The sequence below is a fragment of the Felis catus genome, chromosome B3 (assembly GCF_018350175.1).
Source record: "Felis catus isolate Fca126 chromosome B3, F.catus_Fca126_mat1.0, whole genome shotgun sequence".
Classification (NCBI taxonomy): Eukaryota; Metazoa; Chordata; class Mammalia; order Carnivora; family Felidae; genus Felis; species Felis catus.
In genome coordinates, this window is record NC_058373.1 from 145,079,162 (window position 1) to 145,140,109 (window position 60,948).

Sequence of the window (60,948 nt, forward strand, 5' to 3'; positions counted from 1 at the left end):
TTCCGCAGTGGCACACCCATGAAGGAGGCCGTGGGCCACACCGGCTACCTGACCTTTGCCACCAAGACCCCCGGCTAGCTCGCGGGCCTCCCCGGAGCCCAGGCAGGGAGGTGTGGCTCAGCCAGAGGCCGCCTTATACGGTCAGCGGGCGACCGCCGGGCCGGGCCTGTGTTTAGAAAGGCGGGGGGGAGGGGGGTGCGGGGCGGGCGGGCAGGGCCGGGGGGCCCCAGGGGGCGGCTCCAGGAAGGCCTCCTGCCCCAGTCACTGCTGGGCTCTGCTTCCCCGAGCTGCTGCTGTTCTTTTTGCCACAGAAAATCTCCACCATCGCAAGCTCTTCTGGGTGTTGAGGCCAAGGGGTGCCCCTTCCCAGGTGGCCCCAAGCTGGCAGGGAAGGGGGAGCAAGGACTCCGAGGAGAAGGACCAGGGGCTTGCTGCCCCACTCGGTGTGCGGCCTGGCTCGTCCTCTCCCCGGGGCAAGGCCCGGCGCTGCCCTGGGCACCCCCCCACCACCACCACCAGAGCTGCCCGTGCCAGGCCGGCCCGGAGGCCAGGGAGAGGTGGTCTTGCCGTGTGGCCTCGAGCCTGGCCCAGCCTGCCTGGCGCTATACAGGCCAAGCGGCAGTGTCCTGCAGCCCCTCCTGGCGGAGAGACGGGGGAGGGGAGCCCTGCCCCCCTGCCGAAGTGCCTCCTGTGGCCGCGGTCCCGCCAGAGCCCCTGGCGTGTCAAGAAGCGAGACCGCGGCATCACTTAGCCGGGAGCCTGAGGAGGGCGGAGAAGCGCTTCAAGTGATCCGGCTGGCGGTCCCTCTCGGCTGTTTGAACCCCAGCTGTCCAACCCCGGAGCTACTTGGGTGCCCCACCCTCACGGGAGCCCTGGGGACACGGGGGCGCATCCAGGGGGGAGGGCACCCCTCCAGGGCAGGCCTGCCCCACTCTCTGGCATCCGTGCCTGCCACTGCTGCGTGAAGGGCCCGAGTGTCTGCCCTCGGCCTCAGCTGTCATCAGGAGCCTCAGTTTTCCCATGTTGGACGAGAGCCCCAGGGTGCTGTGCTGGCAGGGGGCAGGGGGCCGGCCCCTGACCATGCCTGGCGGAGAAATAAACACCGTTGCCCCTGCCGTGCACCTGGTCTGTTTGGTGCCGCTCGAGTCAGACCCTCATTCCTGACACCAGCCTCCGGGCTGGGCCTCCCCACACACAGCCCTGGGTCTGCTCCTTCCTCTCCCTGTCCCAGGGCGGGGCGTCTGGACAGGGGCTCTGGACTCCAGGACAACAGCCTGGGACATGATGGACAAAGGGGCGAGTGTGTGGCCACCCCCACTCAGCTGCAGAAAGGGCCACTTGTCCTAGTGGGGGAGGGGGGAGAGGGTCTGCCTGTGTGTGTGTGTGTGTGTATGTCCGTCCGTCCGTCCGTCTGTCCTTCCATCCTTCCGTCCCAGAGCACTGGACCCTCCATTCACAGCACGGTCTGTCTCTTATGCTTTCTGAAGGGTCTAGAGCTCGAGAAAGACCCTCCAGGCCCGAGTCCGTGGGAAGATGCCAAAGGAGGTGGGCCTACTGGGGGGCTGGTCTCCTGGGGGAAGCGTCACAGGGCGGGGCTCCCTCTTCCTCCCAACCTCCTGGCAGGACCTGAGCCCCACCAGATTTCCTTGGGGCCCTGGGACCACTGGCCCAGCCTTCTCCTGCCTCCCGGGACCTGGCCTGACCTCTGAGCGGATGCTTAGCTTCGGGGACAGAGGAGGACCTGTGCCTTCCCCTGGCCTTTGAGAGAGAGGCCTGCAGGAGGTCTGGCACAGGGCATGGCCCGCCTCGGCGAGCTCCACTTCCCAGATGGGGCTGAGGATGGCGATCTAGACCACGGCCCTGGTTTGTCACTGGGCCTGGGGATGCCAGAGGACTGGGGTCAGGAGACCTGCACCCCTCCCCACGGGCACACCAGGCACAGGGCAGCTCTCAAGTCTGGGTGGCCCTCTGGCCCCTCATCTGTGCCGCCAAGCCCCTGTGACCCTACCGGGCCTCCAGGCATCAGCCTTGCCCCAGGTAGCCCTCTGGGCCCAATTCAGCCTCAGTCTGGAGCCCCGTGTGGCCCTGAGCCCCCGGTGAACTCCTCTGCACCCTTAAAGACCGCACTCAAAATGTGTCTCAGTGCCGCCCAGCCCCAGCCTCAGCCTCAGGCAGGAGCATCCTGGGGAACCATTCTCTGCTCCCGTGTCTCCTGGCAAAGGAGCCAAAGCCAAGTGATGGCCCAGTTCTGCAGAAGGGGAGCCCAGTGTCCAGAGGCAGGGCCAGGGCCCGTGATGAGTGGCCGGTCAGCAGGTTGGTGACAGCCACCTCTGCGAGTCAGCAGCACGGGGCTGGTCACAGGGCAAGGATTCACGGGGACGTCCCCCGCCCAGCCCCAGACACTCGCTCTGACCCTCAGTTTTTCCTGGAAGTTCCTATACCCGCCCTGCCGCCACCCGAGATGCGAAGATGTCGCACGTCTGACTGCCTCCCCTGCTGCCCCCCTCGGGCATCCGAGCCCTCCAACACCTGGAGACCCTGGCCCACTTGCTCCGAGGGTCACAGTCCAAGATGGCACCCTTCCCCCAGGAAGCCCCCTGGGCCTTGCCCTCTTCAGCCCTCGCTGTGCTTCGCCCTCGCCTGCCTCTGAGGGGCTCACCCCCTCCACCAGAAGCCCCTGGGCCGGGGTGGGTTGGGGGCCCAGGGTGGGATTTTGGGTGGGCAGCAGGTGACATAATGGATGCCAGGCTGCTGGGGGCCACACCCTGTCTAGCAAAGTGATGAGGAAGGGTTGTTTGCTCCATGAGGATAGGACAGCAGGGGGACTGCCCCGCACCTGCCCCCCTCACGCCACCTCCCCCCCCCCCAGCCTTGTCTGCCTCCGTTACCTGGTCTGTCTTCTAGGGACATAGGCCCCCCTCCCTCTCCAACCTGTTGCTGAAGGCAGGCAGACAGGCTGTGTGGGACCCCAGGCCGGAGAGATGATGCTGTCCCTACCCGGCTCTAGCTCACTGCCTAGGCGGAGAAGCTGAGGCCCAGAGGAAGTGAGACTCTCTGGGGCCCAGGCCGCCAAGCTTCTGCATGCTGACCGGGGACTCCTAGACGCTCTCCCGCCCTGTGTGGTCCCTTGGATTGTAACCACAGAGGCCAAAGGGGAGAGAAATTTCCACTGGAATCCTGGAAGGCTCCTCAGAAGGAGGGGACCGCTGTGCGAGGTGTGGAAGGGCTGGTGGAAACTGGAGGAGGGTGAGCAAGGGTCCTTCCAGGTGGGAGTGTACAGGCCTCAGACAGGAATCCCACGGGCAGGCCTGGGAGAGGGCAGCTTGATGAGTTGTAGAGGGCAGTGTCCCCACCTCTGAGACTGGTAGCCGCCTGCCCTGTTTGCAAGGCTGCTGTGCGCACAGGCTGGCCGCCCAGACACAGTGCTGTTGGGCTCACAGGCCAGGCTGGGGGTGTCCCTGCCTCCTGGTGGGGCCTCAGGTGGGAGGGTCCCCAGGGGCCTCCCTGCTGGGGGTCTTGGCCCCTGATGCCCCAGGAGGGATGTGCAGGTGGAGGCTAATGTTGCCCAGTCCTCAGAACTCTGCCCTCTTGGCCAGCCTCGCGGGGTGTGTCCGCCAGTCCGGCAAGTGCAGACCAAGCCCCTGCTACGGGTCACGCCCTCCCGGCGCCGGGAACCAGACGTTCGGGCAGCCCTGCCTGCCCCTGCGGGGCTCCCGGGAACCAGGCACCAACGGCGCAGGTGAGAGCCACGAAGTGGAAGCAAAGCAAGGGAAGGGGGTTCAACCCGTGGTGTGTAGGGGGGACGGAGGGTTGGGACCATCAGGAAGGCCTTGCCAGGAGGCGGCCCCCTGCAGTCGCCGACGGACAAGGATATTTGGACTTGATTCTTAGGGAGGCCAGACTCCACTGGGCCCTGCACTGGGGGGCTCGGGCTCTGGGCCCACCTGCTTCACATCCTCCCTCTGGGCGCCGTGGTGACAGTCCCTTCCCTCCTGGCAGAGAGGAGGACACACACAGTGCCTGCCTGGGGGTGGGAGTGGGGAGGAGCTGCCATGGGATTGAAATATCCAGTTGGCGTTTGCCCAGTTGGTGCTCGTACGACGTTTTGGATTGTTGTAAGTTAGAGGGGTGTTTGTGAAATAATCCCTACGCCCATCGTGGGGCTCAAACTCCTGACCCCAAGATCGAGAGTCGCACGCTCTTCTGGCTGAGCCCTCCGGGCACCCAGAACATCTGTGATTGTCATCGCTGGTGAGAGCCACTGCTGCCACCGCCTCCGGGAAGCCGTCAGTCTCCGTCTCAGATTCCAATGCCAGAATCTTGGGGCCACTCTGGGTCTGAGAATGTTCTTTGGTGTTTGAGGTCCTCGAATAGCTTTTTGCTTCAGGGGCACTTGGCTAGTCTCTCAGGATAATGGGAGAGAAGATTCGACACTGAGACTTCTCTGGAAAACCCAGCTCATCCGCCCGCTGTGCTCACGGTTGTGTAATAAAACCGAGAACCGCAGGAACGTCAGGCCAGCGGGGTGGGAGTGGGGGGAAGGAGCACTTTGGGTGACCTCACGGCCTTTGAGGTACGTGCATGGTCAATCAGCTGTCACGCAGGCGTGCTACATAACAAATACCTATCCCCCCATGGCCGCAGAGGCTGCCAGCAGCAGTCCCTTTCGCCCTCAGATCTGCGGTGTGTTTGCTCTTGGCCGACCTCAGCCAGGCCTGTTCACGTGCGGGGCCAGCTGATGTCAACTCAGCCCGGCCCCCCGCTTCTCCGCTCCCTCTGGGGCTGCGGCCTGGCCTGCGTGCAGGGAGGGGGGCGGGCGGGCCCTTCCCGAGCCCTGCATCACACGGCCTGCCCTCTGGTCGGGGCGGACAGGGGGGCCCTGCGGTTCGGGTGGCGGGACTGCGTGGCAGGGGCGGGGTGGGGGGCAGGGCAGGGCGTGGGACCGTGGGTCTCTGCCGGCCTCCTCGCCTGCCCTCCCCGCCTCGCCCCTCGGAGGGAGGAGGGCATTTCAAAGTCAGGCTGCCTCGGGAGCGGCGGCGGCGGCGGCGGCGGCGGCGGGAGGGAATAGCTCGGCTCCCACCAGGCTGAGAATAGCTCAGAATTGGGTCATGCTCACCGAGAGCTCCGGTCGCAGCCTCCAGCCTTTGACAGTAATCAGCTTTCTCCCTGACATCTGTCCCTTCAAAGAGGGTCGGCCGGGTGTGGGCACATTTTTAGAAGAAGCAGAGGGGCCAGGAGGGGAGGAGGGTCCGGTAACGAGTTGGCCCTACATCCCTCCACTCTCCCCGCCCCGCCTCCACCCCTCCCCCGACCTGCGCCGTCCCCACCTCTCAGCCGCCAGCCGTGCCCTCCTGCCTGCGCTCTGGCCGCCCTTGCCCTTTACCTCCCGAGTCTCCCTCTTTCTCTCTCTGGGGCCCTCTTTCCTTCCGTGGAGGATAGAGGCAGCGGTGGGGGGATCCTGGGGCTCGTGTCTCTCCAAGCCCTCAGGCTTCTCTCTTCAGCAGCCCCTTGCCCCCCAACTTGAGCCCAAAATAGTACACAGCCCTTTTGCCCCTCATGTCCTCAAGTCCTCCCCACGTGCCCACAAATGCTCCGTGCGTGCGCCAGTCACCAAGCACTAGGCACAGGGGGACCCTCTGAGTCTCAGCCCTCAAGTCCCTCCCAGCCTGTCCCCACAGCCAAGCGTGGACCCTAGGTCTGGCACCCCAGTGAGAGACAGAAATCACTGTGTCCTGGGACAGGAGGTGGACGGGGTTGTCTGAACTCCAGACATTTAGGGAGATGCTTGAGTGGCCTTTACTTTGCCAGGACCCAAAGGTCGGCACCCCCTCCTGACTTCCTGTCTCTGTAGCAAAATCAGGATGTGTCCGCCCAGAATGAGTTCTGCCAAGCTGCCCTCCCCCAGAAGGCAGAAGTGACCTTCCACGGCCAGGCCTCGGTCCTCTCTGCTGGCCAGGCCGTCCTTCCAAACCCACAAGGCAGTTCCCGTGGCAAAACATTCCTGAGTTTGGGCCGCGGGTGTGTCCAGGAAATCTCCCCGGAGCTGAGGCCGGCCCTTGGACCAGCCGTATCAGCATCGCCTGGGGCCTCCGTGGAAATGCTCTTCCCTGGCCCCACCCCAGGCCTGCGGCATTCGGAAGCTGGGGGCATGGGGCTCAGTGATCACTGCAGAGACACCGACAACTCTCGAACTTTCTTCCTTCTTTTATTTCTTGAAACGGCGCAAACGCATCCCGATTACTTGAGCAGCAAGGTCAAGTCCGTGGAGGCTTCCAGCACCATGGATTCACTCCTCCAGGCCGCGCTGGTGTCAGTCAGAGCTTCATTTTGCCTCAGCCTGCTCCTGCTCGGAACTCTCGTGTCGTCCCCAAACCCTTCTCTTGAGATCCCTGTGTCTCTGGAGGCTCATCTCGCCGGCGAGCTGGGAGAGGCAGCGCACGCGGACCCCTTCGAGTCCTGACACGAACGAACCAGAGGTTTTATTTTACAAAATGAGACATTTGGGAAACTGAAGCCTGAGCACTTATTTCGTGGGCTTAAGGAATGACACGTTTTTTAGGTGTGCTAATGGTAGCGGGAGGTGGCCCTGGGCCAACGGAGTGGAGGCTGGGGGAGAGGAAGCCCCATACTCCTTGGACGTGGAAGGCTTTGCATTTTCTTATATTTATTTTTGAGAGAGAGACAGAGCGTGAGCAGGGGAGGAACAGAGAGAGAAGGAGACACAGAAACCAAAGCAGGCTCCAGGCTCCCAGCTGTCAGCACAGAGCCCGACGCGGGGCTCGAACCCACAGACCGTGAGATCATGACCTGAGCTGAAGTTGGATGCTTAACAGACTGAGCCACCCAGGTGCCCCTCTTTTTTTTTTTAAGTTTATTTATTTGTTTGTTTGTTTGTTTATTGAGAGAGAGAGAGAGAGAGAGAGAGAGAGAGAGAGAGAGAGAATCCTGAGCAGGCTCCATGCTTTCAGCCCAGAGCCCGATGCAGAGCTTGATCTCACCAACTCTGGGATCGTGACCTGAGCCAAAATCAAGAGTCAGATGCTCAACCGACTGAGCCACCCAGGTGCCCTTGACATTTTCCATAATACATTTTTTAAAAGGAAAAAAGTGCCCCAGGCCGTTTCAACCATTTCTTTGCTCTAGACTCTCCAGGCAGCAGGAAGAAGTTCCTGTCTTTGCAGGTGCCCCAGACTTACTTCCCTCAGCCTCCTCTGAAGTCAGGGCCCTGGTGTTTCTCTAGGGTTTTCCAGCATTGGGGCAGGGGGCAGTGGGTCACACGCTGCGGGGCAGGTGGGAGAGGCAGGTGGCCCGTCCCTGGCAGGGCCACAGTGAGCCATCCACTCTCTGCTCCTCGCATGGATCCAAGGCCACAGACCCAGGAGTGGGTTTGCTGTGGTGGAGAGTGGGCCTTGCGAGTGGCCCCAGCACAGAGGGAGGGAGGGCCCTTGCTTCCTGCCCTGGGGAAGGCTGTGTCCCACAGCTCCCAACTCCAGAAGACCACCCTGTTTCCTCCTTCCACACCCTCCCTCAGCCCTGCCCCCGCCCCACTGACCTTGTCCCCCAGAAAATAGCCCAGAAACCCGTTTCATTGCAGCGTAATTGACATGTGATGGATGGCGCCCATGTAACTGTCCCGATCCAGGAGTCCTGTGTGAGCCCATCCCCTCATCTCCCCTGCCCGGCCCTAGACAGCCGCTCTTGGCCACTATCATAGCATTTTCGAGAAAGAGGCTCTAAATGGGACTGAACCGGCGACTGAGGTGAGGAGTGAACGTGGTTTCAGAGGCACCCTCAGAGCAGGTAGCTGGCACATGGCGGTCGGTGGCACCCCGGCTGCCCGCACCAGCAGCCTTAGGCTCCCAGGATGCTAGGTGCGTGGGCCAGGGCTCTGAGCTGCTAGATGCACAGAAGAGGCCTGCGGACTCGGAGACTCAGGCCGCCAAGGAATGCGGGCTGCGGGCTGCGGGGCGGGGGCGGCTGGGGTGACCGGGGCCTGTTGCTAAGCTACAGGCACAATGGACACTCCCGGCACTAGGCAACGGGGCCGGGCCGTCGCGGAGGGAGAGGTGGGGACTGGAGGCCCAGGCCCCCCCATCCCCCAGCTCTGTGCCCCCCCAGGACGTGAAGGTGCGCTGGCCGCCTGGGCCCTCGGGGTAGAGTGCCTGCCCTGTGCCCGCCCCAGGCGCCCTCCGGGACCCAGGCCCACTGGCTCGGTTCCTGCAACGCCCTCCCTGCCACCCCCTCCCGGCCTCTGCCTCCTCCGGTCCTGCTTCCTGGCCGGTCCCCCACGATCTTGATGCAGGAATTTCAGGGGTCCTGGGCAGCTCTTCGAGCTGTTGGTGGGACCCCAGTCCATTGCCGTCTGCTCTGTTCCCCAGCCCTCAGGCTCGGCACCCCCGCCTGCAGCCCAGCCTGGCCAGGGCTGGCTGTGCTTGCAGGCACTTCTGGCAGGGCCGCGGGCCCCCAGCGGCCGTCCCCAGCGTCCAGCCTGGCCTCTGTTTGTCTGGGACAAGACGAGGGCTTTTGTGTTGCCCTTCAGGCTCCACTTCCTCCCTCCGCGGAGAGACTGCTAAGGAGCTCTGGGCCCAAGTGCCACCAGCTGGCCCTGGGGGGGTGGGGAGCGGACGGACTCAGCAGGCTGGGGACGGAGGTCCACGTGGCTGGCCCCCGCCCCGCGGCCCTCACTGAGCTCCTGGGTCAGGCCACCGGGCCTCTGCCCACGCGACTCCCCCATCCAGTGCCTTCTGCGCCGTGGGCCCCCTCCCCCCAGGGCTCCCCCGCCTCCTCTCTCAGCCTGGAGAGACCCTCGGGCCGCCGGGCCCTCTCCCCCCACCCCACTCCCGTGTGTGTACACACAGCAGATACACACACGCACGGGCCAGGCGTCACGCGATCCGGAGAGAAGCTGGGTTTGGCGGCTGAGTGCAAGGAGCCTTGCCCTGAGCCTCTCCCCGTGACCACGCACCCCCAGGCCAGGGGACCGGCTGCCTGCCCCCTCGAGGCTGCCTCCTAACACCTCAGGCTCCCTCTCACCTTCCTGCAACCCCTACTCCTGAAGGGAGCTCGCCTGCCTGCCTGGGGGACAGCTAGACACAGACCCCCCCCCCCCACTAAGCCGAGACCCCTCCAGCTGCCCTGGGCCCAGCATGGCATTTGGGAGGGGGGGTGCTGCACCCCAACTGCTGCTGTCACCCTTCAGGAGCGAAGCCAGGGAAGGGGCCCGCTCCCGTCCCCTCCCCCACTCCGTCTACTTTCCAAGGAGGCCCAGGCCCGGCCTATCCTGAGCTGGGGGGCTCTTCTAGGCTGAGAGCTGGGGACAAAGAGGCAGCTGCCGGTGGGGGGTGGGGGGGTGGGGGGTGGGGGGGGTGGGCATGGCCTTTGTGCGCGTCCGGCCCCTCCTGGTGACCTCACTGCCGGCCAGAGAAGGGCCCTTTCTTCCCAAAGGCGGCTGTTGGGAATCCGCCTGGGGACAAAGCCGCTGCCAGGCGGGGAACAAGTGAGCGGATGGCCCCCCTCATGGCATAAATTAGGGGCCCTGAGGTGGAGGAGGGGATGGCGGCTGCAGCTGGCGCCCAGGGCGGTGGGGGAGGCGCGCCGTTCTCGTGCGCAAACGCACAGCCGACCCTCCCTCCCCCCCCACGGGTACACGGGGCTGCCCCCTCCAAGGCTCATTCATTCATTCCTCACGTGGTCATGAGCGCTGGCCTTGTGGACACAGACCACCTGCTGGAGGAAGGACTGGATGCCTGTTTGCCGGGCGGGGGCTCTGGTCCCCAGGGGAGGCTGGGGCTGAGCGTGCACGTCTGCGGGTGTCCGAGGTCCAGCAGGTGCCCCTCAGCCTGGCCAGCTCATCAGGTGAGGTCAGGAAAACGTTTGCTTTTAGATGAGTGGTGTCTTATGACATTCCCCCCCCCCCCCCCCCCCGCTGTGGGGCCAAGGGCTTCCTGTCCCCAGGGCCCCTGCCACTCCACAAAGTGTCCTCACAGTCTTATTGGCCCTTAGCCCTCAGGGCGCTGCCCCAGAGAGGACTCCTGCGGGAGACCCCGTTGGGTCTGGGTAGCCCAGGGCAGCCAATGGCAGCAGGGACATGTGGACGGACGTCACAGATAAGGCTCAGCCAGCGTGGCTCACCCAGGTGGTCCCTCAGGCTGCCCCACGAACGCACCCGGGTCTCCTCTGGCTACTTGCTTAGCCTCCCTGGGCATCGGAGACGCTTGACTGTCCCCAGCCCCACAGTTCTGAGTGCACCTGGGCTCCAGGCCAGACGGGCTTCCTGTAGGTGGAGGCAGCGGGTGTGGCACTGGCCCTCGAAGGTCAGAGTGGGCCAGGAGGCAGGCACAGGTGAGCTTAATGTCAGGCCCAGGGGGTGTCCTTTGAAGGATGAACCTCCCCACCTGCCCCACCTGCTGCGAGTGGAATCTGGCCCTGGTGTCACAGCCGTGCTGTTAACAGGGGCTGAGGTGTCTGAGCGAGTGAGGGGCACCGGCCCTCCTGTGGGTCCTGTCCCATGAGGGGGCATATGGGCGGCTTGGGGCTCTGTCCCCAGTGCTCCGGGCTGCCCCCTCCCACTGAGATGCTGTCCTGACTTGGGGAGGCCCAGGCCTGAGGCCTTTGGGGTACAGAGAACCTCACGGCTGGCTGTCAGCACAGCAGCGCAGAGAGCCCTGAGGTTTCGGGGGGGGCGGGCTCCAAAAGTCTTTAGCAACCACTGAGTCCACAGCTCACCAGGAGACGGGGGGGGGGGGGGGGGGGGGGACTTGTGTGGCTGAGCACCTACTATGCTGGGCATTTCTGCCCCCGTCACTCTCAAGGGACAGGAAATGACCCCCACGGGCCTGGTCCCACATCCACGGTTGGGTGGGAGGCTCGGAGGAGGCCAAGGCTTCTAAGGCACGAGCCCCCAAAGGCCAGGGTGTGCAGCCCCCCCTGGAGGCCTGAGAGCCCCGCACCCTCTCCTGGAACAGAGAGCCCGCAGGCGGCGGGGGCGGGGTGTAAGTAGGCCAGCGCTCGGTGCCACGTTGCCATGGTGCCGCAGCAGGCCTCCTGGGACGTTCCCAGGACACCTCTGGCCGCCTCCAGAGCTCCCTCTCCAGCCCCGCCCAGGCCCTGTCCCCAGGCTGGGGCTGTTCCAGTCCCCGGCCCCTCTGCCCCCAGGCCCCTCGCCCACCTGCCGGCTGCCGGGGGATCGTGGCACAATGTCTCAGTCCCACCTTGTCACACACACAGCACACACGTGCATGCACACACAGGCACACAGCGTGCAGCACACGTGCACACAGAGGCACACCCATGGCACACATGCACACATGCACACACGCACAGCCACACAAGGCGCTCACTGGAGCTGCAGGAGCCATGGCCCCGAGTCCCCGAGAGTCCCCGAGAGCTCCACCCACGTTCAGCCCCAGGCAAAGTGGAAGTGAGATGTCTGTGCAGAGCTTCCGGCTCCAAGACCCGCCTGGGCTCCAGGGGCCACTAAGCCCAGAGCTGGGCTTCAGAGGCCTTGGCAAGGAGCCCACCTCACTTCATCTGCTTGCTGACGGTGGAGAGGAGGGGAGGGGGCTCTCCTGGCCTAGGATTTAGGGGACACGCTGGTCTAAAGGGAGGACACGAGTGGCACCGAGTTCAGATGAGGCCGCCTCTGGGAGGTATCGGGACCTGCTGGGCTCCTGCCCGCATGTTGGCTGTGCTCCCCCTCGCCCAGGGCTCCGTGGGCCACACTGGACTCGCCACTGCTCGCTTCACAGACAGTGGCCCAGAAACACACTGGTGCACAGCTGCCTTGGCAAGGCCGCGGGCTGTCTCGGGGGCCCATTGGAGCACAGAGAGGCCCTGGGGCCCTAGGCGGCCCAGCCTGGCTCTCAACTGATGTCAAAGAGTGGACTTTGGGCATCAGGGGAGAGAGCGGGGGTCCCTGAACCTCTGCGGGACCCCACTGAGGGGGCAGGGAGAATGGCAGAGCCGGGAAGCTTCCCTGGGGAGGAGTGCTGGGAAGGGGCCAGGTGGGAGGGGCTGGGGCCCCTTGCTGGAGAACGCCCAGGCCCCCTTTGAGGGTCACAGCTGGGCCCCTGGATCCCCTGCCGCAGCCTCTCCATCTGACAACACAGGGCTGACCAGGGGTCATCCCCAAGCCCCCCCCCCCAAGTTTGAGCACATGCAGGTCCCTGGGAAACGGGACAGCCGCCTTACAAAGAGGCACCACTCGACAGAAACCACACCTGTGCGGTGGCTGTGGCCTCCACGAGCGCTTGTGTCCTTTGGGGGAAGAGTTATTGTCTGTCAGAATCTCAAGGTCCCTGGGAAAGGCCTTGAGCTCTTAGCAATGTCAAGGCCTGAGCCAAGGACCCAGCAGTGCCAAGGCTTCCAGGCCTCTCTATGGCATAACGCCGTGTGAGGTGTGCTCAGGAGAGGCAGGGCTGAGTGCAGGGTCGGGGGGTGGCCGCTGAGAGGCCCAGAAAGCCTCCTTGGTCAGGGGCATGAGAGGCAGGGCAGAGGGGGGCTTCATGGAGGGGCAGGTGGATGGGCTGGAGCCAGGGCGCTTGGGCGAGGCAGGAGGCAGCGGCCGTCAGGGGTGGAGGCAGGGAGAGGGCCTTGTTCCTGGGGCTGAACTGATGGCAAGGAGGCTTCCCTTGCGCCGAGGCCACTGCCACAGTGAGGCTGGCCAGGCTCGAGGCCAGGAGTTAAGGTCCCCCACTCCCCAGCTGTACCCTAGGCCACCCGCCAGGCTCCAGGGGAGCAAATGAGCCTGCCAGGGCAGGTGCCATCACCCCACACACCCTGCCCCACCGGCTGCTTGTGGGCAGCACGAAGCCAGCGTCCAGAGGCCTGCCTTGCTCGGTGACGGTGACCTTTGCCTGGCACACCATCGCCTGTGCTGCCCTCATGGCTGCTGACCCCACAGCACAGTGTGGGGACCCTGTCAGCCTGGGATGGCCCCGGGAGGGCTGCTGGGGGAAGCCCAGGCCTGGAGAAGGACGGGGGATGACAGGGCTCCTTGAGTCCAAAAGTACCAAGGGGGAGGCCCAGGGAGGGTCGGGACCAGCCTTCCCTTCCCACAGCAGCCTTTCCTGACCCCGAGGGTCCAGACCGCAGCCCAGGCACACTTCACGTGCTGTGGGTCTTCTGGCTCCTTCCTCCTTTCCAGCCTTCCTTGACTTCCTCCACCCCTCTGCCCTAGGCCCCAGAACACAGGGCTTGAAGACAGAGGATGGGATGGGGATTACCCAGCTCCAGGGGGTGTCTGTCCAAGACCAGAGCATCACAGAGCCCCAAGGGGCCAGCACATGGGCTGGGGCAGGGAGGTCAGCGGGAATTACCCGGGGCGGGGGGGGGGGGGGGAGGCTCCACCCTGATGGTGTGGGGCGATGTGGGCTGTTGGTGGGTGGGCCTGCAGGCCTGAGAGGGTCCGGCTGGACCCCAATCCCGAGCCGTGCCTCAGGAGCTGTGAGAACCTCCATCGTGGTGCATAGTGGTGGCGTGACGGGTCACAGAGCCCCCACAGGCACCAGCGGGGGGCAGAAGCGGCGGCCAGGCGGCGCCGCGGCCACCTGTCCACCAGCACGAGGGCAGGTGCGCCCGGCGGGGGCCCAGGCGCGACAGCTGCGACGCCCACTCTGCTGCTCCCTCCACCCGGCGCGGCCCTGGGTCCGCCGGGCCGGGTCGCGGGCGCCGCCTGGCGGCCGCTATCACAACAACAATACACGACCGGCTCCTCAGGCCTCCAAGGTCAAGGGGCCGCGTGCTAAGCAGGGGCACCGTGCGCAGTGCTGCAGGTGCGGCTCTGCGGAGGGCCAGGGGCGTAGAGGGGGCGGGGAGGGTTTTGTGGAGCCCTCCTTGGCCCCCCGGCCTGGCAGGCCCCACACGCAGTGGGGCTCAGGCCTCTAGAGAACTCGTCGGAGGGATCCCCTGGGGCGCCCTCCCAAGCCTGCTGGGGCACAGGCCTAGCATCTGGATAGACACCCAGGCTTGGTGGAGCTGCAGTGGGCTGGGGCTGGGGGAAAGCACCCGGTCCCAGAAGGCCACCTGTACCCGGCCCTCCGTGCTCAGGGACCCTACGGTCCAGCAGGCAGTCCTGCCACCCGAGGCACCCACAGCTCCCCCCACAGCCAGCAAGGTGCCATGGGATCCAGCCCTGACGAGTTGCACCTGACCTTCCCCCAGGGGCTGCTGCCCCTCTGGGCCTTTGCCTTGGCCACCGGTCTGCCTGCACCCTCTTCCCCAGATCCTCGCATGGCCCCTGCCCACAGGGCCGCCCCGAGAGCCATGTTGGTCCCGGGACACCTTCCTTTCCTTTAAGTGGCTGGGTGGGGGGGTGAGAGCAGGAAGATGGGGCCTGAATGTCCCGGAGACAGGAAGGCTCCCAGGAGCCGAGGGCCGCGGGGAGCGCCCTGTCCTGCAGGGGCGGCCCACAGGGAAGGAAGCACGAGGGGGCCTGCAGGGGACGCCTGCGCAAGACCTCGGGCTGAGAGCGGGCTGCGGGGCCTCCCTGCCCCGGGCCCCAGGGACGGGCTCACAGTCTCCACCCACTCACCCATCAGGTGTTTACTAGCTGAGCCAGGTGCCCTTCTAGGTGCTGAGGGCACGGCCAGGAAGAAAACAGTTTCGTGTCCTCGGGGCCTGGATGGAGACAGGAGTGACCTCCACGTGCTGCAGCCTCGCACCGGGTGACTCTCCAGAGCCCGCGGACCGGGACCGCGGCCAGTCTCTGGCACGAAGCGCTTGCGGTTGGCTCCCGCTGCCCCGGCGGGTTCACGGGGCTCGTCTGAAGCCTGGGGTGGGTGCCGACCCCTCAGCGGTCGGCCTGGCCGTGCCGAGGACCGGGGAGAGCGGCCCAGAAGCCGATCCCTTCTGCAGGGACGGCCGTCAGGTTCTCGTCGATCTGCCCGTGACCAGGCACCACACAGGAGCGATTCCATTCTCCGCCCTCCCCGGGGGAAACAGAGATGGGGAGAGAGGCGGGCGGCCTGCACCCAGACCGCAGGGGTCCCGGTAGGACCCTCCACACCCGTCTCCACCCCCGTGAGCCTGAGCCGTGGCCGTAGTGCCCCTCCGGGCAGGAGGCTCCTGCCTCTGCCTGACATGCTGGGCCTGGGGCACCCCGCTGTCTAGTCCCGGGCCTGGCCGGGAAGAGGGCAGGACGGAGGAGGCCACAGTGTGCACCCCGCGGGGGCTCCCTCGTGTGGGCGCTGCCTGCGTCCCTTTGGCTCATCACCCAGCGAGGCGCTCAGCCAAGGGCCGTTGGTCGGAGGCGGTGCCCTCTCCACACGGGCCCTGTCTGGGGCACTCTTGACCCTGTCCGAGGGGTGAGGTGGGTATACGGCGAGTTCCTGACAGTGACACCAGGATCCTGGCTGCAGGTTCAGCGAATAGAAGTTCTTTGAATCCTGATGAGCAAAAAGGCAGCTGAATTTTTTTAAATTTAAGATCCTATTATTTTTTTTAACTTTTTTTTTTAACACTTATTTATTTTTGAGACAGAGAGAGAGCATGAACAGGGGAGGGTCAGAGAGAGAGGGAGACACAGAATCCGAAACAGGCTCCAGGCTCTGAGCTGTCAGCACAGAGCCCGACGCGGGGCTCGAACCCATGGACCGCGAGATCGTGACCTGAGCCGAAGTCGGCCGCTCAACCGACTGAGCCACCCAGGCGCCCCAGATTCTATTATTTTTTAACACTTTAAGTAGGCTCCACACCCAACATGGGGCTTGAACTCACGACCCTGAAAGCAAGTCTCGTGCTCTACCGACTGAACCAGCCAGGAACCCCAGGCAGCTGATTTTAAAACTTCATGTAGCTATCTGAAAGCTGAGATTCTCTACTCATTTACTCAGCAAGGTCTTGAATATGTCTTAAGCGCCAGAAGCTGAGGACACTACTTCTAAAGAGGCGTTCCTCCAAAGGACACTTGAGCGCCTATCACTGCCAGGGCCTGAGGCCACAAGCACCGAGAGGCGGCTCGTCGGGAAAGGCAGTGTGGCCCGGCCTGGTGTGGGGGTGACAGGTGAGGCAGAGGCCAGGTAGCAAGGGTTTGGGAGGAAGGGGACAGAAGCCACCTAGCCCTGAGTCCCAGGACGAGGAGGGGGCGCTCACATCAGCATGAGGGTTGGCAACGTTCGTGGGGAGACAGGTGCAGGGAAAGGGCTCAGGGGTTTAGAGGATTATTGTACGAATGGAACCGGCCTGTGCTGGGACCGGGGAGTGAAGACACGACACGGAGGTGTGCAGGGCTTCTCAAACTGGGAGCCACGGCCTCCCAGCAGCTCAGAAAGGTCTATGGGTCCGAAGAAGACAAGCGTTAACTTCACTGAGATAAATAGGATGTATTTTCGCAGTTATAATTACGGCAAAGAGACATTGGGACAGAATAAGACGCTGGTTTAAGACACTATTTCTCCCATTTCAGCTCAGGTCATGATCTCGAGTTTTGTGGGATTGAGCCCCATGTCGGGCTCTGTGCTGACAGTGTGGAGCCTGCTTGGGATTCTCTCTCTCTCTCTCTCTCTCTCTCTCTCTCTCTCTCTCTCTGCCCTTCCCCTCTCAAAATAAAACATTTTTTTAAAAAGACAGTATTTCTTTTTAATTAAAAAAATGTTAACGTTTATTCATTTTTGAGTGAGAAAGAGAGAGCGTGTACACGCACGCATAAGTGGGGGAAGGGCAGAGAAAGAGGGAGACACAGAATCCAAAGTAGGTTCCAGGCTCCGAGCTGTCAGCACAGAACCCGATGCGGGGCTCGAACTCATGAGACCTGAGCTGAAGTCAGACACTTAACCGACTTGAGCCACACAGGCACCTCTAGAAACGACAGTATTTCTAATGAAGTTTTCCCATTAAAACAGATGCAGTGGCAGGGGTGTCTGGCTGGTTCAGTTGGTTGAAGCATGCAACTTTAAAAACTTAAGAAAAAAATTTTTTTAATGTTTATTTTTGAGAGAGAGAGAGAGAGAGAGAGAGAGAGAGCGAGAGAGCGCATGAGCCGGGGAGGGGCAGAGAGAGAGAGGGACACACAGAATCCGAAGCAGCTCCAGGCTCTGAGCTGTCAGCGCAGAGCCCGACGCGGGGCTCGAACTCATGAGCCGTGAGATCATGACCTGAGCCGAAGTCGGACACTCAACCAACCGGGACCCCCAGGCGCCCCTGAAGCACGCAACTCTTGATCTCGCAGTTGAGAGTTTGAGCCCCACATGGGGTGTAGAAATTACTTCACATCTTTTTTCTAAAAAAGGATGCAGGGTTTATCGACGTCGGCGCCCAAGGCGGCGTGCGTCGGCTAGGAGTCCTCAACGCCCGGTGCGAAGGACCTGTGCTGTGGGAGCCAACTGAGGCCCAGCGGGAGAGGGGGGAGCAGCAGGGCTGAGATCCGGGGCGCTGGCCCGGAGCACAAGGTCAGGAGCCCTGCGGGGAGGAGCCTCCGGGCGAACCAACACTCAGCAGGAGCCCTGAGCCGGTGCCATCCCAGGCGGTGACGGAAGGCGGGTTCCTGGAGCAGGTGACACCCGAGTGTCTGAATCACCCAGGGAACAGGAGACTAAAACCCGCCTTGGAACAGTTCCAAGAAGTAAACGTGCACGTAAATGCTCCACGCGGGGCCTGACACGTAGAAAGGCCCAGCCTGCGATGGCTTGAGAAATGAAGCGTTTAAATTACAGCAGAAGCGATGGAAGCCACCGTCAGACGCATCCTGACAGCCTGGGTACCTCACACTCCCCTCCAGGGGCCCAACTCGGGCCCGGCTCGCACCCCAGCTGGCGCTTTTGCTCGCCAGGGCCTCGCCCCAGCCGGCTCCGGGGTTTCTGCCGCCCAGCTCCTTTAGGGGCCCCCCCGAGCCCCCTCCCTCAGCCTCCGGGCCCGTGGCGCCCCCTGGCCTCTGCGAAGCACACTCAGCACCTGCCCCGCCCTCCTGATGTCCAGACGTTTAGGCGAGAGACAGCGCCGGGGTGCCCAGTACGTGTCCTCCAGCACCTTACCCACCCTGGGTTCTTTGGGGCAACACGGCCTGACGGGTATGTTCCACCCAGCAGCACAGCATTCAGCACACAGCACGAGCTGGACCACCCGGGTTCGAGTGTCCGGAAGTCATCAAAGCCCGACGCGGTATTCGGTGCAGGCAGAGGCAGAGGATTTGTTACGCGTTTCAAATTTCCCCCAAGGGTCTTTTCAACCCGTACAGCTGGTTTCTTTTCACTTCTGGGCCTATGACGCATCTGCACGGCCGAGGACACGCCTCTGCTTCTGTCGGGACCGTCTGAAGACGCCAGCAGGTAGACGGGAGACAGCAGGGAAGTGCTCGGGGAAGGCGAGCAGCAGAGAAACCAAGCTGCCGCTTTCGCTTTCCTGTAACAGGCGGAGGACACGCGGGGAGGCTGCCCCGAGTGACGGGGACCTGTCCTCGCGGGAGGCAGAGCGGGCAGGCGGCCGAGGGCCCCGGAGGCCACGGCGCGATTTCGGGAGCCCCGGAAGGACCGACAGGTCAGAACTCCGAGCTCCCTCCGCAAGAGGTGAGCTTCGGTACCTCAACTCAGCCTTTTCTCCGGGGGGGGGGGAGCTCCCCAGACTCTCCCCCTTCCTAGGGGAAGGTCAACTCCTGCGCGCGGGCCCCGGGGGAGCCGCTCTCCGGCGCCCACGCTTCCGGGGCTTTTTACGCAGGTACCCCTTCACCTGCCGCAGGACCCTGGCCTGTGCTTAGTGCTGTCACCTTCTTAGGCCACTGCCACCAAACGGACCTAGGGAGCCCACCTTCCCCTCGCCTGGCCCGCTCGGGCAAGACCTTTTCCTCCCCAAAGCAGGCGGTCAGTGAAGGTGAACACACCAGAACAGAACTCACACCTCAGACTCGTATCCTTCCTCCACTGCAAAGATAAGCTAGGAGATTTTTATTTCATTAATAATTAAGGGCACACTAATATCTCAAAATACTGCATTATTTCAGACATACGGTTACAATAGTCATACAACGAATAGAGAGGGGACAGGAACCAACACGCTGGGGTAACACATCTGTACTGTACATCAAAACCAATGGCAAATAGTTCTTCGGTTATTCTTAGAAAAATACTAGACACGTTAAAAGCTGAAAAGCTTTGCTCAAAAATAACCTGTGTGTATAGGATAAGCTTAGACTTTCAAAAACCAGATAAAAACTGGCAAAGTAAAACGCGAGAAAAAGCGATGCCCCCCCTCCCCGTCTCACACACGATACCTTGTAACAGACACACCACACGCCGAGGCGTCGGTCGTCGTGGCAAAATAAAGCATCCCACTGTACTGCGGAGTCTCGCTACCTTTATTTTCACAACTACTTCATTATAGGTCGTTGACTTTAATCTAATTTGGGTAAGGACCGCCCTGAAGGCAAAGCTGTCCGCGCGGGAGGTAACGAAAGCAAACATTCCCAGCCAGTTGTTGCTTGAACATGGACTATACCGTTTAATGCAGACCCAAGGCCAAACGTCTGGAGGGGTAGGATTCACTTCCAGGACAGGTTCTCCTCACTAAGGTCATGAAAATACAATACAATGTAACGAGCCCAGTTTATGGTTACATGCGGCAGGCCCCATTAACAGACACCGCCCTGCGGGGGACAGGAAGCATAAATCCCGCGTCACCAGGGTTCCTTAAGGGAGAATAATCAGGCGTAAGGAACTGGAACGGGCTGGGAGACAGGAAACGTCGTGCCTGAACACTCACTCAAGGCTGACCCGATCACCTCCGTGACCAAAATAACCCACGTGGGAAATCCGCATGGCTCCGCGCAAGACATCGGCGCCCTCAGACCAGTGCTCGGGGCTTAGCGACACGGGCCAGCGCCGCCAGAGCTACGGCAAACCTTGTTTGAAATGAACAGCACCGGAAGGTCCCTTTTCAGAGAACAATGGATGCTTGTGAAGGAAATGCTGACGCCAGACTCCCAAATCTGACGTTGAAATCGAAGTAGAGCCTTGCGCAGGATGCGCCCAATGCGGCGGAGTCAGCCCTGATCTCCCAGCGGGGTGACTGAGACGGCACCGAATTTGAAAGCTCCGAGGTTTAAAAGGGCCCTAAAATTAGCGTGCAGAACAGCAGGCCTAAAAGGACTTTGGCCAAAATGAGCTGCCAGTGACCTGCACTGGGAACCCGCAGGGGCCGGGGCCGGGGCGTGCACAGGGAGGCGCTCAAGGTCCCAACACGCGAAAGCCCTGTGCACGTGCGCCAGTGCCTTTGACCCCACCGCCCGCTGCATCTAGAACACTTCTAGCAGGAAAGACACATCGAGGGCTTTTCATTATGGGACAAAGTGAAAATCTGTTAGGGCCGCACTTTTATCATTTTTAGGTATTTAGGGCTGTTCCCTTCTCTCCTACTCTTAGCTGCTTACACAGTTACCAAATTAGTATCTCTGAGAGAAAATGACAGACTACAGGTTCCAAAAGATGTGCTCTAACAGGATTCTTCTGTGAAAAGCGGGAACAGAAAAGAGTAGTCTGTCTGTTATAATACTGGGACCGACATGTTATGGAGGCACTTCAGAACTTTGGGAAATTCTTTTGTTCCCATAGACTGGCAGCCAGGAAACCGAATCCTCAGAAAGCATTGACAGAAAGACGCGTGCCTTCAGCAGGAGGAAAGACACGTCCCGCGTGGACAGACCTGACTGGCTCTCGCGGGCACTAGAGAAACACCCGGGGACCAGTGACACGAGCTAAGGAGTGCGGCAGGTGCTCAGAGCTGTTTGGCGGCTTCGTCCCAGAGTGCGAGGCTGTGGGAGGCTGCGAGTAGCGAACTTCCTCGGACAAGCTGGAAACATCTGGTCCCACGCAGCTCCCGGCGGGTTCTGCTCTCAGACGCTGTATGATAGCAGCAGGTGGGTTCAGGGAGTCTGTCCATCACACGGTCTCGAACGACAGGGGCAGCCCGTGCCGCACCACGTTCAGACGTGCTGGCTTAGTGTTAGCAGCCTGACATTGGTAACTCATCTCCGGTTTTCATCACCCTGCTACACGTAAGGGTGTTTCCTTTTCTCTTTCTTTTTTTTTCTAAAGGTCTCTTAACCTTACCTAAACGTTCCCATCCTTGCTAATTACTACGGAAAATTATAGATTCAGGTTGTGCAAACAAGGGCAACTTGAAGGCAATTTGATGTTTGATCCCTTCTTCGATGCAGTCTCAAAGGTTTCTTTGCTACTAGCTTTCATAATTGTCTTACATTGCACACAAAAATAAGATTTTCCCCTCTAAGTGCAGAGTATGGGGGAAAATACAGACACCATTTTTCAAACAAAAAACGCTTATGAGAAAAACAGAAAATCTGAAAACAAACAGAAAACCCCCCACCCTATTAACTTGGGTTGGACCAATCAGGCCTTAGAAATTAAGGGGGAAAAAAAAGCCTTCTGCTCTACTCAGCATAATAAAAAAACACATCACCGTATCGCTTTTGTGTTTGGACGTTACTTCCACTTAACCAAAAATCTTCCCCCTTCTCATAATTGTTCTAGTATCGTATGAGGTTATGCCTACATGTAGATCCTGAAATGTCTGCATTTTAATGCCTGCACAACCCACTTAGAGATCACAAGAGCTGCCCAATTCCACTTTCTGATGAAAAAAAACGCCAAAAACCACACCACAACATACAAATAATGATCCAAATGGAAAAGTTAATGTGCTGTAATCATATTCGTTTTGCAACATCAAAAGCAGCAGAGATACCGAATAGAATTTGCTTAAATCATAAATAGCGAGATTGAAATATGCACGTATAAATTCCATTTCGGCTCCACGAACCGAAAGCTCTCCCTAAACACACGGAAGGATATATAAAGTGCAGAGCAGAACTCGCCACCGTGAGGCCTGTGGTACGTTAGTACTCCCATTCGTCGGACTTCAGGTCGAGATAGCTGAGGATGTTCTGGGCGAGCTTCACCGCCTGCTTCCTGGCGGCTTTGCACTGCTCTTCCCCTTGAGGGTCCACGGCGTCCAGGGCGAGCAGCTGCTTGGTGAGCAGCTCTTCCAGCCGGATGTAGTTCTTGTCCGTTCGGTTCCCATCAAATGAAAGAACCTCTCCCTGGATCTCGGACAAGTTTCCCAGGATGTCCCAGACCGCTTTGTGGGACGGGTGCTCCTCGGAGGCGAAGGACCTCCTCTTCTCCAGGGCCTCCTTCAAGTCGATGTAAGTGATGAGGGTCTGCACCTCGATCACCGCTCTTCTCCGAGCCTCCCGGATGCAAGGGTTCTTCTCCAGACTTACCTCGTCCAGCTGTCCGATCAGCCCCTGCAATTCTGTTTTGGAGCTCAGGTACAATTCAGGAGGGTTCTGTGCTCGAAGGAACTCGTTTTTTATTTCTCTCATTCTCTTGAGGACCTTTTCTATCTTTAAGATGGAATGATTCTGTCCCAGGTCAAACGCGTAGGTGCTATCTGCTTCCTCTTCTAAATCCAAATATTTCAGTAACTGGTTGATATCTTCCACTACCTCCCGGCGGTAATTTCGGATCTCCGTCCGCCCGCACACATCCAGAGCGTCCAGATCCGCGATCAGCCCCGAGAGCACACAAGATAAGTGCCTGCAGGTCTCATTATTGTTCACTCCCATCAGCAGTGCAATCAGAGTGCCCCTGGCCTTGTTCACCTCACACATCACAGAGTTAATTTTGGCAACCGAAGGATGCGCGTCCTCGGAGAGCGGCAGGGAAGGCTGCCTTTTCGTGCAGTCTTCGATAATCTCTTGCACCGCACAGATTTTGGTTAAAGTGTGATACCTTGCTTTGCGCAGGGAGATCTTCCCCCCGGTCTTGACGTGTGTCAGCCTCAGAATGATGTCTTGGATGCCTTCTTCAAATTCATCGGTTACACAGTTGCCCCCACTGTAAAAGGGCACAATCTTCTCTTTCACCAGGGACTGGGCTTCTTGAAAAATGTTCTGTATCTCGATCCGGTGTGGGTGGTTTGCATTCTGCTCTAACTCTTTGAGAAGACGCTCTGTCTCTTGTGCTGCCCTCTTCCTCGCTTGCTGAATGTCTCCTTTTCCTTCAGTATCTACAGAGTCTATTTCAAAAAGCTGTTTTGTTAAAATCCTCTCCAGTTTCTTGTAATTCTTGTCATCTGACAGACCACTGAAGCCAATTACTTGCTGTTCTATACTTTTCACTTCCTTTTGGATTTCCTGAAGCCTACTGATGGATGGATGTTGATTTCCCATATCCATACTTTTGCTGTGTTCAGTTTTAGAAGCACTAAAAAATGACAAGAATGACAAATTACACAAAGCCTCTTCAGAACGGTGACTGTATATTTATGCTGAGATTCTCATTAAAAAAAATATATTTAAGAAAAAGGGCCCGGGGCCCCTGCATGGCTCAGTCAGTTGAGTGTCCGAACTTCGGTTCAGGCCATGAGCTCATGGTTCGTGGGTTCGAGCCCTGTGTCAGGCTCTGTCCTGACAGCTCAGAGCCTGAGCCCGCTTCGGATTCTGGGTCTCGCTCTCTTCCTGCCCCTCCCCCTATTGTGCATAATCTCTCTCAAAAATAAGCACTGGGGAAAAAAAAGGGCCCGTCATTGCTGTGATCCAAACAACAATCATACTCAAGTGCAGAAAGAGTGACTAATCCACCTTCCTGAAAATCACCTACACAGCAGAGATTAAGAACAACGGCTTACTGCAGTGTGGAGGGAGTTGGAGCTCTGTGCCTGTGAATTTCGAGTTTCCTCAACTGTCAGAGAGCAGCCTATGTCTTTATACCAACAGAATGAAATCAACTACCAGCTTAGAAACAGCACAAGCATCTTAGGTATTAACGTTGGAACCTGGCTGATGGCAACAGCAGGCACCTTTGGGTGTAAAACAGTGGCCTCTTCTCTTTTTACCTTCACATGGGAACAGTGCCACCTAAGCACCCACCTGACCAAAGAGCTATGCTTAGTTTCCAGAAAAAGGTAATTAAATAAAACAAATGCCACTGCATCCCAATCGCCACCCAAAGTCCCCACTTCTACCGTTCCTCGCCACCCTTCACGCACGTGTACAAAGTTACCCCGTTTCTCCCCGCACCCTTCTAGCACCTCGCAAACCTTCCCTGCAGAAGTAGAAAATTGCCCGGAGAGGGACAGGTGACTGGTACCGTGTTAAAAGCACCACGCTGGGCTTTGGAGGGCTAGTACCTCCCCAGCCCCGGTCACGTTCGCCACCCCCTCCCCCAAACATGTGACAGCTAGGAGCAATTCGTTCATTAGCCTCCCATCAGGAGTCGAGAATGGCTTAACGCATTTCCCCCCAAGCTCTCGGGTCTCCATCACGGCTCAATGGGAGAGTGGGTCGTCAATTGAAACCGACCCCCTGTGGGTGTCCCGGCCAGGAACATGCCTCTGGAGCCCCACGAAGGGCGGGCTGCCCGGCTTCTTCCTCTCCGCCCCCCTCGCCCTTCTCTGCCAGCACTTTACCCAGAAGAGTCTAAGCTGGTTTGGTCTTGGCTTCCCGAGGTGAGATGGCGAGGTGGAAGGTCAGCCCTTTACGGGGTGCGGCACCGGAGCTGAGCCCCTGGCTGCATCCCCCTCACCCCAGCCGGCTAGGTCTGAACCGGGCGGCCGGTGAAGGGGCCGGCGGTGGCGCGGCAGCTACTGGCCGCAGCGGCCGCTCCGGGCGTCTCGCCCGGGTCCCCAACGCGCCCGCCGGCCCTGACCTCACAATGGCCAGCGCGGGGAGGGGGCGGCCGCTCTGGGCCGGGGCCGCGGAGCCCCCGGGCGGGAGGAGGCCCCGGGAGGGAGGCGAGCGGGCCGGCCCGCGTCGGACGCGAGGACGGCGCGGCGCCGAGGCCCGGCCGGCCGGGCCGGAGCGGGGGTCGCGCCGGGGCCGGGGTCGCCCACGGGCCCGCCAGCCGCCGCCGCGCCGCGCTCACCTGTGCCGCCCGCGCCATCGCGCGCTCCGCCGCCGACGCCCAGCGACTCCGCCGCTCCCGCGGTCGCCGGCCCGCGGCCCCGCCCCGGGGCCGAACAGCCCCCGCCCTGGGAAAACGTCCTCCGGCACCGCGCCGCGCCGCGCCCGGGCCGCGCCGGCCGCTATCGCCTGGCACAACAGCCCGGAACTGCCGCGGCCCAAGAGCGGCCGCCGGCGCCCTGCGCCCCCGCCGGGTCCACCCCGCGGCCGGTGCCACGCTGGGAAAGCGCACCGTCGGCCGCGCCGCTCCCTCCCGCCGGCTTTGCGACCGTGCCGTAACGCAGCCGCTCGCGCCGGCGCGACTCTGCCGTGCGCCGCGGCCGCCGGGGGACGCGGGCGATGGCCGCCTTGCGGCCCCGTAGGAGGGCTCTGGTCTCTCCGCTCTGCCGCGCCTTCTCTGGACCAGGCTGTCAGCTCGCTCCCGAGCGAGCTGGGGAGCGCAGGGATACGGCGCCGAGCCGGGTAAGCGGGATTCCTGCAGAGGGTGGGCCGGGACGGGGGACCGCAGGTGGCGACACACCCAGGCGGCGCTCCTCAGGGACACCTGTGGGTCCCGCACCCCTTTGTGCCGGGCTGCGGCGTCAGCTCTCCGGGAGCGGGGTCCTCGAGCCCGTCCGGGCCTGGCGCGGAGCAGCGCCCGCGGCCCGCGGGGGACAGGGGCGTGGCGAGTGGGGAGTCCCCGGCGCGAGGGGCCCCCAAGTGCCCTGCGTCAACGCCCTTGGTCTCTAGGAACTGAGGGTGTCGCTGTCACGCCGGGGACTGTTGGTGGTCGGAACTTTTGCTAATTCGTACCTCCGAGTCAGCTGTAGCGAGTTTGTTACGTACCTTATTTCTTCCCGAAGGTGGTTCTTTCTTAAACAGCTCTTGGTGTGCAGAGCATGGTTTTGTTTTGTTTTGTTTTGTTTTCGGTCTGTGTTTTGGCTTCGTCAAGATTATTAGTCCTTTTCTTCAAGCTATGGCACACGTTATCATCGACTTTTGTGGGACTTCGCGTTGAATAGTTTTTCTTGTTTGGAAGCTATTTGCATACACGCGTGTTACAGGTTGAAGGTCCACAAAGATCAGTATCTATAACAACAAAGAATGACAGTTTTTATCAATTGCACTTTTTTGGGAAAGGATTTTTTTTTTTTTTTTTTTTTTTTTTTTTTTTTGGTCAGTGGAGTTCTAAGCCTTGAGTCCACCTGTCACAAGAAAATGTCGTCTAACTGTGGAATGCGCTGCAGTTAAAATATTTAAACAAAGCATACAAATACTAACACTTCCTTTTGCCAACAGGCTAAGGAGGGGGCCTGGAAAGCCCGGGATAAAAAAAGCCAGTTAAGAATTCCAAAATGAGCCTGCCTGTCAATTTTCATTTATTTTAGCCTGTTGCCCGTTAGCATTCTTTTATAAATGCAGCTTTGAAGTTCTGCCTGGTTTATAGTTCAGAGAAGAAGTTAACAGGGCAACTGGTCACCCAGAGCCCCGGTCTCTAGCTCAGCTTCCTGTTACAGTGGCCACAGGGGGGACTTTCATTCCTACGATATAGAAACCCACCCAGCATCTCAGTCTTTGGGCAGCAAGGTATTCAACAGGTATCTGAAAATGCTCCGGGCAGGCAAACGTAACATCAACCAACTGTCCCTAGGATGAGGACTTACCCTAGCTTATTTTGTGAACTAGGGTGCCCAAGGGGCACCTGGCTGGCTCAGTCGGTAGAGCATGCGACCTTTGATCTTGGGGTTGTGAGCCCCACACTGAGTGAAGAGATTACTTAAAAATAAAATCTTAAAAAAAAACACCCAAACAAGGTTTCCTTTATTGTCACATACCCTTTTGCTGAAGTCAGTCTTACCGTGGGTCTAATCCTCAGGATGAGACCTTTCTTCCTTTTGTTGTCCAAGTGACAGTGGAGCAGGGGGCTGCTCACCCGCTGGGCCGCCTGAACTTGTGAAGGTGTGGATTGTGATGCCGACAAGGGGATAAGCTGCCTGTGAGTCAGACCTGGCCCTGCTCTCCTGCGGAAACTGCTGCTGTGTTTTTGTAGGACGTGCGCCCCATTGTGCTAGATCTTGCACAGAACTTACAGGATCAGTTTTTACTTCAGGGCGATTTGTGTTTCCTGTTTGTTTGGGCGTATCTCCCTGTGCTCGCTGAGTACATGGCTGGCTCTGTCCAGGTAGTTCAATTCCTGCTGCACAGAGAGATTGTTGTCTTTCAGACTTTGATTTTAAATATGAGGCCTTTTTTTTTTTTTTTAATGGTTACTTATTTTTGAGAGAGAGAGCGCGAGCGCAAGTGGGACAGGAGCAGAGAGAGAGAGGGAGACACAGAAACCAAAGCAGGCTCCAGGCTCTGAGCTGTCAGCACAGAGCCTGACATGGGGCTCAAACCCACGAACTGTGAGATCATGACCTGAGCCGAAGTCTGACGCTTAACTGACTGAGCCACCCAGCGCCCCGCCCCATAGATAGTAGGTCTTCTTAAAAGTAACGGGTCGTGAACCTTCTGTTTTCTTTATTTAAATAGATATATTTTAATCCTGTATGTCTAGTTCACACAACATATTTTTTATTAAGTTTTTAATTTTATTATTTTTTTTAACGTTTATTTATTTTTGAGACAGGGAGAGACAGAGCATGAACGGGAGAGGGTCTGAGAGAGAGGGAGACACAGAATCTGAAACAGGCTCCAGGCTCCAAGCAGTCAGCACAGAGCCCATCGCGGGGCTTGAACTCACGGACCGCGAGATCGTGACCTGAGCCGAAGTCGGCCGCCCAACCGACTGAGCCACCCAGGCGCCCCAAGTTTTTAATTTTAATTTCAGTATAACATACACTGTTATATTAGTTTCAGGTGTACAATATGGTGATTCAACACTTCCTTACATCGCCCGGTGCTCATCCCAACAGGTGCCCTCCTTCATCCCCATCTCCCCCCCCCCCCCCCACCTCCTCTCTGGTGACCATCGATTCTCTACAGTTAAGAGTCTGTTTCTTAGTTTTTCTCTCTCTCTTTTTTTCATTTGCTTATTTGTTTTGTTTCTTAAATTCCATATATGAGTGAATCATATGGTATTTGTCCTTCTCTGACTTACTCACTTAGCATTATACTTTCTGGATCCATCAAAGTTGTTGCAAATGGCAAGCTTTCATTCTTTTTTATGGCTGAATATTCCATTATATACATGTATCCCTTCAATTTAGTGTTTTTGTATTTTTTGGATGAATACCCAGTGGTGTGATTACTGGACCATGGGGTAGTCCTATTTTTAATATTTGAGGAACCTCTGTATTGTTGTCCAGAGTGGCTATACCAGTTTGCATTCCTACCAACGGTGTAGGAAGGTTCCCCTTTCTCCACATCCTCACTACATATTTTTCTTTAATTCTTTGTTCTTCACTTGAGTTCAGGAAAGCTGCATTAGGACCTACATGATTTATTCCCATCTGCTGTCTCTGGTACCACTTTTTCTTCCAAACCCAACTGAAAAAGTCAGCTAGGACTCTTGATTTCAACTCAGGTCATGATCTCATGGTTTGAGAGATCGAGCCCTGCATCAGGCTCTGCACTGACAGTGGGGAGCCTGCTTGGGATTCTCTCTCCCTCTCTCGCTCTCTGCCCCTCCCCCCTCAAAATAAATAAACATTAAAAAAAAAAGTCAGCTCTAAAATTAAGTGCTTTCTAGGCGCTTAACACCTGTTTATTCCTTGTCTCTGTGGTTTACATCATCGGCTCCTAAAAGTGTTTGCACATTTGGAATCATCTGGAAGACTTTAAAAAATACCACCCCCTCTCCCCACCCCCTGAGATTCTGAGGTGATAGGTCTGGGATGTGGCCCCAGGCACCAGGATCTTTAATTATTTATTGGTTTGTCTAGTTTCCCCTGCCCAGGCTTATTGAAGTATAGCATCAGGATTTTATGGGGGAGTCTAAAAATGAGCTCACAAGGGGTGCCTGGGTAGCTCAGTCGGTTAAGTGGCCGACTTCGGCTCAGGTCATGATTTCACGGTCCGTGAGTTCAAGCCCCGTGTCAGGCTCTGTGCTGACAGCTCAGAGCCTGGAGCCTGTTTCAGATTCTGTGTCTCCCTCTCTCTGACCCTCCCCCATTCATGTTCTGTCTCTCTGTCTCAAAAATAAATAAACGTTAAAAAAAATAAAAATGAGCTCACAAGTTAGAGAAGCAGTGGTTACATTATACACATTACTGTTTGCTTGTAGTCCTGGGACGCCTGGTTGGCTCAGCAGGTTAAGAGTCCAAATTCGGCTCAGGTCACGATCTAGCTGTTCCGTGTTCGAGCCCCGTGTCAGCCTCTGTGCTGACAACTGGCAGCCTGGAGCCTGCTTCAGATTCTGTGTCTCTCTCTCTCTCTGCTCTTCCCATGCTCATGCTCTGTCTCTCTCCCTCCCTCTCTCTCTCTCTCTCTCTCTCTCTCTCTCTCAAAAATAAGTAAATGTATATGGGGCGCCTGGGTGGCGCAGTCGGTTAAGCGTCCGACTTCAGCCAGGGCACGATCTCGCGGTCCGTGAGTTCGAGCCCCGCGTCAGGCTCTGGGCTGATGGCTCAGAGCCTGGAGCCTGTTTCCGATTCTGTGTCTCCCTCTCTCTCTGCCCCTCCCCCGTTCATGCTCTGTCTCTCTCTGTCCCAAAAATAAATAAACGTTGAAAAAAAAATTAAAAAAAAAAAAAGTAAATGTATAAAGTAGACTATTTGCTTGTAGTCCTGGATTCATCAACACGGCACTAGTTTGCGTTAACCAAGTGTTTGCACCCGCTGGTCTGTGAACTTTGCCTGTTTTCCTCTTCGCACGGATTTGTGAAGTAGGTGCTTTTACCCTCCCCGTTGTACAGACCAGAAAACTTCAGTGCAATAAGATGGAAACATTTCCTCAAGATCACAGCGCTTGCTCATAAAGAATATCTATATTATAGTTCCTGTATCTAGAGGATAGTGAATTAACTTTTTTATTCTAGTAACTTTTGGATCAAAAAAAAAAAAAAAAGCCCAAACAGGCCCTCAGCAGGAGAGGTAATATTTACAGATAAATAGTGGGAGTCCTGATCCCATATTTTGCTTAGATTTTCATTAAAGAGAATGATTTTCAACAGTCCCCTCCCTTCAAATGTAGCTTCAGAGTAAACACATGAGGGAAGTTAAATGCTAGACAAATGAGAAAGTGGTGAGCGTTCTCATCAGAGGATTTTATTTATTTATTTATTTTTTAAACAAACTTAAAAAAAATTTTTTTTTTTTTTAGAGAGTGCACGTGCCCATGAGCAGGGGAGAGGGGCAGAGAGAGAGAGAGAGAGAGAGAGAGAGAGAGAGAGAGAGAGAGAATCTTAAGCAGGCTCCACACTCAGCACAGATCCTGATGCAGAGCCCAGCACAGGGCTTGATCCCACAACCCTGGGATCGTGACCTGAGCCAAAATCAAGTATTGGATGCTCAACTGACTAAGCCACCCAGGCAGCCTCATCAGAGGGTTTTAAAATAAGCATGGATATTTCTAGTATTTAAAAGGCTTTCAATAAATTAGTTGGAAGAAAATTAAAGCTGGGGCAGAAGACTTTAAACAGCCCAGGGCCTGGCTGTGACTGGTCTGGTGTTACCCTGCAGAGTCAGGGTTGAAAGGGGCCTTTCTCACTCTCTGCCTCCTGTTCAGATGTCCCCGCACGCTGTTTCTTCATGGAGTGAAACAGTTACAGGGTTTCCCCTTGTTCTGTTCATGTGGAGAAATACATTCCTTTATTTTCTATTTTTGTTATTTATGGGAAATGTTAAACTTGCAAAAACAGAAGAGTGTAAAGAATGCTGTGTGTCCAGTACCCTGCTTCTACCCCTGTCCGCTTGGGGGTGTTTATTTCATCTTTACCCATCCATTCCCGGCTCCCAGATTACTTTGTGGCAAATATCGGATTTCGCATTTCATTTGTGGAGCGCCTCGGTGGCTCAGGGTTAAGCGTCTGACTTCAGCTCTGACTTCAGCTCGGGTCATGATCTCACGGTTCTTGGGTTCGAGCCCCGTGTCAGGCTCTGTGCTGACAGCTCGGAGCCTGGAGCCTGCTTCTGAGTCTGTGTGTGCGTGTGTGTGTCAGTCTCTCTCTTTTTCTCTCTCTGCCCCTCTCCCGCTCATGCTCTGTCTCTCAAAAGTTAAAAAAAAGGAACATTTCATTTGTAATATTTCCTATGTATCTTTTTTTTTTTTTTTTAATGTTTTGAGAGGGGAGGCGGGGCAGAGAGAGAGAGGGAGAAAGAGAATCCCAAGCAGGCCCCACGCCCAGCGTGGATCTGGACGCAGGGCTCAGTCACAACTGTGAGATGGTGACCTGAGCCAAAATCAAGGGATGGACGTTTAACCGCCTGAGCCACCCAGGCGCCCCAAAGTTCATGTTTCTTTAACTTTTTTTTTTAATGCTTACTATTTTTTAGGGTTCAAAAGTTCGTATCTTTTACAGTTACATATGGGGGCGTCTGGGTTGCTCAGTCCGTTAAGCATCCGACTCTGATGTCAGCTCAGGTCATGATCTCATGGTTCATGGGTTTGAGCCCCGTGTTGGGCTCTGTGCTAACACTGCCGACCTGCTTGGGCTTCTCTCTGTGTCCCTCCTCTGCTCATTCTCTCTCTCTCCCTGTCCCTCTCAAAATAAGTAAACTTGAAAAAAAAAAAAGAAAGAAATAGGAGCACCTGGGTGGCTCAGTCGGTTGAGCGGCTGACTTCAGCTCGGGTTATGGTCTCACAGTTCATGAGTTCAAGCCCCGCGTCGGGCTCTGTGCTGACAGCTGGGAGCCTGGAGCCTGCTTCAGATTCTGTCTCTGTGTCTCTCTGCCCCTCACCTGCTCGTGCTCTGCCTCTCAAAAATAAATGTGTTAAAAAAATTTTAAAAAAAGAGATATGAACTTTAAAATATATATATAAACATAATGACTGAAATACAACTTCAGCAAATGTTCAGCGTTCAGTTTTTTTTTTTTTTTTTTAGATTTCTTCAGTTATCGTAGAAATGTTTTTTGCTTTTTTTTGTTTTGTTTTGCTTTTACAGTTTTTTTGTATCAGGATTCACATTAGGGCTACAGATTGTGATTTATTAACATTCTTTTGGTTACTTTTTAATCTATACGTTTTGACTCCGTCCCCTTCCTTTTTTCAAAGTAGTTTATGCGGGAGGAGGGGAAGGATGTGTCCTTTTGAATTTTCCACAAACTGCGTTTCGCTGTTGCTTTCCCAGGGCGTAATGTACCATGTTCCTCCGATCTGTGTGTCTCCTGTAAATTGACAGCTGCAATCTAGAGCCTTGACCACATCCAGATTTGACTTTGTTTTTGAGAAGACTAACTTCGTTGGGGGATTGTGTTCCTCTATCAGGCTTGGCTGATTTCTGATGTGAAGCCAACGTTTCACTCCCAGTATAAACCCTGTTTAGTCCTTTAGGTACTGCTGAATACGGAATGCTGATGTGTCTACGTCTGTCTAGAATGGGAGGCTGGGATCCCAACCCTCCAGAAGGAAGACTTTCGGCTCCCAGCCCCGAAGTGTCAGGACTGCGGACCTGCAGGGACACCACGTTTTGCCAGCATCTGTTCCTCTCATCGTTGCCCACCGCTTTCCCCAGGGGGGTAGTGTGACGCCTTCACTCGGGAGCTTCGTGTTCTGTGCAGGCACTTCCGGGAAGGAGGGCCTAGGGGAAAGTCTTTGGTTCCAAATCCTGGCTCCTCGTGGGGAGGTGGGCCCGGGACTGTGCCCGGAGAGCCCAGGAGCCTGCTGTAAGCGGGACGGACGGGGTGGAGAAGGAGGCTGGGCCTGCAGAGCTGGAGGAGGAGAAGCCCCCCGCGGGGCTGCCTGGCTGGCAGTTTACATAGAAAGAGAAAAAACGGGAGGGGTTGTTCCCTCCCAGACACGGTGATGAGCGCTCAGTGTGACAAGTACCTACACGCACGTTCCTTTCCTTGCCCTGGCTGCTCGCCAGCAGAGCTGATGGGTTCTAGCCTGCGCGGCCCCCGCCTCCTGTCCCGCCCGAGACAGCCACTCCACTGTGAGGAAGCCGTGCGTTCCATGCTGCTGCTGTGACAGCCGTAAATTACGGTAATTATTCTAACCTCAAAGGGAGTCTTCCTTTTACAGAAGGACTTTTTCCTCCCCCAAGCTCCTCCTCCTCCCTTTTAAATAGCAGTTCTGGGTGAACAAAAACAGAACATATATTTACTGGGGAGCGCAGAAGAGCTAACTCTGCTACAATTAAGATAAAATCTCTCAAATTATAGTGGAAAACTGAGGGTGGCTGAGAGAGCTGGTTGACAGAGTTCACCTGTGAAGCAGATGATTTAGGCAATAGCCAGGTGACAAATGAGGAGGGGGTCACTGAACACTCCTGGCGCCTCCTGGCGCTTCCTCATGTGTGGGTCGCTCGGAAAAGCCGTGAGTTGTTGGGGTGACTGCTTTAACGCTTCCTGATAAGGAACCTGTAAGAAGATGACACTGGGGTACAGTTCTGGAGGGTGGTGAACCGGTGGAGCACTGCGGGGGTGACACCTGCCCTTTTGTCCCCTTGCTGCTGTCCTTCAGCGTCCTCGGTCGGCTTGGGGGAGGGGAGAGGTCCCCATCTTGGGATGCAAGTCCGTGGGGCGAGCCTGGGTCAGCTGCCTGTCGCCACTCACTGGGTCCCTGTGTGTGAATCACCTTTAGTTTCTAAGACTGAAGGCTTTGGGGCAGAAGTCCAGGAATATTTGTGGAAAGGTAGGGTTTTAAAAAATGCTTTTTTTGGAAAACAAAAGAAAAATGTAGAGATCATATATTGTTTTTAGAAGGCTGGATGAGAGGGGGCTCCGTCGTTAAGTGTCCGACTCTTGATTTCAGCTCCGGTCATGATCTCGCAGTGCGTGAGTTCACGCCCCATGTTGGGCTCTGCACTGTCAGTAAGGGACTCTCTCCCTCTGTCTCTCTGTCCCTCCCCTGCTCGCTCGCTCGCTCGCTCTAAATAAATAAATAAATACATACATACATAAAGGATGAAAGGTTGAAGATCTACACACTGCAACCCTGGAACGATGGTTCAGTCTGGTGTCCAGTCATATTTGATGACGACAAGTGGCAGTTTCAGGTCTTAGGTGAGCAGATGAGGGCATCTTTCTGCCAGCGGGGCCCTGTCGCTATGGCATAGGAAGGAGGAATTCAATCCCTTTTGTGGACCAGCTGGCCCTTCGTTTGGAACTTTCCGCCTTGGCTGTGCCTCTTCTGGTCCAGCTTTGCGTGAGAGAGACGCTCCAGAAGTGCCAGACAGAAGTCACCGTGATCAAATGTGAGGACGTGTGAGTCTGCGAGAAGTGGATGCAGGACGAAGTGAACACCTCGGTAGGTGCCGCGGCTGTGGCCACGCGGACGTGACCGCCGTGTCTAGGACCTGTCCCCTCTCCCTCCTGGCCAGCCGGCCAGCCTGGCTTCCCACTTCGCCGCAGCTCGGCCCGGCCACCGACACCAGCTCCTCCCAGTTCTCCCACTGTGCTCCAGCTTACTGCAGAACAGCCCGTGAGGTGCACCGCTCTGACCGCACAGACCTGTGCGGGAAAACCTGGAAACTCGGCGGGATCTAGCAGTGACGGACCCTCGAGAACAGTCTTGGCAGCCGATGGTGTTTGGCTCGCTCACAACTTCTGAAAGTTCTGGCACCAGTTCATCAATAATGGCCATAACTAGCTTGTCAGGTGTCCTTCCGGCAGAAAGTTCAAGGGCTTTTTGACGTTGAAGTGCATTTCTTGCATAAGCACAGAGTCAACAGGAAAGATTAAGACTGGGAAGAACAGGGGCGCCTGGGTGGCTTGGTCGGTCAAGCGTCCGACTTCGGCTCAGGTCGTGATCTCACGGTCTGTGAGTTCGAGCCCCACGTCGGGCTCTGTGCTGACCGCTCAGAACCTGCAGCCTGTTTCAGATTCTGTGTCTCCCTCTCTCTCTGCCCCTCCTCTGTTCATGCTCTGTCTCTCTCTGTCTCAAAAATAAATAAACGTTAAAAAAAAAAAATTTAAGACTGGGAAGAACATTCCTCCAACAAGGGCAGTCCTGCCGCCTGGGACTCGAAGGCTCCTGGGAGAAGCAGACGTGCCAGTGCTGTGAGGAACCTCGGGAGCCCGCGGAGAGGTGCCCTTGGCTGTGAAGATGAGGGGGGAGCCCGCGGAGAGGTGCCCTTGAACCTGGGGCCGTGAACATGAGGAGGGAGCATGGAGGAGAAAACACGCAGGCGGAGGAAGGACAGAAGCCAGCTGGCATGGCATTAAAGGAGCCTCCTGTGGGTGGAGGAAAAGGAGAGATTGGGGCCCCAGCAGGCCCGGGCTGCCAGACCACAGGAAGGGGTTAGGTTCTCTCCTGAGGGTAATGATAATCACCGAGGAAGATTTTACATTTTACGGGAAGGGGCGGGGAAGGGGCGGCACCGTTTGGTCAGGGGTGTGGGAGACATTGCTTCGCAGGGGTGGGTATGGGGATAGAGCAGGCGGGGAGGGAGTAGGCAGGGAGGGGGCAGCCTGGAGGCGGTGGCGCTGCTCAGACTAGCCCATCAGGAGTTGTCACGGGGCCAGAGACCTCACCATGGCGGAGGCGGGCGCGCTTGTGTGTGTGTGTGTGTGTGTGTGTGTGTGTGTGGTGGGGGGAGGTTGCTGCAGCCGCCCCAGCCGAGTCCTTCAGGTCCTGGCAGGGGGGTGCCAGAGTCCGGTGGCCAGAATTCTGCGAAGCTTATTCCTTCAGCCACAGAGAAGGCTTCTCAAAGGACAGGGTGTAACTCTTTTTAATTCTGATCACTGCGGGCCCTCGCCTTTGCTGCTGTGAGAAAAAGGGCCCTAAGTAAAAGTATTGGCAGTGATCACGAAATAAGTTCACTTGAAACAGGTGGAAAGTTTGCATTCCAGCGGCTTCCTCCTCCAGAAGTCTGAAGGTGATTAAGAACGGTCAAGTACAGGAGGAAGCAGCAGGGCCTGCCAACAGACACGCTCGGAAAATGAGGCGGACGGGACAGAGCTCTTGTGGCAAACGCTGCTTGCAGGGAGTCTTAGAAATGTTTTCTTCAAAAACGTTCTTATATTTTTCTCATACACACACTTACGTTTGCTTGCTTCTAGAAGACGTTATAGGAAACCTTTTCATCATGTTGATAGCTTTGGAAGTTCTATTTGGTTTCATCCGTTTTCTCATACATATTGGTAGAGAAGCGAAACCACCTTGGGTGCTTAAACCATTGAAGCTGCTGCTCTCTACAGAGGGCCGAAGGGTGACGGCGTGGGCCGCTCTTGGGCCGCTCTGGTGTGAGGCACTCGGGAAACATGCCGACAGGGTGGTCTTCCCTCCTTGCCTTCCGGAGAGAGGCCCAGAGGAAGCTTCTGGAGAGGCGCCACCCCCACCCCCAGGAGCAAAGAAGCATCCTCACCACCGGGAATGAAGGAAATCTACAGGAACAAACCTTGATTAAAGTAGTTCCTGCCCTCCTCTGGTCTCCATATATTTCTGTTCCTTTCCACAGCTGATGCTTCTAGTGCAGCCTAGTGTATCAGCACCGGGCTGCTGCTTGGGTCCTCATTTCCCTGTGGGGCCCACGCCTGCATGACCCTTGGGGCTTTCCTCTGTGGATGTGTCTCCCGTGGATTTACCCCCCAGGTCCAGCTGCAGACTCCAGGGTGGGGCGGGGTGGGGGAGGAAGCTTGGCCTCACCTACGGCTCAAAACTATAAATACTTAAGCTACGTTTTGACCACCATTTCCAGAGAACATCTGTAATAACTTGGTTAAAATGGTGTGGAACATGTTATGAACCCTTTTGAAAAGCAGTAGGGAATTGAGGTGACTGGGTCAGTGCATTCGTGATGGGGTCTGCAGTGAGGAGTGTGGCCTGGTGTGTCCCAGCTAGCACTGAAGAGAGCTGCTTCCTACGTTGTTAAGTTTTTATTTATTTTTGAGAGAGAGCGTGTGCCGCCCCCCCCCCCCCCCGCCCCCGCCCCCATGTGCAGGGGAAGTCCAGAGAGAATCCCAAGCAGGCTCGATGCTGGGCTTGATCTCACGAACCCGTGAGGTCATGACCTGAGCCCAAATCAAGAGTCGGACACTTAACCGATCGAGGCACCCAGATGCCCCGCTACATTTTCAGGAAGTTTGCTAATAAACAGCTATTACTAAAAATTATATACTAAAATAAGTTAAAGATAATGCATATTTAGACTTTCACATGTGTTTATTTTATTATGGTTTACAATCATCTCTGCTTTTGAGGTTATTTACGACTATTGTACCTACGTGGCAGAAAAACCACATAATGGTATACTGCTTGAAATTGTCCACAGTGGAAGGATTTGCACCATGGAAATTGGCAAATGTGCTAAATCAGGGCTTGAGTTATTTTTTTGTTGATTGTCTTGACTTAGGGAGACAAAGGAGAAGATGTTAGTAATAGAAGTTAAATTAACAAGTATATCTTGTCTGTTGCCATTACATCGTGAATAGCCCCAAGTTGAGGAAACATTCTTCCTAGTATTCAAAAGCAAAGAAATTACTCCTGTCTTTGACCAATAGGGCTTGTTTCACTTTTCTCCTGTCCTCCCTACCAAGTAGCCTTTGTGTCTGAAGGACACTAACGAGTCACTTGCAGCCATGGGCTGGCTAGTGATACAAGGTTGTGGCAGAAATCTGAGAAGGAGCCACAGTGAGACAGCACTTGGTGCCCACTAGAGTGGCTACAATGAGGACAAGATGCGCGGTGACAAATGCTCAGCAGGGAAACTGGAACCCCGTGCCCTGCCGGAGGGAGTGTCACCTGGTGTAGCTGCCGTGGGAAGCCGCGTGGTGGCTTCTCCGAAGGTTAAACATAGAGTTACCATGTGACCCTGCCATCCTGCTCCTGTGTGTACCCCCGAGAGAATTGAAAACAGATGTCCACACAAAAATCTGTACACCAGTGTTCACAGCAACACAATTCATAGCAGCCAAAAAGTGGAAGCAATCCAGATGCATTCAGCTGACGAACAGATACAAAATGTGTTATGGCCACGCTGGGAAATACCGAAATACCTTTTGGTTCAGCCTTCAGCCGTAACAAGGAATGAAGTTCTGACATGTGCTACCATGTGGATGAACTTTGGAACCATGTTATGTGAATGTCAGTCACAAAAGAGTACATACTGTGATCTTCCGTTTACACAAAACGTCCACAGCAAGCAGATCCACAGAGGCAGAGATAGAGCAGTGGTAGTGGGGACTGGGGGACAATGCGGAGTGACTGCTCACGAGGACAAGGATGGGGTGGCCGGGGGCTGGGGGACAATGCCGAGTGACTGCTCACGAGGACAAGGATGGGGTGGCCCAGGGCTGGGGGACAATGCCGAGTGACTGCTCACGAGGACAGCTTTCTCTTTGGGGTGGTGACAGTGTCCTGGAATTGGTAATGGTTGCACACCTCTGGGAGCATGCTGAAAACACAGAATTGTACGCTTCAGTGGGGTTAATTTCACAGTACGTGAATTATTTTTCTCTAAAGCCGTTGTCAAAACAATGAAAGCAGTTTGTAAGAATCGGTTGGCTGCGTGGAGTTTATCAGGAAGGGTGTGTGTCATGTTTCATTACTGTTTGTAAAGTGCACTGCACACCCTTGCACTTGTATACCTCCCTCAGCCGTATTAATCAGGGACTGTGCGCTGCCCGGGGTGGCTCATGGATCCCTCACCACTGCATGCTTCTCCCTGTGCCTGTGCCTTGCACCCTCCCCCGGTGACAGCAGAGAAAGGCTCCTGTCCTCCCTGCCCCCACAGTGTGCTCGCACCCCCCCCCCCGCCACAGCAGGCCTGGGGGTCCCTCCCCCCACTCCTCTGGAGCCTCCGAAATGTTGCTTGAACTTGAGGAAGCATTCCATGTTGTGATAGTAATTGTCACCATGTTTGTTTTTTGTTTTTTTACTTTTGAAAGAGAAAGAGAAAGCATGAGCGGGGGAGGGGCAGAGAGAAAGGGAGAAAAGATTGGAAGCAGGCTCTGCACTGTCCACGCAGAGCCCAACGCGGGGCTCGAACCCACTGAGCCACCCAAGGACCCCACCACCACAGCTTTAACTCATTACAACTCCTTTTCGGTGATGGTGCACGTCCTGTCCATGGTTTTATTTTTTCACTCAAATGTTGTAACTTCTTTTACCTAATCTGTCAAGTCTTTAACAGTTTGAATTTATTTGTTAAAGTTTATTTGTTTTGTGGGGGAGGGGCAGAGAGAAAGGAAGAGGGAGAGAGTCCCAAGCAGACTCCGTGCTAAGTGTCAGCACAGAGCCGGACGCGAGGCTCAAACCCACCGACCGCGAGATCATGACCTGAGCCAAAGTTGGAGGCTCAACAGACTGAGCCATCCAGGCGCCCCTAAAAATTCTTTTCTAGAAACAGTTTGAAAGTCTGAGGAAATCCCAATATACTTTCCAGCCTGTCCTGCTCATTCACTTATTCTAGACTCAAGATGGTTTTCTAAATGGTAAGCATTCTGAAGCTGAGGTGAACACACCAGATTTTTAATAAACTGTTACAGGTGCCAGTGTTGTCCTGAAGGAGGAGCTATAACGTAACTCCAAAACCGCCTGTGGAGAACACAGGTCAAGGAAGAGGCTTTTTGCGTGAATAGCTGTGCCTGCGTATTTTACAGTAGAACTTGGCCTTCCAAATTCCCAGGAGGATTTCAGAGCGCTTGTAACCTGAGACGCTCTCTGCAGCAAACTTGGGGACGACCCTTCCAGGCCCAACCTGCTGCTGCTTGCCATGCTTTAAGTTCATCCTATTTGTACAATGCTTGGGAATTTAGAAAATGTAGGAAGGTCCTAGCATCCAAGAAAAGGAGGAAATGGGCACACCGCTGGCGGTTTTGCTCGTAGCAACCTTCTTCGGCAGCGTCGGCTTCTTGAGATGTTTGGTGTGTTGGTGGTGATTCCCGGGGCGCATCGAAGCAAAAACTAGCAAGCTGTGTTTTCAAGGTTGAGTCTAGGGGCCTAAAGGGATGTCAGCCCACACTGGGGAGGGTGCCTGGGGGCAATGTCCCCAGCTGAGCAGACTGGGGGGCCTTCTTGCTCCGGCCCCTCCCCCTGCCCCCGTGCTGTTGCTCATGCTGCCTGACCTGCTGGCCACATCGTATTTGTAAGCTAGCTGTTATTTCTGCTTCAAATGAAATGATCAGTGAGTAGCCAAGTAGACAAAGCTGTTTCATGTGAAAATTTGCAAACCCTGCCTCTCTGGTTTTAGTTCCTTGGAAGTCACATCTTGTAACCGTGATGCCGAAGAACTGAAATATCCTGAATGAAGTACCTTCCAAAGGGAAAAGAAATGTTAATTATGTGCAGTGTGGTAGTTCCTTTGGTCTTTGTCAGCTTTAACCATTCTTTTAATTGGCTTTTTAATTTGTATGCAGTAAAATGAATACCCCCACTTAAAGTGTACATTTGATGAGTTTGGACAAACGTGTGAATGTTTGCAGTCACCACTGACTTCGAGGATGCGGCACGGAGGGCTCCCACAGTACATCCTCTCTCCTGCCTGGCTCTTTCCCTCTGTATTTTTCTAAGACTCGTCCATGCTGTGAGTCTCAGTGGTTTCACTCCTTCCCGTGGCTGGGAGTTTTCTAGTTGTTGGTGAGGGGAGGGCGCATGGGAGGCACTCTGTTGTAGCTAGAGGTGGAAGTCATGTTCAATAGAGCTTATTTGTTTGTTTTAAATAATGTATAAGAGATTTCTACATTAAATGGTACTTTTCCCCCATGAGTTTAGGTTACATTGATCTTTTTTTTTTTTTTGAGTTTATTTATTTATTTTGAGAGCGATAGAGACCACGTGAGCGGGGGGGGGGGGGGGGCAGAGAAAGAGAGAATCCCAAGCAGGCTCTGTGCTGGCAGTGCAGAGCTGGATGTGGGGCTCAAACTCATGAACCGTGACCTCACGACCTGAGCTGAAACCAAGAGTCGGACACTTAACTGACTTGAGCCACCCAGACAGTGGATCTGCATCGGTCTTAAAGCAGACAAACGGAAAGCTAGTCTTTCGATTACCCAGCTGATCCTTTCATTTTAATGTCACGCTTATTGAAGTCCAGTTGACACACAGTGAAGTTCACTCCTGACGAATGTGTGGACAGCACCACAACTCAAGATAAAGAACATTTTCTGTGTCTCGGTATAGAAATTCCTGGGTAGTCAGCCGCTTCCTCCACCCCCACGCCCGTTCTATCCTGCGAGCGATGGGCTGCGAATAGGATCCCGCGGCGGGCGGCCTGTTGGTGTGGCTCTTTCAGTCAGCAGAAGGTACCTGAGATCCATCACGTGCTGCCTGCTGTTGAGAGTGTCGCGCTCTGTCGTTGACGAGCACCGTTGTGTGGGCCACACTGGTTTTGCCATTTACCAGTGGGAGGACGACGCGTAGGCTGCTTCCAGATTTTGGCAATTTTAAATAAAACCACTTTTCGCAGCCACATACAGGTTTTTGTGTGAGCATATGTATTTACTCATCTTGGATAAATACCTAGGAGTGGTGTCAGATTGTGCGTTAGGTGTGTGTTTAATTGTGTCACGGACTGCCAGCCTTTTTTCCAAAGTGGCTGCACCATTGTGCATTTCCACCAGCAACATATAAAAGCTCACTTGTTTTACATCTTTGACCACACTCGTTATCGTCAGATGTCTTTGTGGGTTATTTTAGGCGTATAAAAAGGTGTGGTGTGAGGTGGTATCTCACTGTGGGTTTGATTTGCATTTCCCAGTGAGTTGTGATGTTGAGCATGCTTTTATCCATATGTCTTCTTCGGAGAAAGCTTTATTTGGCCACTTTGCCCATTTTTAATAATTGTTTTTAACTTTTATTTATTACTGAGAGACAGAGACAGAGCATGAGCATGGGAGAGGCAGAGAGAGGGGGAGACACAGAATCCGAAGCAGGCTTCAGGCTCTGAGCGGTCAGCACAGACCCCAACAGAGGGGCTCCAACTCATGAACCGTGAGATCATGACCTGAGCCGAAGTCGGACGCTTAACCGACTAAACCACCCAGGCGCCCCCACTTTGCCCATTTTTAAATTGGGTGGTCTGTTTTCTTATTATTGAGTTTTGAAAGATTTTTATATATTCTGGGAACAAGTCCTTTTTCAGATTTGCATATATTTTCTCCCAGTCTGTGGCTTATCTTTTTTGTTTCATGGATTGTGCTTTTGGTGTTGTATCTAATCTTCGCCTGGTCTCAGGTTGTGCAAATTTTGCTGTTTTACACGTTCTATAGTTTCAGATTTTATATTTAGGCTTTTGATCCATTTTGAGTTAGTTTTGTATACAGTACAAAGTGCAGGCTTAAATGCTGGTTTTGCATTAGGAGTTGCATTATTCCAGTGCCATTGTTGAACATGTTCCCTATGGTATTCACGTTAATAATATTTATTGTAGTTCTTTTAATTTGGGTATTCTCTGGCACATGGTCTTAAAAAGAGAATGCTAATGAGGGGCTTTAATAAATTTATACTATGCATTTTACAGTACTGGAGATTTGCTTATATTCACCCTGTGCATTTTGTTAAAGGTCTCAGGATTCTGCCCTCCAAGAAAATCTTGCCATGATTGGATAGGACCCCCAGACAAACATTCAAACCTTCGACCTGTTCATTTTTACGTCCCCGAAAATGAATCACCATTGGAACAAAAGCTACGAAAATTAAGACAAGAAACACAAGAATGGAACCAACAGTTTTGGGCAAACCAGAATTTGACATTCTGTCGGGTAAGCTTTGATTTAAGGTCTGAATGAGAAAGAGGTACCACAAATGGCCACGTGGGGGTGCTAAATCCTTACTATTTGCCTTTTCTTCTACTCAGTCCTGACTTGGTCCCTCCCTCCCTCCTCTCTCCCTCAGCCTCCCTCCAACTCCCTCCCTTCTCTCTCTCATATGTATGCCTGTATGTAAATTAACATATGCATATAATTTTTTATTTTTTTTTAAGTTTATTTATTTTGAGAGAGACAGACAGACCGAAAACCAGTGGGGAGGTGCAGAGACAGGTGGGCACAGAAGATCCGAAGGGGCACAGAAGCCCTATTCAGGGCTTGAACTCACAAACTGTGAGATCACGACCTGAGCCGAAGTCAGACACTCAGCTGACTGTGCCACCCAGGTGCCCCCTGCATATAGTTTTTAAATCTGTATGTAACTGTACATAAATACTGATCATTCATAAAATCATAGATCTCAAGACTTTCAAGTAGTTTTTCCTTAAAAGGAGTAGCAGAGCCAGAACTAGAATGTGTGTGTTTATGTTTATGAAATATGGGTTTTTGTGATGTGATTTCATTCTGAGAATTCAGAATTCTGAACAGCATATTCATAAATAAACTATATGAGAAAGAAGTAAAAATTTTCTACTCCAGAAGAAAAGCTTTATATGTCTATCCGTTTGGGTAGGCTGTGTCACGTGGACTGTACTTATCTTATTCTGTGGATTTATAAACAGTTCATGAAACATCTTCTTTTGAAATCCCTACTTCAAGCATGGGACTTTTAACCAAATTCAGATGGCTTAGCCCAGGTTTGGAGATGGGCCCATGCAGACTCCCCCAGACCACTCTGGGCTGTGTCCCACCCAAGGAAAGATGGAAAGACGAAGAAAGAACGTTCTGATAGTGGTCTTCTTTTAGGAAAAAGAAGAATTTATTCGCTCAAGACTAAAAGCTAAAGGCCTGGAACTGAGAACCGGATCAGGTTAGTTCATTTGTCCTTTTCCTCTTAACATGGTGTTTGTTTAACTGCATGAGAAGATAAAAAGAGAGGATTTCGGATGAAGGGGAGAAAGCTCTGGGGCAAGTCGTGGTCTCCTTTGGGACAGGTGCTCTGAGGGGGTCCTCATACGTACATGGGACACATGTGTGCCTTCCTCCTGGTCTCTTTCCTCTCTTTGGGTGAGGTCATCCCTCTAACGCTTTTAGGTCTTTCCGAGATCAATGACTTCCCTCTGACCTTTGGACTTCTGTCCCATAGTCCCCTGGCTTCTGCACCCTTTCTCCTGTACTAGCTGGACTTCCCAGATTCCTGACCTCAGGTCACGCCCACCAGCCTCCCAAAGCCCCGCCCCTTCCCATCTGTCTGCAGTCACCTCTTAAACATTTTTCAGTGCTTTTGCCACTCCCTGTCCCCAGGCCCTTGTGACTTCTGTGCCTGTTGTAGTAACTTTCTAATGGGTTCCTTGGCCTCCAATCTTTAAATCAGGGATGGGCAAGCTTTCTGTCAAGGCTAGATAGTAGATAGACTAGTCCTTCTGGGCCAAATGGGGTCTCTGTTTCAGCTGTTCAGTTCTGCTGTTGAAGCGTGAAAGCAGGGCACCTGGGTGGCTCAGTGGGTTAGTTGGGCTCCACCTTGTGTGTGGAACCTGCTTGAGATTCTCTCTCTCCCTCTCCCTCCCTCCCTCCCCCTCTGCTCTTGGCCCTTGCTCTTTTGAGGAGAGGAAGGAAGAGAGAGAGAGAGAAAGAAAACAAAAGAGAAAAGAAAAGAAAAGAAAAAAGGAAAACACATAGATTCATGGGCATGAATGTGTTCCAATAAAACTTTATTTACAGAAGCAGGGGCGGCTGGCCTGCCGGCTGTCGTTTGTCAGCTCCTGCCTCAGACTTATCCTTTGCAGTGTAGTCAGACTGTCCTGCCCCAGATGCACAATTGACATTTGTTGCCCGGCTTAGGTTTTTAGACTCGTGTGACTACGGAATGACAGCTGCGCTCTCTGTCTGGACTGGACCCCGGCCCCCGCCTGTCCTGTCCCCTTTGACATCTTGCCCCCATGCTGTGCGACATGCCAGGGATGCTGGATGCACTCAGTTCCCTCTGCCTGCTGTGCTGCCTTTCCTGTTTTGGATAGAAGGTTTGGTGCCCAAAATGACCTTTAGTCATTTTCTCTTGCTGTTGACGTGAGGTCCAAATAACGCGTCATAGTGTTTGTTAAACAGATGTCTGCTGTCAAAACATTCTGATGGAAAATCTGGAACCGTTGACCCCAAAAGCCACATCTGTTCTTAGGCTAAAGCGCTGCCCCTCCCTTAGCCCCGCTTGACTCCATTTGGGAGAAAGAGCTGGGAGGGTGGATGCCCGACATGGGCTCTGCTGTTTGCCGACGGCTGCAGGGTCCCGTCAAGGTGCCATCGTGGAGGGCCGGAGCCAGCAGGAAAGGGTGCAGAGTCCTAACAATAAGCATAGCATAATTGCGCACAATTTCAGATGCTGACTGTATGCGCCAAGTCTTTGCCTGTATCTGTTCTGTTTCCCACAATGACCCAGAGAAATGGGTCCCACTGCTTTTACCACCTTAGAGATGAGGAACCTGAGGGCAAGGTATTGAACCAAAATTACACAGTAAGTGGAGGGCCTGGGTCCTGGCCTAGTGACTAGGGTTCCTGGGCCCGTCTGATGTCACCGTGCCACAGTGGCTCTCAGCTCACCCTGTGCTGTCCCGGCCCTGCTGACGAGTGAGCGGGCCCTGGGCTGTGGTCACGGATGCTGCAGCCCTAAGGGAGGGACACCAGCCTCGTGAGTCTCACCAGGATCAGGCAGGGTCAGGGAGGCTGTGGACATGCTTTGGAGATAACCACTCTCTTAACACGGGAAAGGTTGTTTTGAGTCCTGTTATTAATATCAGAGTTTCTCTTGCTGGCGTTTCTGAGAACTGAAAGGTTGGCCTTAAATCAGACTTTTAAATGAATTTGGTAATAAAATAGGAAGGAATGTATTGAGGACAGGACACATGAAGGGAGGTTCCCACTGTGTCAGCTAGTTAAACAGTTTCCAGGCTGCAGTGATGGAAACGGGGCGGGGGGGGGGGTGACAGTCATGTCACCTCAGTGGGCCAGAATGCGTGCTGAACACGTGATTATAGGGGTCCCACAAGACCGAGGGAGGAGGAGTTTGTTTAATAAATGTTAATGGAAATGGGGCACCTGGGTGGCTCAGTCGGTTAAGCGTCCGACTTCAGCTCAGGTCATGATTTCGCAGTCTGTGAGTTTGAGCCCCGCATCGGGCTCTGTGCTGACAGCTCAGAGCCTGGAGCCACCTTCTGATTCTGTGTCTCCCTCTCTTTCTGCCCCTCCTTTGCTCAAGCTCTGTCTCTATCTATCAAAAATAAATAAAATGTAAAAAATAAAATAAAAATGTTAATGAAGAAACTATTTTTGACTCGAGAGTAAATTTAGATTCATGATCTCTATAATACAAATATATTCCAAATGGATCAAAAAGCTAATTATTAAAAATCAATTAATTTAAAAAACCGCCTGGGTGACTCAGTTGGTTGAAGTGTCTGACTCTTGATTTCGGCTCATGATCTCATGGTTTGTGGTTTGAATCCCATGTACTGGGACCTCATACTGGCCCTGTGCTGACAGCTTGGGAGTCTGTCTCTCTCCCTGTCTCTCTGCCCCTCCCTCTGCTCTCAAAATAAATAAATAAACATTTTTTAAAAATCAATTATTTGTGGGTTAAGAGTTAAATACGTAGCTGCCAGTTGTAGAAGGTCTGATAGAACACAACTGAGTCTCCGTTGTCTGGAGGAATGGCGGTTCTTTAAGCTCGACAGTAAAGGTAGAAGGACAGGAGAACATGAAAACTGCCTTCTATATAAGTGAGCACCTCTTTTTTTGTTAAGATTTTATTTTCAGGCAGTCTGTACCCTCAGTCAACGTGGGGCTCGAACTCACAACCCCAAGATCAAGAGTTGTGTGCTCAATTGCAAGCGGTGTCTGGGAAAGCAGAGGGCTGGAACAAAGGGTCAGCATCCAGGAAACAGGTTAAGCATGAACAGCAGATGATAGACGACGAGGGGCGACAGGGGCAGTCTTTGTGAAGAGCGTTAACAGGGTTGTAGAAACAACAAAATACCTGTAGGTGAGTAATGTGACTGCAGATTACGATGTGTATCAGAACAGCAACTGGGCATCATTTTGTGCTTGCTGAATTCAGGGGGTGCCTTCAGTGGTTACACTCCGTGCTGGTGGAGTTAGAGTTATGGTCCAATACAGTGCTCGTAGGTGGTCCGCGGCAGGGGAAATTTCCAGCCGTCTTTCCAGAGGATGCCCCTGTAGGCAGCACCCCTGCCAAGAAGCAGGGAAATTTTGACCACAGGATACCTAAGAATGCATTCTAGAGGAAAACAGAAGAGGTAGCTGTAGGTTCCTTGAAGCATTATCTTTTAAAAAAGGGGGGGAGTATATAATTCTAGTAATCGCAGACTGGGTAAGGCTAAGGTGGCCCACTCAGTGGATGTTCACTGGAATATTCTGCAGCAGTGTAGAAAAATTACTGAATTTCCAGTGCAAAAGCGGAATACCCTGATTTCAGCTCTGCGTGTCCCCAAATTGAGTCTCATTTGTAGGGCAGCAGTATGGTGGGAAGATTCTTGCCTCTAATTTCTTTGGTTGCTAAAGTGTTCACGCAGTGGGAAGAAGGCACGCCGTGGAGATAGATTTACTTGTAGTCATAAACCCCCACGTGGTTTTTAGCAAATGTGTAATGAACTAGGTTATCCTACCTCCCTTTCTTTGCTTAGTTTCATCCGAGCGCAGTAGCCCGCTGCAGTGTCGATAGACGTGGAAGCCGAGTTGCTCAGCAGACATTTACGTGGCTTCTGCTTTATGCTGAGCTCTGGCTGTGGGGTGTTTGCACAAGACACCAAACCAGACCAGCAGCTGAAGCTGGCACCTGCCTGTCCTTAGAGCCCGGGGCTCCTGCTGTCCCGCCAGCGGTGGTGACAAGGGTGCGCTCCGTGCCAGGCCCCGTGTCACCCGTCACACTGGCTGCCACCCATTCTGTCTCAGAGCAGCCTCACGATGCGTGCTGTTCTGACCCACGTTCTAGATGAGAACCCACAGTCCTGGGCCAGCAGCCAGCGAGGGACAGAGCTCCGCGGGGCCGCTAACCGCTGCCGCTGGGGCGCCTCGTCGGGTCCTCACGTGGGGGTGCAGACAGATGTGCTGGGATGCTGACTCGAGTGTGCACATGTGCTGTCCCTCCAAGACCCATCGTTCAGAGGACACTAATGCTCTTGGGCTGGCCTGGCTGCTCCTCCTGCCTGAAGCCGGGGGCTCCTCCCTGGTCCCCTCACCATGCTCGAGCCCTGCCCACCCTCCTCCTCGCTCACTCTGTTCGGCCACATCTGTGCCTCTCCAGACCCTTTGTTTCCCTCTGTGCCGGTCCCCGGCTTCTGACCCATTCTCTCCCTTCTCTGCCTCGTGGGCTCCTACTCATCCTTTAAGACCCAGCCTACACGTCGCCTTCTCTGGGAGCCTCCGGCTACCCTCCCCTCCTCGGGCGGCTGGCTGTTCTCTTTCTTGTCCCACTTAGCATCTGGCCATGTGTTGATGCGAGGTAGCTGTCGAACTCCTCTGTGTGCCACGCTAGGCACTGGGACCTCATACTGGATGAGACAGCTGTGGCCTTGCCCTCAGGGAGCAGACATTCCAGTGTGGGCTGGGAGTGGGGCCAACAGACGGGTAGCCCTGTGAATACTAGGTCTCGGGGTCTGTCGTCGGCCCCTGGAAGAAAAACAACCGGGAATTGAGGCCTGTCTGAGGAGAGGACAGCTAGGGGAGATTTGAGAGAGAATCTTCTAGATGAGGGAAGAGACCCCAGATGGAGGATTTGAGGAGCTGCAGGAGGCTGGGTCAGAGGAGTGAGAACGAACATGTGGAAAATACTGCTGTTGACTCAGGCAGGTCCTTCGTTATGTTGTGGAAGGGACGTGTCCTTGTCCTCTGTGCGCCGACAGACACACGCTTGGACCGTGCCATCTGAGTGCTTGCTTCGGTGTCGTATGTGTCAAAGGTCAGCACCTTCCCTCCTGTTTCTGTGGAAACGTGCCCTTGGGTTACCCTCCCAGCCCGTCTCCCCCAAACCCCGCTGGGGTTGCAGCACCGACCTCGGCAGTGCGGCCGGGAAACGTGGCCTCTGCCCGGAGGCGGCGTCTTCCAGGGGCAAGCGTGCTACACCCGAGGCAGGAGCTCGAACGTGGACCTCTCTACGCGTGCGAGAGCCCGGGGGGCAGAGGTCCGAGCGCCTGTTTGGGCTTCAAAGCCAGAGTGCCTTCACCTCCGAGCCATCACTGGGTGTCCTGAGACTGGCCTGTGGGCTGCTGTCTGGCCGCATTTCCCTTGGCAGGCTGGTTGCTGTCCTGTGTGGCCTTTTCAAACCTGGGGGCGATGGGGGAGCCCTGGGGGCGGGCGCCGCGGTCGGCATCTCCCACCACACAGGGAGGACCATGGAGGTGGCCGGGTTAGTCCCCGTGTGTCACCTGGTTGAGCGTGTGCTCACCGACTCCCAGATGGACTGGTTAGGCCGGCACCTACCCCGGGCCAGGGTGGGAGGGTGCGCTGTGGAGCCAGGATGCATTCAGGTTGGAAAGTAGTCCGTTTCCCCTCCACGGGTGGCTCACGTTTCTCATTAGAAGCTTCAAGGCATTTGAGGGGACGTGACGAAGCGCGTCGCGGGCTGTGAATCGGGAGACGCACACCTGTGCTTGCCTCAGTCGTGAAGAGATTGAGCCGTGGGGTCATGATCTGAGCCGAAGCTGGACACCTACCTGGCTGAGCCACCCAGGCACCCCTTTTCTTTTTCAAGATTGTGTTGGCTGATGGGTTTCTCTGCATTTTCGGATCTGCTCCTCAGTTTCTGCCAAAAAGCCAGCTGGGATTTTGATGGGGATTGTATTGTATCTGTAGGTCAGCTTGGGCGTGCTGCCCATCTCAGCAGTCTGCAGTCCTTAAAACCATGAACGTGGAACGTCTTTCCGTTTGTTCAGGTCTTTTATTTCTTAATGTGTTTTGTAGTTTGCAGTGTGTAGGTCTTAACACTTCCTTTCAGATTTATTCCTAAGGCTTTTATTGTTTCTGGTGATATTGTAAATGGTATTCTTTTTTTTTTTTTTAATATATGTACATTTTTATTAACTAAACTCTATGCACAACATGGGGCTTCAACTCACAACCCCTAGATAAAGGGTTGCATGCTCTACTGACTGAGCCAGCCAGGCACCCCTGAAATTATTTTTTCTTGATTTCACTTTTGGATTGTTTATTGCTAGTGTATAGATAGAAAGATACAGTTGATGTTTGCATTTTGATCTTGCTGACCTCCTTTGTTAGATCAATAGTAGTTTGTGGGTCTCTTCTTCTTAAGTCTTAATGTTTAAGTTGAAATTAATTTTCAGGTCAGAAAGCAACATTAGATGCAGAAGAAATGGCTGACTTTTACAAGGAATTTTTAAGTAAAAATTTTCAGAAACACATGTGTTATAACAGGTAAGTGCTTACTTTTTTTCTAAAATTTTGAATATCATATTCATATTGGGTAGGATTATTTTCTTACCTGAATTTAGTGACGTTGATGTTTATGTTAAAGGTAGACATTGCTGTAAACTTACTTTTCGTACTTTTAAATAAAATGGATGGCTTACAGTTATTTGCGTGGCCACCCCATAACGGTTTGCACCCCTAGCGCTCTGACAGTAGGTTCTTTTTTTGAAGTTTATTTTACATTATTTAATTTATTTGTTTACTTGTTTGTTTGAGAGTGTGAGCAGGAGAGAGGGGCAATGGGGGAGAGAATCTTAAGCAGGCTCCACCCCCAGCATGGAGCCCAACGCAGGACTTGATCCCACGACCCTGGGATCAAGACCTGAGCGGAAATCAAAAGTTGGACGCTCAACGGACTGAGCCACCCAGATGCCCCTCGACAGTTCTAAACAGCACTTTCCACTAAGGGGAACCTGGACTCCCTAGAGAAGCAGGTCTGCGGTGGGAACGGCACACGATGAGGCAAGACACCTTGTGTCAAAGAGGAGGCCCAGAGACTGGCGGGGTCACATGAGAACGGCACAGGGGCCTACTGGAGGGCCTCCCTTAGGCTAAGGGTGAGGCCGTTTCAGCCGCACAAAGGAAATGACCGTAGTGGATTAAAAGTATACCGAATCTGCAAAGACCTTTGCCGTCCTAGCAAGGCCGAGGAGCTCAGTCCCCTCCGCACACTGCTAGTCAGCCAACTCGTTCTGCAAATTGATCAGTAAAAGAACCCAGAGAATTCACACCTTTCCTGCATCGACTGTTTCAGGGGAACCACATGAAGGAGCATTTTTCTTTGTAGGTTGACAGCTGATGCAGAAGGAGCGGTGGAGTCGGAGAATTAACATTTTCCCAGGGAGATAACAGGTGTGGGCAGCGGTGACCCACAGCTGCTGAAACCAGCGGGCAGGAAGGCGGGCGGGGCTTTGCAGGGCGCGGGATGGGGTGATGGCCCCTCACCCCGTGTCTTCTCTTGCTGCGCACACTGGGCCAGCTGCCTCTGCACGATGCAGGACGAAGTATTGGGCAGCACCTGTGAGGCGTTCTTACCAGAACACGGAGCCGAATCTAGGCAGACCCCCGTACTTAGTACCAACCAGATCACAGGAAATATGTAAAGGGTGTATGAGTCGGGGGTGAGAGGGGTTCATAGAAGACCTCGTTTAAAATGATAGCCTGGCGGGGGACTCAGTCAGTTAAACATCTGACCCTCGATTTCGGCTCAGTTCATGATATCACCGTTGGTGAGTTCGAGCCCCACATCCGGCTCCGTGCCGACAGCACGGAGCCTGCTTGGGATCCTCTCTCTCCCTCTCTCTGTGCCCCCCACCCCACTCTCAAAATAAATAGAAATAAACTTAATAAAATAGAAGGTGACAGTGGCAGTGTCGGTCAGGCAGGGCAGGTAAGATCTAAAGGACGGTGGGGGGGGGAGGCTGGGCGAGCTCGAGAGACCGACCCTCAGACAGAGGAGTCTGGCAGCACGAGCACGTTGGCACTCCTGCGGTCCCGTGTTACTCTGAACCAGCTAGGTTATAACGTCAGGCCAGTGTGAGTTGTGATGTGGGCCCGAGCATGAGTGCTGGAGAGGAGAGGAGGACCAGAGAAGAGAGGACCAGCCCCACCCCGGGTCAGGTGGCAGGGGAGCGTCAGTGCCCCCTTCCGCGCCCACGCCACCCTGCCCCTGCCTTCCCCATGGAAACAGGGAGAGTTTAGTTTCCCTGCGCTTTGTCAGAGCGTCGGTGGAGTGGAATCTGGCTTTTCCTTAGTAACCTAAGAACTGCCGTCTCGATGGGGTACCGGTTTTCTCTTTCTGGAAGCCTTGTTTATTTAGGGCACTGCTTCCCATTTATAACATCACTTAAGTGGATAGAAACGTAAGATCGTTCTCACGAGGAGGGAGATTGTCTCTTCAGCCAACACGGAGGCTCCAGAAAACGAGCGTCCTTACCTCCTGCTGTCGCTTCTTTTGAGCCCGTGGTCGTTTTGCTTCCTTTTGTCCTGGACTCAGTAAGTCATTTGAGTCCGGTCTGGAATAGAAGTTCCGTGTTCACTCATGAGTTCATTTGGCTGAAAAGCATCGGTACTTATGGACATTTCAGCTTCCGGAGGCTTAGCATTGAGAGTCTGGAATGTGTGCCTTCTGTTGTGGAAACTTCCCAAGCTTTGCCCATTCAGCAGTGGGGTGAATTTGCAAGTTGTGTACAGTAACTCACAGGCAAGTGAGCCCGTGGTTGTTGGTGAACTCCACCCCAATATTTAGAGGAAGCCCTGGAATTCTCTATTTAGAGGCACAGAAGCTCAGATTGTTTAGAAAAAGAGGATGTGGAGCTTTATGACGTTGGCACTTGTGACAGATTAACTTCTCCCGATGGAGTACTTTGCGCTTCTCACGCAAATAAGGCCCCAAACCGGGATGGTCCCCACGGAGTCCTGCCACACTCAACGATTGTGGCTCCCCAGGAATGCCACGGAAGTCTTGAGGCCCCAATCTCCTTTTCTGGACTCTCTTAGCAAAAACCAGAGGAGGATTGCAGCGGAATGGGCAAAGGTGGGGGTTCACGTGCTGAGCCTTACTCTCTTGTGATAGCCTGGGGGGCCCTGATGAAAATCCAGGAGGAAGGAGGGAAGGCTTTTAGGGACAGGTTAGCTTTAATGAGGGCAGAAAAAGGAAGAGGCAGTGAGGAAAGGTGGGGATAGTCAGGAGGACTTGCCTTTTGGCCGGGAACTCCCCTCAGAAGCTGGGGTGCTGGTCCTGTTACTGGGGGCATCACGTGTGCTCGTCTGGTTTCTCCACAGAGACTGGTACAAGCGTAATTTTGCCATCACCTTCTTCATGGGAAAAGTGGCCCTGGAGAGGGTTTGGCACAAGCTGAGACCAAGGCAAAGGAAGACCAGCACTTAGGAGCCCACCCTGACCCCCCACTGGTGTCCCGAGTTTCCACCAGAAGCAGCTGCTTGAGCAGTTCATTTTACAAGGGCTCTGAAAACCTGTACGTGAACGGACGCCCGCACCTCCCCTGTGGGGCCCTTGGCTCGTGTCAGGACAGGGTGGACTGGGAGAACGCGGGGGTCCTGGTGAGCCGTAGGCCGTGTGACTCTCCCGACTGTGGATTCCAAGCTGGCCCTGGGTCACGGACATGATATTAAATAAAACCAATGTTTTTGTGTACTGTTTTCTGTGTTTTGAATTCTACCAATTTGAAATAGAATAATATAAAAATATTCGTGTACTTGATCTGCAAATTTGACTGCACTGACGGGAGTGATTTGGAAGCTGGCTGCCGAGTGAACCGTACCCCACCCTCATGTGACCAGCGGCCGGGGGTTGCCAGACAACCCCGGTCAGTGCTGACGGAATGCAGCTGTCCTGGGACACTTGCACCTGCGGACGTGAAAGCGGGCGCCGCTTCTGTGTCAGAGAGACGTCAGGTGACGGCAGAGGCACCTTCGGAGAACTTGCCTCCGTTTACCCCAGTGAGGTGGAGCCTCGGTTTCCAAAGTTTTCCTGAACACCTTGCTGCTGGACCACATCGCTTGTTTTTCAAATTCTTTTTAAATCAGCATTATTTAAAACAGGATTGCATGGGGGCACCTGGCTGGCTCAGTCTGTAGAGCATGTGACTCTTTTTTTTTTTTTAATTTACATCCAAGTCAGCATCTAGTGCAACAGTGATTTCAGGAGTAGATTCCTTAGTGCCCCTCCCCCATTTAGCCCATCCCCCCTCTCACAACCCCTCCCACAACCCTTCCTGTAACCCTCAGTTTGTTCTCCATCCTTATGAGTCTCTTCTGTTTTGTCCCCCTCCCTGTTTTTATCTTATTTTTGTTTCCCTTCCCTTATGTTCACCTGTTTTGTCTCTTCAAGTCCTCATATGAGTGAAATCCTATGATTTTTGTCTTTCTCTGACTGACTCATTTCACTTAGCATAATACCCTCCAGTTCCATCCACGTAGTTGCAAATGGCCAGATTTCGTTCTTTTTGATTGCCGAGTAATACTCCACTGTGTGTGTGTGTGTGTGTGTGTGTGTGTGTGTGTGTGTGTATATATATATATATATATATATATACCACATCTTCTTTATCCACTCATCCATTGGTGGACATTTAGGCTCTTTCCATACTTTGGCTATTGTTGATATGGCTGCTATAAACATGGGGGTGCGTGTGTCCCTTTGAAACAACACACCTGTATCCCGTGGATAAATGCCTAGTAGTGCCATTGCTGGGTTGTAGGGCAGTTCTATTTTTAGTTTTTTGAGGAACCTCCACACTGTTTTCCACAGTGGCTGCACCAGCTTGCATTCCCACCAACAGTGCAGAAGAGATCCTCTCTCTCCGCATCCTCGCCAACATCTGTTGCTGCCTGAGTTGTTCATGTTATGTGAGCCATTCTGACAGGTGTGAGGTGGTATCTCATTGTGGTTTTGATTTGTATTTCCCTGATGATAAGTGATGTTGAGCAATTTTTCATGTGTCAGTTGGCCAGCTGGGTGTCTTCTTTGAGCACGTGACTCTTGATCTTGGGGTTGTGAGTTCGAGCCCCACGTTGGGGGTAGAGTTTACCAGAAAATAAGATTACATGTTATAAAGTGCCGAGGCTCTCTTTGTCTTCTCTCCTGGAGCCCTGTGACGTGGGGGAGTCACAGCCGGCAGGAGGGACACCTGCCGCAGCAACAGGGAGGTGGCCTTCAGAGCCAGGCCGCGTTAGGGAGTGTGTCCGCTGAGGGCAGATGGGGTATCTGGACTTCACCGAAGCCACTTGGCAGACAGTCTGTCACAGGGTGAGGCATGATAATACAGTCAGAAGCCTAGGTCTCTGTGGCTTCTAAGCTGCTGCCGGCAGAGACGGTTTGCACCAAGAAAACGCGGGAGGCGGAGGAAACATGGCACCCCCCCCACCCGTGGAGGCCTTGAAGGCCGCGTGGAGGAGTGGGGGTCACGTGAGTAGGGGTCACGTGAGAGCCTCGCGGGCCTCGTGTCTGCCCAGGAGAGCGCTGCCCAGGTGTTCATGCTCCGTGCCCCGTTCGCCAGCTTCCTGTTAACAGGTCCCCGCGGGGTGGAGTGCACGCACCGAGCAGCGTGGACCTCGGGGTGTCACAGAAATAACATCACGTCGTTTCTTCACACCACACCTCTGCTCCGCTGGGATTCTCAGCCCGTGGCCGGCGTGGGTGGCACTGTGTGCATGCTCAGACAGCCGGCAGGATTGGGGTCCCGTGTGAGCGAGTTTTTAGTTCTTCCTTTATCCCATCAAACTCACTGGCTGACCGTCATGTTGTTTGAAGATGGTCTTTGCCCTAAATGCTGGGACATTGGAATAAACAGCAACTTGCAGTGGTATTGTTATGAATTATTTTTGCACATCAATTTTTTTTAATTTTTTTTTTTTAATTTTTTTTTTCCAACGTTTATTTATTTTTGGGACAGAGAGAGACAGAGCATGAACGGGGGAGGGGCAGAGAGAGAGGGAGACACAGAATCGGAAACAGGCTCCAGGCTCTGAGCCATCAGCCCAGAGCCCGACGCGGGGCTCGAACTCACAGACCGCAAGATCGTGACCTGGCTGAAGTCGGACGCTTAACCGACTGCACCACCCAGGCGCCCCAATTTTTTTTAATTTTTAAAAATTATTTTATTTGTTTATGTATTTTTAATATGTATTTTTTTTTTTTTTTTTGAGACAAAGAGACAGAGAGAAACAGCATGAGTGGTGGAGGGGCAAAGAGAGAGGGAGACACAGAATCTGAAGCAGGCTCTGGGCTCCAAGCTGTCAGCACAGAGCCCGACACGGGGCCCAAACCCACGAACTGTGAGATCGTGACCTGAGCCAAAGTAGGACGCTCAACCAACGAGCCCCCCCAGGCGCCCCTGCTGGTTTTCTTGACATGCTCCTGGCTCCTAGAGGCGAGCCTCTTGAGGCTTCGAGGAACAGAAGCTTATTCAAATGAGCTCCGGGCACAGGTAGCGGGTAGGAAGTCAGATGTCTCCAGGGGCGCCTGGGTGGCTCAGTTGGTTAAGCGTCTGACTTTTGATTTCCACTCAGGTCATGATCTTGTGGTTCGTGAGTTCAGGCCTCACATTGGGCTCTGTATGGAGCCTGCTTGGGATTCTCTCTTTCCCTCTCTTTCTGCCACTTCCCTGTTTGCGATCTCTCTCTCAAATAAGTAAGTTTAAAAAAAATGATTTTCCAGGGGCGCCTGGGTGGCTCAGTCGGTCGGGTTGCTGACTTCGGCTCAGGTCATGATCTCGCGGTCCATGAGTTCGAGCCCCACGTCGGGCTCTGTGCTGACGGCTCAGAGCCTGGAGCCTGCTTCGGATTCTGTGTCTCCCTCTCTCTCTGACCCTCCCCTGTTCAGGCTCTGTCTCTCTCTGTCTCAAAAATAAATAAACGTTAAAAAAATTTTTTTTTAATTAAAAAAAATGATTTCCCATCATAACCATATTCAAGTAAATTATTTTTGTGGACTTCAAATAATTATAGAATGAAGATTAGCTCAGGGACATATTTTATACAGCTTTTCCCTGAAAATGTTTCTGATATATTTAATGTTTCTGTTTTCTGAGTTAAAAAATAAAATAAAATTGGGTCTCTTTCCCCCTCTGTGTGTTAGGTGCCATTTGTAAGCATTTGTGTTTTGCGTTTTCGTTTGTTGGTTTGTTTTAAAGTTTATTTGTTTATTTTTAAGAGAGGGAGAGTGCACGCGTGCACACACGTAAGGGAGGGGCAGAGAGAGAGAGAGAGGGAGGGAGAGAGAATCCCAAGCAGGTCCTGCACTGCCAGCACAGAGCCCGATGGGGGGCTCACACGCACAAACTGCGAGATCATGGCCTGAGCAGAAATCAAGAGTCAAATACTCAACGGACTGAGCCACCCAGGAGCCCTAGTGTTGTTGTTGTTGTTTTTTTTTCAAAGATTTGATTTTTAAGTAATGTCTACACGTAACGTGGGGCTTGAACTTAAGACCCCAAGAACTTAAAGCCTTAGATCTACCGACTAAGCCGGCAGGTGCCCCAACATTGGTCTTTTCATTGCTTGTGTTTCTCCAAGAAAAGTAGATCCAGGTGTAGCCATCAGAAATGCAGGGGCCTCAGGGGTCAGTGACAACAGGAAGTCTGATCACGGTGTCGTTCCTTGTCTTGCTTCAGTCCTAATATATTGGGGGAGTCCGCCTCTGGGAGGGACAGCCAGGTGTCCTTACGACATAATAGCACTGGAGTAGCCCTCCGGAGCTGGCTTGTCTGCCTTGCGGCCCATCCCTCGGCCTCCGCTCCCTTGGCTGGGAGGATACACACCTGGCACCCTGGCCGCGGTGGCCGGGTGGGTTCGGCGTGCATCTGGCCTCTCACAAGTGCTTGCTCAACTCGCAGTGACTAGTAAGGGTGTCCTTGAGCCAGCTCCTGGGCACCGCGGGGCCTCTGCAGGGGAAGGCGGAAAGCCAACTCCCGCTGGGTTGGGAACCCCCCAGTCCAGAGTCTAAGTAGGAAATGCCTTTGGTTCCCTTTGGTTCCCTGCATGTCCCATAGCTGTCAACACGCAAGGGATCTTCAGGAATTGTCCACGGAGTATCAGGGTAAGAGAGGGCTCTCCTGAGCCGGTTTCAGCTCAGGTCGTGATCTCATGGTTTGTGGGTTCAAGCCCCAAGTTGGGCTCCACACTGACAGCACAGAGCCTACTTGGAATTCTCTCTCTCCGTCTCTCTCTGCCCCTCCCCTGCTCGTGCACATACACAACACTCTCAAAATAAACTAAAACGACAACAACAACAAAAAGAGTTGCATGCTCCACTGACTGAGCTAGCCAGGCATCTCTGCTTTTTTCTGTTTTTAAATTTTATTTCTATTTTTATTTATGTATTTTACTTTTAAGAGAGAGAGAGAGAGAGCACGTGAGCAGGGGAGGGGCAGAAGGGGGGCGGGAGAGAGAATCTCAAGCCAACTCCCTGCTGTCAGCACAGAGCCCAACTCAGGGCTCAATCCCACAAACCCTGAGATCATGACCTGAGCCAAAATCAAGAGTCAGACCGACTGAGCCACCCAGGCGTCCCTTTGTTCCATTTTTAAAAACAAAAGTAAAACACGATTAGCCATGTTCTGACACTTAACAAAGGTCTCTGGTTAGCAAATTAAAACTGTGCAGGAAGGCGTAGACTGCTACTCTTTATGGAGAGTCAGTTTCCCCAAAGGGGAGGCTGGGGGTTCTTGCTCACAAAGCCCATGTGACAGGGGTCCCAGTGGGGGCTGGGGGTTTGTGTCACAGCCACATTTCCCTCTCCGCCTAGCCGAGCCCGCCAGGCCGCTGCTGTCCCGCGAGATGCCCCCTCAGCAGTGCGGCCCTATGGCATGAGGCACATTCCCACTGTCGCGCTCCTATCACCACCTTCTGTCTCCAACACTCTTTCCTCTCCCCAGCCGGAAGCTCTGTCCCCATTAAACACTAACTCTCATCCCCGTTTCCAGCCCCTGGCAGCCAGTCTTCTCCTTTCTGTCTCTGTGAATTGGAATACACTAGGGACTGCATGTGAATGAAATCATACGGTATTTGTTCCTTTGTTTATTTTTATTCTTTTTTTTTTTTTTTTTTTTTTTTAAGAAAGCTCTGTGCCCAATGTGGGGCTTGAACTCATGACCCTGAGATCAAGAGTTGCATGCCCTACTGACTGAGCCCGCCAGGTGCCCCTGGAACTGGGAATCCTCAAAGTTCACGCGTGCTGCACCCTCGCAGCAAAGGGCACGTGATGGCGTTCCGTCTGGGGTTCTGTGAGGACAGCGGGGTCATTCCTGCCACATCGATTCGACCTACTGCGTGCCAGGCCCTGCTCGAGGCACTGGGAATAGAGGAGCAGTGGAGGAGAGAGCCCTGTTGGGCCACCCACCCGTCTCGTGACCCCAGTGTCCTGTGCCCATGGTGGGGACCGCCATCCTCCTTGCCGGACAGCACCCCTTCTCAGACGTCCTGCTCACCCCACTGGTCTTCCAGGAAAGTAATTTCTTTCCTTTCATGCCATTGAAAACGAATTGATCAATCTTCCAAAAATGTGCAGGCTGCTTCAAGCTGCATTTGTAGCCACTGGCTATTGATTCGCAGCGATGATCGTCTCCTTTGTCCTCAGTCAGTCCTTGGGTGGAAAAGTACAGGAAGAGCCCCTGGAGGAGGGGACGAGATGGAGGCATGAGGTCGGCAGATTTCCAGGGGTGGTTTCTGTCCAGGTATTTGGGGTTATTCGTGCTCCCCCAGCCCCTGCACGCACGCGCCCAGAGATGAGTTTGCCATCAAAACAGACCCACGGTTTGGTGCAGAGTGGAGATGAACGCACAGCCAGAGCTATAGGCAGTGGCACTGGCTCGTGGAAGGTTAGGTAGGCCATTTGCCGGAAGAACCAGTGGGCGGACAAGATTTTTATTTTAGAGAGAAACCAGCACCCCGGCACGTCCTCAGCACCTCCCCAGGCCTGGCTGTGCTGCTGGGGACGTCCACCCCGGCGGGGACGCCTCTCAGAGCCAACCCTACGGCCCCAGCTCCTGCTCCGTGGCCGGAGTCCGTCCTTCCAGACGGCAGTGGGACCTCCTCACGGGGCGCCTGGGTGGCTCAGTGGGTTCAGCGTCGACTCTTCATCTGGGCTCAGGTTGTGGTCTCACGGTTCGTGGGATCGAGCCCCGCATCGGACTCTGCGTTGACAGTGCAGAGTCCGCTTGAGATTCTCTCTCCCTCTCCCTCTGCCCCTCCTCCACTCGTGCCCTCTCTCAAAATAAATAAACATTTAAAGAAGAAAAAAGAAAGAAAGCGGGACCTCCCGTCAGCACAGGGTCCTGCTGCGTGTGGCTGAAAACCCCAGAATCTCGACATCCGTTGGAGAGGCCCGGCCCGGAGGACGCGGCCTCCAGAGGGGCAGTTGTGTCTGTCTTTATCTCCGTCCTCCCCGCCCCCACCCCTGCCTCGTCTCACCGCCTGGCACAGTGGACCTGGGCCAGTAGATGTGCTGAGCGAGTGCGGTTGTGGGCCCCGGCCCTTTTACCAAATAACGCTAACAGGAAGCGAGTGTTGCGGTCTGCCAGACATGGCTCCCAGAGCTTCCCTTACAGGGATTTGGGGCGCCCTTAGAATGCCTCGAGGGGCCCTGGGGGGTGTCTCCACAGAGCACAGGGCCTCTGGCCAGCCCCCCCCCCCCCCAGCTGCAGTTCCAGCTGGCTTAGTCGGTGGAGCATATGACTATGGATATCGAGCCCCACGTTGGGCATGGATCTTACTTAAAAAAAAAAAAAAACAATTTCTGGGGCCCCTGGGTGGCTCAGTTGGTTGAGCATCTGACTCTTGATTTTGGCTCAGGTCATGATCTCAGGGTCATGGAATCCAGCCCCCCTTGAAGCTCTTCACTGAGGACAGAGCTTGCTTAAGATTCTCTCTCTCTCCCTCGGCCCCCCCCCCCCCCACTCGCTCGCTCTCTCTAAAATAAAAGATTTAAATAAATAAATGTTTATCCATTTATTTGGAGGGGAGGAGACGGAGGGGCAGAAAGGGAGAGCAAGAATCCCAAGCAGGCTCCGTGCTGTCAGTGCAGAGCCCGATGTGGGGCTCAATCCCATGAACTGTGAGATCATGACCTGAGCCAGAGTCAAGAGTTGGACGCTCAACTGACTGAGCCACCCAGGCGCAGTTTAAATAAGCATTTAAAAATAAATAAAACTTGCTGAAGAAACAGCAACAATATGTGTATGTATATTACTAAAGTTA

At 54.4% G+C, this 60,948-nt stretch overlaps 3 protein-coding genes and 1 long non-coding RNA gene across 14 annotated transcripts in view; 2 read left to right on the forward strand and 2 right to left on the reverse strand.

Annotated features, from left to right (window-relative positions):
* TRMT61A (tRNA methyltransferase 61A) overlaps nucleotides 1-1,115 on the forward strand; it is a 6,937-nt gene extending 5,822 nt beyond the window's left edge. For all 3 annotated transcript variants that reach the window (XM_023256105.2, XM_023256104.2, XM_003988010.6), the window contains one exon: nucleotides 1-1,115. This exon is cut by the window's left edge and continues 194 nt beyond it. In XM_023256105.2, coding sequence (XP_023111873.1) covers nucleotides 1-78 — 78 coding nt within the window. In that variant the 3' untranslated portion in view covers nucleotides 79-1,115.
* A 5,069-nt stretch (nucleotides 1,116-6,184) lies between these two features.
* On the reverse strand, nucleotides 6,185-9,893 carry LOC111560930. Its single transcript, XR_002743309.2, has 2 exons — nucleotides 9,688-9,893; nucleotides 6,185-6,456 (listed from the first exon to the last, which is right to left on the reverse strand). It is a non-coding gene; the product is annotated as an uncharacterized LOC111560930 (long non-coding RNA).
* An 8,944-nt stretch (nucleotides 9,894-18,837) lies between these two features.
* Nucleotides 18,838-25,001, reverse strand: BAG5 (BAG cochaperone 5). Of its 4 annotated transcripts, none has more exons than XM_045060579.1 (3): nucleotides 24,870-25,001; nucleotides 21,927-23,210; nucleotides 18,838-20,914 (listed from the first exon to the last, which is right to left on the reverse strand). In XM_045060579.1, the coding sequence occupies exons 2-3, from the start codon at nucleotides 23,180-23,182 to the stop codon at nucleotides 20,698-20,700; spliced, it is 1,473 nt and encodes a 490-aa protein (XP_044916514.1). In that variant the 5' UTR covers nucleotides 23,183-23,210; nucleotides 24,870-25,001; the 3' UTR covers nucleotides 18,838-20,697. The 4 variants fall into 4 exon arrangements, with proteins under 4 accessions (XP_044916514.1, XP_044916513.1, XP_023111875.1 ...); XM_045060578.1 differs by lacking the exon at nucleotides 24,870-25,001 and adding an exon at nucleotides 24,415-24,555; XM_023256107.2 differs by lacking the exon at nucleotides 18,838-20,914 and having other exon boundaries at nucleotides 21,616-23,210.
* On the forward strand, nucleotides 24,459-59,282 carry COA8 (cytochrome c oxidase assembly factor 8). 6 transcript variants are annotated; one of them, XM_045060580.1, is made up of 6 exons: nucleotides 25,158-25,369; nucleotides 42,433-42,630; nucleotides 43,543-43,606; nucleotides 50,085-50,175; nucleotides 51,017-51,081; nucleotides 53,014-53,228. In XM_045060580.1, exons 1-5 carry the CDS (start codon nucleotides 25,247-25,249, stop codon nucleotides 51,057-51,059), a joined length of 519 nt encoding a protein of 172 aa, XP_044916515.1. In that variant the 5' UTR covers nucleotides 25,158-25,246; the 3' UTR covers nucleotides 51,060-51,081; nucleotides 53,014-53,228. The 6 variants fall into 6 exon arrangements, 4 of the variants coding, with proteins under 4 accessions (XP_044916515.1, XP_044916516.1, XP_044916517.1 ...); XM_045060581.1 differs by lacking the exons at nucleotides 51,017-51,081; nucleotides 53,014-53,228 and adding an exon at nucleotides 50,448-50,852; XM_045060582.1 differs by lacking the exons at nucleotides 51,017-51,081; nucleotides 53,014-53,228 and adding an exon at nucleotides 58,810-59,282 and having other exon boundaries at nucleotides 25,159-25,369.
* Nucleotides 59,283-60,948: the final 1,666 nt, after the last annotated feature.

Bases quoted from the DNA above. Each gene is read 5' to 3' on its own strand.
- COA8 (XM_023256200.2), top strand. From the start codon at position 25,247: ATGGCCGCCTTGCGGCCCCGTAGGAGGGCTCTGGTCTCTCCGCTCTGC. The intron at 42,631-43,542 runs GTAAGCTTTGAT...GTCTTCTTTTAG, and splicing joins AGAATTTGACATTCTGTCGG to GAAAAAGAAGAATTTATTCG. The intron at 50,176-53,013 runs GTAAGTGCTTAC...GTTTCTCCACAG, and splicing joins AAACACATGTGTTATAACAG to AGACTGGTACAAGCGTAATT.
- BAG5 (XM_045060579.1), bottom strand. From the start codon at position 23,182: ATGGATATGGGAAATCAACATCCATCCATCAGTAGGCTTCAGGAAATC. The intron at 20,915-21,926 runs GTGCAAAGCCGC...ACACTAAGCCAG, and splicing joins GACCCTCAAGGGGAAGAGCA to CACGTCTGAACGTGGTGCGG.